Source organism: Staurois parvus, unplaced genomic scaffold (assembly GCF_062004578.1).
Source record: "Staurois parvus isolate SC_StPar_1 unplaced genomic scaffold, SC_StPar_1.0 ptg000106l, whole genome shotgun sequence".
Classification (NCBI taxonomy): domain Eukaryota; kingdom Metazoa; phylum Chordata; class Amphibia; order Anura; family Ranidae; genus Staurois; species Staurois parvus.
Genome location: NW_028317902.1, coordinates 7,033,770 through 7,105,858, shown reverse-complemented (window position 1 = coordinate 7,105,858; position 72,089 = coordinate 7,033,770). Strand labels below are relative to the sequence as shown.

At 41.8% G+C, this 72,089-nt stretch overlaps 1 pseudogene; it reads right to left on the bottom strand.

Annotated features, from left to right (window-relative positions):
- Positions 1-28,843: 28,843 nt before the first annotated feature.
- Positions 28,844-29,302, bottom strand: LOC149467565 (large ribosomal subunit protein uL5 pseudogene; annotated as a pseudogene).
- Between the last annotated feature and the right edge of the window lie 42,787 nt (positions 29,303-72,089).

The window sequence follows — 72,089 nt, the reverse complement described above, 5'->3', positions numbered from 1 at the left end:
TCTACACATGTCTGCGTTCTCTAGCCAGTGTAAATGAACACATAATACTAGCAGGCTGATTTACTATAACCAGAGAGTCAAATTGAGCACAAAAGTGGAGTTATTGCCAATAGCAATCAACTGTGTTTTTTACCCTTCTTATTATAAAACAAAAAAACAAGAAATCTGATGGGTTTCTCTGAGCAGCTATTACACTTTGTGTTCATTTTATATCTGCAGTATTAATCAATCATTCTCTGTGTGTAACACAATGTATATGTTTGCAATTTAATATTTCAATGTCGATCAAGCTAAGCAATTCTATTGGGAAAATAGGATAACAGTAAACCATCTCCGCTATGTTTGCAAATATATTTATAACATTTTATATATATATATATATATATATATATATATATATATATATATATATATATATATAAGCTTCTCCTGCTCCTTTTGATGCCTGCAACATTTTGTTGTTTTTTCTTATGTAGCACCCTCCTAGTTAGCTAGGGGGAGCTCTAGTTTCAATTGTTAGATAGAGGCTGCGTAGCAGTGTAGGTGCAATAGTCAGAAGGTAAAATTTTGGTCAGAGCTGAGTGGCTCTGCAGATCAGCCCTCTGGAGTTCCCCCCTGCTCTAGAACTTTGGAGACAGATCTAAAAGCAGTGGGTGGATCTGAGGAGTGGCTGATCTTCACTTTTGAGGGATTCTGGCCAATCCACAACAGGAGGTTTGGCAAGGGGCCAGGACAACTCTTAAAAGTGACAGAGCTTGCTCAGCAGCAGGAGAGTTTGAGGAAAGTTTGGGTGGAAGAGGGTGTGAAGGCTGGAGAGCAGGAGCCTGGGAAGGGACCAAATGGGGAGGGCTCACCTCCAGGCAGGGTCTTTGGAAGGAGGAGAACTTGGACCTTCACCAGCCCCCTGAGATGGGACCACCTGTGTAGCAGGGAAGGAGTGGCCTACCTAGAAGCCTTGGTAGCAGCCACTGATCCAGCTGAGCATAGGAAAAGGTCTAAGTGAGTACACCTACACCCCCTGGGCCAAAAATGGGAGAGAGCATTTAGGTGGGAAACCTGACTCACCCCATACCCAGGACTGTTAACCCCTTCAGTAACAGCCACTGGATCCCCTGTCCAGGGATTCCTCTAGGCAGCCAGATAGAGGAGCATTTGTGTTCTGGAGTGGTACACAGGGAGATGCTGGCTAGCTCTCCATAAAGAGCATTTCATTGTGTGCAGACTTGTAAATAGTGCAGGAAGATTGTCCTCAGTTCACACAGTTCCATTGGGCATCCTACACACCCCTTACCCCGTCCAAGTTTATTATCCCCTAATAAAAGTTCAAAACAAGCTCAAGGGCTGGTTGCTGACTCCTGGATGCAAGTCTGTGGAAAATGCGTGTTGCCTGGCTGTGAAGGACAATTGGGGGACCAAAATACTCAGCAACCCCTAAAGGGGTAGTGCTACACTTACCTACCTAGCCCAGGGATGCTGGAAACTCTCTTCATAGCAAAAATGTCATCATCAGAGAAGCTTCTATGATCTCCTGGCCACAGAAGAAGGGTAGGAGGGTACCACGCATCATTTCCATGACTCTTACCTTAGAGAAGCAATCACAATGTTTATGGGAGGAGAGAGTTACTGTCAGGTCTTGCCAATTCTTCTTAGTGATAGCACAGTGTGTTGGCAGGTGTAGTGCTCTTTATTAGTTGCCACTCCCCTTGTGATGTATTGGTTGGTGCCCTTTTTATACAAGCTCTGGATGGGGCCTGGCTGTTCAGGTATGGAAACAGGTCACCCCTTACCAACACCATGTAGGTCTGTGGCCTGTGCACAAGTGGGGGAGAGCACTTTTCAGGGAGAGACTGCCAGGAGGATTAGATAAAGATGCTCAAGAGAGAAGGTGGAAGAGACTTACCACCTCTGACTTTTTCCTAACAGGTCTATAGGTCTATATAACCTTGGGGCCTAGGGCTGAGGAACACCTTGTATGTGGAAATACCTTTGGGAAACGTATTGGAAACAACTGGGAAGATGACTGGATGATATGGAACTATGTACAGGTATGAGTGTTTTGCTCCTAGACCATGTTTATGAAGAGAATGTGTTGTTGTGTGTGCACCTAAGTAGATGCAGTAAAGAGTTGGATCTGGAGTAGACATTCTTTATCCATGTAAAAGGCTTCAGGCTGGGAATACATGAGAAGGAAAGCCTCAGGCCAGCAGAGTGAGTGACACAAGATGGTGGTGTATCTCTAAAAAGGCAAGTATGTGATTATCCCATCTTAGGTAGAAACTGGGTGGAACATGGGTCATCTTGGTGGAAACCACTTGTCTAATCCAGGTCCCTTACAAGTGCTCAACAGGGTGACTATGCTGCAATGATTTCATAATATAGGAATTTGCATTGTCATCCTGCTGAAGGAAGTCCCAGGCACTGGCAAGGTTGGTATGTATTATCAGAGGAAAGTAAAAATATTGATTTAAATTATGGTTTTTGTTATGTTTTATTATTATCTTTTAGTGGCATTTTTTAATATTGGCTATAATTATACTGTAAGTAAAAATAAAAGCTTTGAGCAAAAACTGCCTATAGTTCAGTAAAAAACAAGAATGGTGGTATATACAAGTGAAATGGTAGCAATAGTGTACCAGTGCACAGCTGTTACAAGAAAAAACTGTGCAGCAAGATAATAGTTAAATATTGCTGTCACTATGCTTGTTAACAATATTTGTGATGGCACCTGTGACCAGAGAATGGGCCCTCACTTAATGTTATTTTTAACCTCCTTCATCCTTGCTGGCAGAGCCCACTCTGCAAAAAATATCTTCAGAAAATGGAATTTAATGATTCATGGCAGGGTGACATTTGTGCATGAAGCAAAGGCCTAAACACATACTGACATTTGGTAACCAAGTAACGGCTCCCATACCTTTGCATGCTTTACCAGAGGACAGCAAGGCCTGCTTTTGGCATGAAAGGGAGGCTGGAGAACAAGTGTTCACAGTGAGGCTTGTTAGAGCTAGAGTCAGAGAGGTTCAAAGAAAGGCCATTCTTCCAAAATACTGTAAACCTGCAGGCATTACAGAGACAAACACAAAAATAGAAATCAATACACGGAGAGTTATAGATTTATGTTTTTATACAGCCAATTTTATGTCCTAAAAGACAAAGTTTATGGGATCAGACAGGAAACTATCGGGAAAATGTATGCCTAAGATAACCAGTCACTCACAATTCAAATCCAAAAATATCTGAGTCTGTAGTAAAAATAAAGCTTTATGCAAGATGGATGTAAACCTTTAATGTTCCAATTACTCAAAGAAAGCATTGTGCATATTGTGATATGCTTTGTTAAGAGGAGATTTTTTTATTGCAAGGACATATAGTATGGTGTAATAGTCATGGTGTATTTATTCACATTCATCTGGACTTGTTCTGTAATGTTGAAAATGTTTTGCTGCTTGTCCAGGCATCTTCTAATGAGTATCAAGAACATATCCCAGTTTTTATAGTCATTTGGGTAACTAAGTATGTTACAAATGATCTCATTTCAAGTATAGTTAGATAGACTTTTTCAACAATAAAGACAACTGGCTTACAAAAGGCAGGAAAAACTTTCTACATCAAACTGAAACAACCACACCATAACAGAGGTGAAGGCCTTTGGCACCATTTGTCACCCACATATAATGTTATTTTAACATATCTGCCCAGGGCATTTCACAACAATTCACACCATCAGCAACATATCTTAAACAATTAACACATGTACCAGACGTCATGGCACCATGAAATTAAATTATGTAATTAGAAGAAAGTGGTTTCACAAAATTTCACATTTCCCATCATGTTCCTAGACAATCAACATCTGCCTTGGCACGTTCCATGGTGATATTTGATTGAGTTACCAATGTGGCTATAAATGATAGGTTAGAGTCCTAACATTCATTAAAGCTGAGGAAGCTACTTGTACAAGCAGTGAAACATCTTCAACATTGTACAACAAGTCAATTTGAAGGTGACTAACTACTTCTAGATGTATCTGTGGGTTTGGCCGACATGTAATGAGTTCCAAGCCTAGAAAGGACAAAGTATCAGACCACTGACTTTTTTGCTTATGTTCAGCAGATGTGTAGAATGCAACATGCAGCCAAAGTACAGCAGTTATAATTGGAAGAAATACCTGGTGAGATCTCCTAATGAAGGCTTTTGGCTGAAGCCGTGAATATTATAAATTGGACCCCATATGTGGAGGTGTTTAGGAAAACACAACTCTGTACATGTCAAAGGTATATTCCTATGACCCTTTGAAAGCCATTATTGATAACCTGTCAAATTGTAAAATGTGGTATTCATGTGACATAAAATGGGCATAACAGATCAGAAATCAACAGCCAAATTATTGGCAGTACCTTTAGTTCAGACATGAGTGGGTTTTGAAAAAGATGTGGATGAATGCATGGATGTCCGAATTTATTTGTAATTAGGTGGCCTAATTTTGCCTAGACTGTGATAAAGAGAAAAAAGTGACTATTACAGAGATTTATTTTTTTCATTCAAAGAACATGTGTAGTAATTATGAAGACAATTCCAACAAAATACTGTTCTAAGCAGAAGCATGAGAAAAGTATACTGTATGTCAAGGTGACATTTTATTAGTAAGTTAGGATGCAAATGAAATGAGGGCTCTCTCTTTCCATGGGTTGCAGGAAAGAAAAATTGCTCAATTCCCCCATCAATACTGACTGTGTCCATGGGGGAGCTATTGTGTACTCCCAGTGGGGGGGTGCGTGGAACTGTCCCTGCTGGGACAACACTGATTATTGCTAGCGGCTATAGCTACTGGCAATAATCTTGTGGGGCCCCCGGGCAATAGGGGATCATGGGGCCCCTGTGTCCTTGCCCAAACTCAAAAAAGCCTATGAAAAAGGTACCAGGGGCATCTCATGGGGCCCCCCACTGACCCCGGGCCCTCGGGCAGTGCCCAAGTTTCCAAATGGTCAGTTCATCCCTGATCACATGTGTGTACTTGTTCGCTTGTACCCAAGTCATACAACAATCTAATTAGGTACAATCAGCCTGCCCATAGATGGTTCCTGCTGAACCTCCCGAGATTTGAATCTTCTATGGGCAGCTTTAGTTTTCCTTTCTATGTCATGTACTAGAAAAAAATAGAAAACCAACACACACAGAGCATTTGCCAAGCTTCAGTAAAGCTTAAAGATAACTTTTTGCAGCTTTACGAGTATTTTCCTATTTATTTTGGTCAAGACTAAAGTTTTTTCTTTTTAGCCTTTTTTTTCCCTTTTTATGTGCGATGTATTGCAGAAAAGTGTGGATATTTTGACCAAGAGGTGAAGTTTTAGGTTCCTTTTCATCTATTTTATTGTTCATAAAGTTCAAAAGCTTAAGTTGAATGCTCTTGGGTGGGAGGACATGGAATACAAATTTGAAGGAATGGTACAAGTGCTGAAAATGTGATGTTGGGGATAGTGGTGTGAGCAAGCAACCCTGTTGTACTAGGGTCATATTAATCCAGCAAGTCTTACCTGCGCGGGGTGTGTGGCACACGTTTCTTTGGATCTGAACACTTTATCACTGAGACCAACTGAGCGAAAGGGACTATTTCTCCCCCTTTTTTTCTACTACGAACTTCTTATTCCGTATCATCACTGGGAGTCCAATTGAGCACTGAGTAGCTTTCCAATAGAACTCCACCATAGCTGTATTGTTTACACATTTTTTGCACTTTTTGCACAATTTAGCAGCATTTGCGCAACTGATGTTATTTACAAATCTGCTTATTTGCACCATTTTCAGTGTGGTTTTTGGTTCATAGGTCACGGTTCATAGTTAAGGTCACATATGTTGGATTAATTGTTTAATGATTAGTTTATGATATACCTTTATTACTGCTGCACTTTATTTCTTTTGATTTACAGAGGGCTTGGCAAGTTTAAAATTAAACACATTGAATAGGCATTCTCAATAGTCTGAACTATTGGAAGGCAGCAGCTGCAAAAACACAGCAGCTGCTGCCAATCTGACATCCATGGACGTGCAGGTACAAAGCCCCAAATGCAGCCAGTGTGCCTTGCCAGTCACAGTGTTCTCAATCACCATCACACTAGTCATAGTGTCACCAGACCAATCGTAGCCAGCAACACTGTTCCTGATCATTGCTACACCTATGACAATGTCACCAGAGCAGTGCAGCCAGCAATAATGTTTCCTGTTCGCTAGCCCCACCAGTGCCACTATCACCAGAGCCAATGAAGTCAGCAGCAGTGTCCCTGGACTACTGAAACCAATTAAACTCTTTTGTTTATCCTTTGTTCAGCCTCTTGTACGTCCTTGCCAGTGAACATAGCATTCCTGGGGAAAGCCACATACCAGTAGGCTAGGCTTATTTGGTATAGGGGCTGCTATAGGCAATGTTACTCTAAGCTATATTCCCTGACCACTCATACAGAGACAATCATTAGCATTTTCCCAAACGTGTGGCAAAAAATGAAATCTTCAAATGACGCACCATGCCATTTATAAAAAAAATCTTGGAGATTTTACTCATTTTGTAGGTGTTTCTACTGTCCTGACTCTCTAGGACCTCCTCTTTGGCATTTGGGCCCTTCTATGTGGATAGGCTGTGAAAAAATCTCACATGTGGCATCCTCATACTTGGGAGAAGCTGTAGAATGTGTTATGAGTTATGTGTTATGAGATTCTAAAGCTGGCCATACACGTGTAGATGTTCAGATGAAAAAAGTCCTACGAAAATTCTTTGAACGTTCAATGAATGGACGAATGCCATTCGAAAAATTGTCTTTTGCTTTTAACATTTGATTTTAAAATGAATGTAATTTCTGAACAATAACCACATATACTGGCCAAAAATTTGCTTGATCGAGAAAAGTTTTTCTTCCTGCCCCTTTGAATTTTTCTGTCACTGCTGTCAAAAATGAACATCGATTTGACCTCACTAACGATTAAAAAATCAAACGAATAATCTTGAAATTAAAATTCTCAAACAAAAATCTATATATGTGTAAGGCCAGCTTTAGTATGCCTATGCTGTGTATTAGAAATATCTTATCGACAACTTTGCATAAAAAATAAAAACAAAAATTTTCCAAAAACGTAGCAAAAAATAAATTTTTAAAAAATACTTATCCTGCCTCTTAGAAAAAACTGTAGTCATTTTGTGGGTGTTTCCACTGTCCTGGTGCACCAGAGCCTCCCAAAGTGTTACAGGAAGTCAGGAAATTAGATGCACAGTTTATGTCCCTAGAAAGCCTGAAGGTGCTCCTTGGATTTTGCGCCCCTCTAGGCTGATATACCTATACAAGGAGTAGCAGAATTGTTTGGGGGTGTAAATGTTAGTATGTGTATGCTGTGTGTGAGAAATAAGTTGATAGAATGACAACTTGGTGAAAAAAATGTATTTATTTGTTAAATCCCCCAAAAAAATTTCAAAAAACTTCAACTTAAAAATCTCACAACACCTCTTACTAAATACCTTGGACCAGCTACTTTCTAAAAAGGTGTCAAACCATATATCCCAAAAGGAAATGAACTATAAAATACCACCCCTTAAAAAAGAAGCATTACAACGAAAAAAAAACTGTAGTTAAAGGCGACTCTTGCACTCAAAGCATTTTTTAAAAAAACTTAAAAACAAAAAGGTAGAAAGAATAGAAACAAAAAAAGGCAGCAAAGGGGTGATTGGCCAAAGAACTAGCAATCTGTAGTTAATCACAATTTGCTACTGATACTAATCTCTTCACAATATTTCCCTACTTCAGTTTTATATACACTAACAATTGGCTGCTCTGAATACCCCCCCCCAAAAAACAAACAAACAAAAAAACCTTATCCAAAAGCCCCCTTATTGTCCCTTCAAAGCCTTCTTTTTACAATGCATGTATTACAGTTAAAAAAAAAGTGCAGTGAATTTGCACATAACTTGCTGGATACTAATGTTCCAAATTAGTAGGATTCACTGCAAATCCATGGTCACATTGAATGGCTATTAGGGCCCTGGGAAAATGCAATCAGAGGTGCAGCAAGATTATGGTGAAGGAGTATTGCTTGAATGTCCTGTAAGCGCTCTTTACTTTTTCTCAAACAGAAAGGTAAAAAAGTCTAGTGAATGGCTTTTTAGTTTTAGGCCTCATGAGGCCATACAACATATACTGCGGGCATATTTCCACGCCTAGGAGACACAGCTGCAGTGTATATATGCATAAACCCATGTGCGTAAATGCAAGTACTGTGTATACCTGCATCCAACGAGCATATAGCATTTATTACTATGTGCGGCCATACACTGCAGCTGTGCCTAACAGGCATGGAAATACACGCACAATAAACTGCTTAATGGCCACATATGCCCATGTGCTTGAGGCCTTTGGTGACACAAAAGGACTATTATTATTTTTTTTTTTGTTAATTGCAACACCTGTTGTTGATGTGTATGGACTTAGTTGATTCTCTGTCACGGGGCACAGGAAATAATTGTAAGTTGACGGCGTGGTCTTCCACTAATGGCTTTATGGCTCAATGTGGAGTGAAACTAGTATCCTTATCCTTTACATTTTTAGAGTTCAAGTTTCTTTTAGATAGAAGTGTGATTGAAACCTTACTTTTGCATCCTTTCCCTGTTTGTGGCTAGTTATTTCATGTTCATATACTGCCATGGAGTTAGTTCGGAAAACAGAAAATTGTTATCAAGTACTTACCGTAATTTTCCTTTCCTGATTATCTCCATGGCAGCATAGGATTCCTTCCAGTTGTTGAATATGCTAGTTACAGAACAAGTGGACTAAACATTTATGGAAGAGGGTAGGGAAGCGATGTTTGTAAGTACTTGATAACAATTTTCCATTATATGTTATTATTTATGGAGGCTTTAAGGGGTGTTTTGTTTTACATGTAAGCACTACATGTATGATTTATATATTATATACTGTATTTGTATCAAAAGTGCTAGACACTTTTCAAAGTAAAAGCTGGGATTGGATACATATGTTCCATTGTTTAACAGTGCATTATTGGTTTTTGTGTGCAAAATATACTATATACTGTATAAATGCAGAGTTGTGTGGCCATAGTAACCTCAGACATGTTGGCAAAAATAGGAGCCAGTATTTCAGGAGAACAACATCATACAAACAGTGAAGCACCATGGTGATTTGGTGCTTTGCTGTTTCAGGGCTTTGACAGTTGGCGTTTGAGTCAACTTTGAATTATGCATCATATCAAAGTGTTCTTGATGGGAATATAAGGCCATCTTTCCTAAAAGAGAAGTTGAAACTGGAAATAGATATTTCAAAAAGTTAAAGCGGGGGAAGTTTCACTTTAAAGATTGGTCCCCTGCTCCCCATTAAGGATTGGCACCTTAGGGGAGCGGGGGGGAGGGGCAGGTACTCGAAATTGACAGGTACCCGCTCCCACTTCAGCTGCGATCGTCTAGGCAATCAGAAGCGGAAGTTGTCCCCTCCCTCCCCGTAGTCTTCTGGGACACGTGACAGGTCCCAGAAGACTACAGGACCATTCAGAAAGTGCAGCGCTGTCACAGACGGGTGTCCACACTTAAGATGCTGACACCGGGAACATTGGACGGCTGGTGAAACAGGCTGCGGGGAGGTCACTGCGGGATCGAGAAACAGGTGAGTGGCTGTTTTTTAGAAGTCAGCAGCTACAGTTTTTGCAGCTGCTAACTTTTATTTTTTTACAGTGTGAGTGGAACTCCGCTTTAATGATGCAAAGCACACTAGTAAATCCATCAAGAAATGGTTCAAAAATAGTACATTGAGGGTTATGAACTAGTCAAAGCTCTGGTATGAATCCCGTTGAAATGTGGGGGGATTTGAGGGAGGCAGTTTCAGCAAGGAAACCCACAAACATCTTGAAAACAAAGGATGTTTGCATGGAGTAGTTGTCAAAAATGTAGATATCAGAGACTAGTAGGCAGTTATGCAAAAAGTCTGCAAGAATTTACTTTGCTTTTGAGGCGATCAGAAGCGGAAGTTGTCCTCCTACCCTCCCTCCCTGTAGTCTTCTGGGACATGTGACAGGTCCCAGAAGATGACAGGGTTATTAAGGAACTGCAGCGCTACTTGCGCATGCGCAATGTGCACCCGGCTGTGAAGCCGCAAGCTGTCACAGCTGGATGTCCACACTGAAGTTTTTGTAGCTGCTGACTTTTATTTTTTTACAGAGTGAGTGGAACTCCACTTTAAGCAGTGATGAAAGAGGTGCATTGATGCCCCAAAATGTCTCGACTGTATTTTTCTGACCACCAACATTAATAAAAAGATTTTGAGTCTATAATATGAGGTCTCATGACCCTTAGTACAAGGAGCTCCTCACCCACTGCACACCCATCCACTTTGTTGATCAACCATCTGCTACCTGGCACTACCTCAAGTAACTGTCCAGCACACCAAAGCTTGTTACAGCTTTAAGCAGGCCATAGATGATGTGATTTTCTTTCCTGCGACTACTGAGGTGTCAGGGAGTCATCCCTGCCGGGAGAACACAATGATTTCTGCTAGCAGCTATAACCACTGTCAGTAATTGCATGCTAAAAATCCAACATGCTCATATATGGATCAGCCTGCCCATAGTTTGATTGAATCCAGGTCTGTTACTGCTGAATCGGCAGATATTTAATCGTCTTTAGGCTTGGGCAATTGCAGTGTTCCCTGAGATCCTATAGTTGTCTCCATTTAAATCTCCCATCCAGCATTAATTGAAGGTGCCCAGAGATATGAGATTGTTACCTAGTCTTACCAGATCAGAGGACAATCATCTCATGGTGCTTTAACCTTTATAGCCATTTTAAATATACCTGGTAACAATACATACCTACATTGGCATAAAACTGAATATATAGACCTTGCACAGTACAAATGAAATTTCCCTGAATCCTTGGTTTCAATACAGACTTCTCATGAAAAATACGTACATAATCCAAATGTTAATGTCAACAGAATATTCCTACATAAGGGGACAGACAATCACAACAATGCCAGCAAACAATAAAGACTATAATATGTCATGTATTGGTAGCCCAACACCTGTACTGTTTCATGTTCTAAACATTTGCAGCAGAATCTCCAGTGCAACCAAGCAAATATCTATAGCAACCCAGCAAAATGCAAAGTGATCTCATTTGCCATGTATCTAGGGCTCATTACATGCAAATGAGCTCCGGCATGTGTCGCGGAGATGTGCAGAAATAGCAGACCTGTTAATGCAGGGAAGCAAGCTCCACTGTCTTAGAGAAATTGGCTTTAGCTGTCCAGATAAACCTGTCACCCTGTGCCACAGAAGGCTAAACACAGAGCAGTTTCCAAGACTAAGAGAACATCAAGAAAGGCCATCCAGCATAATTATATTCATAAAAGCATGTGTACGAAAGAAAGGCAGAAAGGAAAGCAAAAGAAGGGTATGCATCCCTGAGAAGAGCTGTACTAGCTGTATATTGATGTCACACTGATTGTATACAATTCATGAGTAAAAAAAAAAAGGGAATAAATGTTTGCATCCTTTCTTGACTACAATAATGTTTGATGTTGGTTCCAATTCTATTAAATTATGTAGCTTTTCAGTAATCACTGCTTAGTAGCACCCCCTGTTGAGTGTCTCTAGTACCTCCAAGGTGTGTATACTTTTTGAAATTACCATCTAAATATGTACTGTACATACATTTGCAAACATTTGATTGTGTTTTTAAATTAAAATACTTGACAAAAGCATTTTTGTGTTGGACAGAATAAGGAAGCCTTAGAACTTCCCTAGAGCCTTAACCCCCCTCCCCCTCCTTCCTTTCTTCCTATTCTACCCGCAGTCTGCATATTAATGTTCTCAGCATGATGCCCTGTGCTAGGAATACATTAAAAAATGTCCTCCTTTTGAGAGACACCAGCTAAAGCTTTGCATGGCTGGTGGCTCCCAGTCTCGGCTGTCACTGAGAGCTCTATCTCCACTGATAATATGGAACCAATCAGAGTGGTTCATTTGATCACTATCTCAGCTATGACATATTAATCGTGTACAAGGTGGAGATTTCAGTGACAAAATAAGCCTTCAGCCTTCAAATTCTACTACAGCTTGAAAGTGTCTGCAATAAAATAATTTTACAAAACCAAAAAAGAAATAATAAATGGGTAAAAAAAAATGTTTGCACATTTGTCAGCCTATAATTTAAACATTGTTAGAAAAATAGTGTAATGCCAAAAAGTCTTGTAAAAATCTCTCTCTCTCTCTGTTTATATTATATATATATATATATATATATATATAAAATCATAAAGTATTTTGTTATGTTGCAGCCTGATACTACAGTTGTTTGCCGTACAGCCCAGATCTGTGAAGGTCTGCAGTGATGGTTGTCTTTCTGGAACTTTGTCCCATCTCCACACAGGATCTCTGGAGCTCAGTCAAAGTAACCTTTGGGTTCTTGGCCACCTCTCTTACTAAGACTCTTTCCCCCCTGATTGGTGAGTTTAACTGGGTGACCAACTCTTGTAAGAGTCCTTCATCCATTTGAGATTTATAGAGGCCACTGTGCTCCTGTGAACATTCAGTGCAGCAGAATTATTTTTTGTAGCCCTCCCAGATCTGTACCTTGCATTAATCTTGTCTTTGAGCTCTACAGGCAGTTCTATTGACCGCATGGCCTTTGCTCTGATACACTATGCATTGCCAGCTGTGAAGACTTTTCCAAATCATGTCCAATCAATTTAATTTACCACAGGTGGACTCCAATCTAGGTATAGAATCAACTCAGCAATGATCAAGAGAAATAGGAGGGACTTGAGCCAAATTTCAAGTGTTTTGGCAAAGGGTCTGAATACTTTTTTAATATTTTTAATATTTTTTTATTTTTAATAAATTCAAACATTTCTAAAATTCTGTTTTCACTTTGTCATTATGGGTTACTGAGTGTAGATGAATGAGAAAAAAATTTATTTAAACCACTTTAGTATCAGGATGCAAATATAACAAAATTTAAAAAAGTGAAGGGTGTCTGAATATCTTATAATTGCACTCCAGTATATGTATATGACTTGAATTTATTGTCAAAATATCCAATAGATATTACAGTTGCTAAGGTTGGCCTGGGCTTCTAGGGATCATAAAAGGATTAATTCCTATGTTTCAATTAAGGAGAGTTTCCGTCACTTTCTGTATCTCCTATATGAACATCAATAAAAACACATTTTAGTAGAGAGAGAAAGGTTTGAAAAATAAAATCCCTATTGCACTTTAACCACTCAATATTCAATATGCCTGACCTGAAGTTCTCACTGGATATAATATTCCATTATATGTGACCAAGAAACGAGGTGGAGTGGAGCAAAGGATGGAATCCCTTCTTAGATTAAGTAACCAGGTCTTGAATCTTCTGAACAGTGATTTAGGACAACCCCATGCTATACCAAATAAAATGAGGCTGCTACCACCAGTATCAAGCAGAGTACCTATATAATGAAGGTGTCAGGGATCTCGAGTTTCTCCGCTGCGCACGGGTCTGCGCATGCGCGGAATCCCGATGCGGACAAGCGTGCGGGCGCTAGGACATAGGCGCCCGCAGCAACAGTTACGGCCGAACATGCGCACTCGCAAACGCGGACGCGCGCCTGGCACCGATGACAGCGTAGGGTGCACTATTTAAACCGGCTCTTGCAATACTCAAATTGCCGTATGGTCTTGTTCCCTGCTTATCCTGTTCCTGTGAGAGTATCTTGTTGTTGCCGAACCCAGCCTTATCCTGACTGCTGCTGACCGTCTCCTGCCCTGACCCCTGGCTCGTCTTGACCATTCTTCTGCCTGTTCCTGATTGTCCGACCTCCTGCTGCTGAACCTGGCCTGTGACCCGACTATCCTCTTCCTGCTGCTCTGTACCGTTCTGCCTCCACTGTTACTGACCCGGCCTGTCTGACTCCGCTACTGCTTCACTGTGTGTTCCGTCCATCCATCCTGCACGGACACATCCATTACTGCCGAGGCCTGCTCTGCCTCTTCACATCGGGCTCTTATCCAGCAACGTGCCACTGGCGGTTCCCTCTACTACAGCTGGGTGTACCCAGGGGCCGTGACCTGGTCTCAGCCTGCTCCAAGTCCATCCCCACCATCAGGGGCTCTGATGAACAAGCAGACTGGGGCTTAGACTCCGCGCCCTGGGGAATCCCGGTCTGTGGATCCATAGAGCTACCGTCAGTAGGTACTTGACAGAAGGAGGCATTAAGGAATGCTGCCTTTCCTGCATAGCCCCTACCACTGGTCATATAAAGATAGGGCCTATGATCCAATCTTGGACTTAATTTTGCTCAGGTGCACAAATGCCCACATGCTCTTATATATTTGTGAATGCAGTGTATATTTGTAGAACAGTTTTCATCCAATAAGTATGTACGTTTTAATGCACTTGTTTTGTGCGCATTTTCTCTTTACCTGAATTTTTATTTTTTTTGCCATTATGTCCTCAATGAAGCTATTTCCATTGACTTTCTTTTTGATGACAATGACCACCTACACAGTGCTGTGACTTTATTAGGAAATGTATCCCTTACAAACCTTCCTGTTGAGAGTTAGCTACTTGGACATAAACCAAGGAGAAATATTCCAATGTGGAAAAAAGACAGAAAGATAAATTCAACAGCTCTTTCACTTTTTGTATACTTGCTTCAAAACCAAAAAGAGAAATTTTAGTTGCAGTTCCATTTTAAATCACTAAGCAGTGTTTACTCAGACTTGATTGTAAATACTTTTTTAAATAAAACTTTAAATTGGCTTTTAAAACCAGCTATTATTTAGTTGTGTACATGTCAGTGAAGCGCAGAATGTAAAATCTTTTGCTTAAATACAATCCAAGCTAAACCTTGTATGCATTTGCTAGAAACTATTTTGATCCATTATTTATAGTGAACATTTTCAAATATATAGTGTACAAGTATTAATTGTATTCAAATCAAGCAATTATATTTTAGCATGATGAATATGACTATAAATTAGGATTGCCAACGCTGTTTACCCAATTGGAAATTAAATCTAGCCTGGACAAATTTCCAGGACTTAAATATTTGTAAATATTCCTTGGGACTTCTTAACACACTGACCCTGTCAAATTTCCATGGAAGTAAATTACATTTCACAGTCCTGTCAATCTACAAAGAGAGTTTGCTGAAAGGTGGAGAGAATGTGCATGTCATCATTATGTGCCTGGGGCTCCATTCACTAAAGCAGATCGCAATCAGTATTTAGGTGATCAGATACATTTTTGCGATGCTGATAATGTCAATTCACTATCCCTATATTAATATTATTATTATACAGGACTTATATAGTGCCAACAGCTTGCTCAGCACTTAACAATATGGAGGGAGACAGTACAGTAACAATATAGTTCAATACAAGAGGGATTAGAGGGCCCTGCTCCTTGGAGCTTACAATCTAGGAGAGAGGGGATAGTGGTACAAGAGGTAATTAGCTGTGGGGGATGGAGTGGTAGGAGGAGTAGTGGATTCCAGTATTAGCTGGGGTCGGGGTAGGCTTCCCTGAAGAGATGGGTTTTCAGAGTGCGCCTAAAGGTGAGCAGAGTAGGCGATAGCCTGATAGCTTGGGGTAGGGAGTTCCAGAGGATGGGTGAAGCCCTTGAGAAATCCTGGAGACGAGCATGGGAGGCGGAGACAAGGGAGCTAGAGAGTAGGAGGTCTTGCGAGGAGCGGAGAGTACGGTTTGGGTGGTATTTAGAGACAAGGTCGGTGATGTAATTAGGGGCAGTATTATGAACGGCTTTATATGTCAGTGTTAGTGTTTTGAATTATATCCGTTGGGCAATTGGAAGCCAGTGGAGGGATTGGCAGAGAGGGGTGGCAGATATAGAGCGGTTAGTAAGGTGAATGAGTCTGGCAGCAGCATTCATGATGGACTGTAGTGGGGATAGCCTGCGGTGAGGTAGGCCAGTGAGGAGGGAGTTACAGTAGTCAAGGTGTGATATAATAAGGGAGTGAATGAGGTGCCTAGTGGTTTCCGAGGTTAGGAACGGTCGTATCTTGGAGATGTTGTGGAGGTGAAGTCTACATGAGTTTGTCAGTGATTGGACCTGGGGCTGAAAGGACAGATTGGAGTCTAGGATTACACCTAGTACCCTGGCATGAGGGGTGGGGCTGATGGTAGTGTTGTTGAGCTTGATGGAGAAGTCGGGGGGGGGCACAGGCTGGGGGGAATACTAGAAGCTCAATTTTGGAAAGGTTGAGTTTGAGGAAGTGGAGTGACATCCAGTCCGATATGTCACTTAGTAGGCTGGTGATGTGATTGGAGATTGAGGGGGTGAGGTGAGGGTAGAGAGATAGATTTGTGTGTCGTCGGCATAGAGATGGTAGTTGAAGCCGTGTGAGTTTATCAATTGGCCAAGGGAGGAGGTGTAGATGGAGAAGAGGAGGGGTCTGAGGACAGAACCTTGAGGGCCCCCGACAGAGAGAGGGAGTGAAGAGGAGGTGGCAGCATTATCGGTAACACTGAAGGAGCACTGCGATAGATAGGAGGAGAACCAGGAGAGAGCGGAGTCTCTGAGGCCAAGAGAGTGCAGTTTTTTGAGGAGGAGGGGTGGTCAACTGTGTCAAAAGCCGCAGAGAGGACAAGTAGTGGGAGTATAGTATAGTGGCCATTGGTTTTAGCGGTTAGTAGGTCATTAGTGAGTTTGAGTAGGGCAGTTTCGGTGGAGTGTAGGGGGCGGAAGCCAGACTGTAAAGGGTCGAGAAGATTGTTGTCAGTGAGATGGGAGCTCAGGCGATTGTAGAATATATGCAGTATTTACCTCAAAAAGCAAAAAACCTGGTAAATACAGCATAAAACCATGCATTCATCAAAAAATTAGTGGTCCAGGCATGTGATAGCTAAGAAACCTGTTTTATTTTAGCTGGTTGTTAAGGAGCAGGCAGTGGCCAAGTCCTTTATAACCATGACACATCTGCTGTCAGCTGAATTCTTGGACAGCAGAATGTAAACAAAAGAATTGCCAGCAAAAAAAATAATTTTTAAAAAACAGCATGGGGTCCCCCCAATCCTTACCATGCCTTTCTTTTAATTTTGGCATAGGGTTCCCCTCAAAATCCATACCAGACCCCTATACTTTAAAAAAAAAATGTAATACCGGCAATTCTTCTGTTTACATTCTGCTGTCAGCTGGAAATCCTCTGACAGCAGATATGTCATGATTGTTTAGGACACTGTGGCTGCCTGTTCCTTAACAACCAGCTATTTACTGGTTGATAAGGACTCAGGCGACCAGCTGCATTAAAATACCATTAGCTTTCACTACTAAAATACTGCATGTGTTGCTATGGCTATAGCTTATAGTGATTTTTATAAGTAATGTATTGGTTTAGAAGCCAGGTCTCCCATAGATATGCTAATGAACCTGTTGGACTGGTTCATGAAGCTGAGGAGGAAATGATGTACAGGAAGTGGGGGAGGGGAAAGGACTTGAACAAGCCATGTGCTCAGGAACAAAGAAACTGTTGTTTGCAGGCCTTAGAGAAGGAGCGGATTATAAAAAGACTCCATCAAAGGAAGAACCAAGTTAGGTAGTAAACTTATTGCATACATTGTCCATGCTAATTTGCTGGTAGGGATAGATAGTTTGGGCACGTGTATATTGCATCCATTTTTTGTGATACTTTGTATGCAGTGACTTCTTTTTCCTACAGTTGTATGTGCAGGATTTCTTTTCAGTAAAAGCACATTAATACACTACAGAGGTTTAATCGCTTCCTTGCTTATACCACAAAGTAACCTTAATAGACACAAAGCAAAACACTGCATCACTTCATAATATAGCCCATGCAGTATTTGCATCAATGCAGGCCCCCACAGAACCGCTGCACCTGCAGGGATGTTTTATGGTTATGTAATTTATTGATTGTAATTACTAGTTTATGTCCATACATTATGTGCACTGCATAGTAACACCCTTGAGGCCCCATTCCCGCTTATGATTTTTTTAAGTGCAATTTATACACATTTCCACGTGTCAATTCAATGGGCTGCCCTATGCACATCATTTGCTCAAAAAAAGTTCCTGCTCCATTTTTGGCAAAAAGCTTTGCACAATTTTTAAAGGCCTGTTTTACAGCTATTACCACACAATTCTGTCATGTGACAATCGCGGCACGATCTCGGCAGCCAAACGCGTGTCACGTGTTTTATGGCAGTTTGGAATTGTGGGCAGAATTCCAGCAATTTTGCCAAAGATTCCAAATCACCAAGTGTAAATGAAGCATAAAATATGTTTCTTTTTTAATGCATGTGTATTTTTTTTTTGATACGGTAATGAAATATTATATTATTTAATGATTGTATATAATCCCTGACTTTGAAACAAAAATTCCCCTTTGCTTATTCATTTTGGCTTGTAATGAATCTCAAAAGTGGCAGAACATAATTAGCAGCCGTTTGTCAACTAAACAATTCTTACATGTACCCCAACTGTATATTTAGATGCTTGTTATTAATAGAAAAAAATGAAGGACAAAAAAATGGTGGCATATACTAAATAGCCATCTCTGCAAAATATCAGCGGACTGCTGGCGGAGTGCATTATTTCAGGTTCACTGTAATTATAACAGGGAAAAACATGCTGATCTATTCATTTGAATTAACAGCAGTGTCCTTGGCACTCAGCTAATTTTACTAATGGCCTATCTAAACATAAGTATGTATGTATTTAGAAAAAAATATAAATATATTTTGTGCTTAGTGAAAACTTAAGTGGAAAAGCAGCACAATAGCATTCTGAATATAATATAATAGACTGTAAATCACAATAGGTGCACTATCCTTTTAAACAAAACTAAAAAATACAATAAATAAAGCTAGCTGTATACAACACCGTATTAGGTGAAAAAAATCAAATCTAAAATCAGTGATATAAAAACACGTATATCCATTTAAGTGTGAAATCAAGTAAACAAAAGTTCTCTGGAAAATCAAACTGTCCTTATTCACACAATGTGAAGTGCCGAAAACCACTCTGCTTCTTTCAGTGTCTCACACCATCAAGTGCTCCAACGTCTTACCATATATAAATTATATCTGTGTGATAAGAAATCTGCAGCGTTTAGGAACTGCTGATGATCAGAAGAGCTCAATCCACACCATCAACAAGAATCAAATATACCTCATAGCCAACAAGAGAGGAGAACAAGAATACACCACATAATCTGATACCATTTTAAAATCAAGAAAGTTTTATTAAAAATGGTCCTCACAATGGGCAATGAGGGACCGAGGAAAAAGAAACGAGCATGTGGAACACTGCCGCACATCGACCGGCAGGCATAATGACGTCACGGGCCAGGCCCTGACCAACACATTTCGTCACAAAGAGGACATCGTCAGAGGACAGACTGGATCCCTCACTACCCATTGTGAGTACCTTTTTTAATAAAGCTGAATGAAAAATTAAGTGGAAAAGCAGCAAACTAGCAGTCTGAATATAAGACAAAAAAAAACATTTAACATTTTTGGGGTAATGAGGGACTGAGCAAATAGAAAAGGAGCATGTAGAACACAGCAGGCAGGTGATCATAATGATGTCATGGGCCAGGCTCTGCTCAACATGTTTTATCATAAGAAGGATGTCATAAGAGGACAGAATGGGTCCCTCATTACCCATTGTGAGTACTTTTTTTTAATAAAGATTAATGAAAAATTAAGTGGAAAAGCAGCACATTATCAGTCTGAATATAATATGAAAAATACATTTTTGGGTAATGAGGAACTGATTAAATAGAAAACAAGGATGCAGAACACCGAAGCACATCGGCTGGCAGGCGTAATGGTGCCACTGGCAAGGCCCTTCCTAACACGTTTCATCACAAAGAGAGCCTTGTCAGAGGACAGAATAGGTCTTTCATTTACCTATTTTGAGTACCTTTTTTAATAAAACTTTATTAATTTTAAAACGGTATCACACAACGTGGTGTGTTTTTTGTTCTCCTCTCCTGTTGGCTCTGAGGAATATTTGGTTCCTGTAGATGGTGTGGATTGAGCTCTTCTAACCATAGATGTTCCCAAATGCTGCAGATCTCAGAGAACATTTATATCTGGTAAGGCATTGGAGCATTTGTTTGTGTAAGAAAGCACTGGATTGCAGAATCATTTTTAAGCATTTTACATTGTGTGTATAAGGACTGTTTGCTTTTACAGAGAACTTTATAGTTTATTTGATTTCACACTTAAATGGATATGCATTTACTTTTATATAACTGATTTTAAATGTGATTCTTTTCACTTTATATGGTGTATACAGTTAGCTTTAATTATTGTATTTTTGAGTTTTGTTTAAAGGGATAGCACATCTATTGTGCTTTACAATGTATGGTATGTATTTAGGATGTGCTCTTTACAGCCAAAATTTCTGTCATATAGAGTTTATCACAGAGTGTGGCCACTGAACATCACAGGTCACAAAACATAAATGTGTGGAGAGCAAAATATGATGATGGAATAGGAAATAACTAGAGATGAGCGAATCGAACTTGGCGAAGTGGAATTCGTTTCGAATATTAGGAAAATTTCCTAATATTCGATGCGCGAATCGAAATTTTTCCAAAAATGGCGGCGACGGAGCGGGGATCTCTGGGAAGGCGCGCAGACAAGGCGCGCTGACCCATAATGCATTCATTCATGACATGTGATCGCATTAGCCAATCAGCAGCCAGCCAGCCAGCACTGTGTAATGGTCGAGCTATAAATTGCGGCCATTTTAGAATTCTCCATTAGCCTCCAGTCATTCAAGAGAGACAGACCACCTGTCTGTATTGAGGGACAGAGTTAGGGCCACAGAATCGTTACTTAGGGACACAGAACCGTTACTTAGGGACACAGAACCGTTACTTAGGGACACAGAACCGTTACTTAGGGACACACAATCGTTACTTAGGGACACAGAACCGTTACTTAGGGACACAGAACCGTTACTTAGGGACACAGAATTGTTACTCAGGGACAGACACAGAATTGTTACTCAGGGACAGACACAGAATTGTTACTCAGGGACAGACACAGAATTGTTACTGAGGGACACAGAATTGTTACTGAGGGACACAGAATTGTTACTCAGGGACAGACACAGAATTGTTACTCAGGGACAGACACAGAATTGTTACTCAGGGACAGACACAGAATTGTTACTCAGGGAAAGACACAGAATTGTTACTGAGGGACACAGAATTGTTACTGAGGGAAACAGAATTGTTACTGAGGGACACAGAATTGTTACTGAGGGACACAGAATTGTTACTGAGGGACACAGAATTGTTACTCAGGGACAGACACAGAATTGTTACTGAGGGACACAGAATTGTTACTGAGGGATACAGAATTGTTACTGAGGGACACAGAATTGTTACTCAGGGACACAGAATTGTTACTCAGGGACAGACACAGAATTGTTACTGAGGGACACAGAATTGTTACTGAGGGACACAGAATTGTTACTGAGGGACACAGAATTGTTACTCAGGGACAGACACAGAATTGTTACTGAGGGACACAGAATTGTTACTGAGGGACACAGAATTGTTACTGAGGGACACAGAATTGTTACTCAGGGACAGACACAGAATTGTTACTGAGGGACACAGAATTGTTACTGAGGGACACAGAATTGTTACTCAGGGACACAGAATTGTTACTCAGGGACACAGAATTGTTACTCAGGGACAGACACAGAATTGTTACTGAGGGACACAGAATTGTTACTCAGGGACAGACACAGAATTGTTACTGAGGGACACAGAATTGTTACTGAGGGACACAGAATTGTTACTGAGGGACACAGAATTGTTACTCAGAGACAGACACAGAATTGTTGCTGAGGGACACAGAATTGTTACTGAGGGACACAGAATTGTTACTGAGGGACACAGAATTGTTACTCAGGGACAGACACAGAATTGTTACTGAGGGACACAGAATTGTTACTGAGGGACACAGAATTGTTACTGAGGGACACAGAATTGTTACTCAGGTACACAGAATTGTTACTCAGCGACACAGAATTGTTACTCAGGGACAGACACAGAATTGTTACTGAGGGACACAGAATTGTTACTGAGGGACACAGAATTGTTACTCAGGGACAGACACAGAATTGTTACTGAGGGACACAGAATTGTTACTCAGGGACACAGAATTGTTACTGAGGGACACAGAATTGTTACTCAGGAACACAGAATTGTTACTCAGGGACAGACACAGAATTGTTACTGAGGGACACAGAATTGTTACTCAGGAACACAGAATTGTTACTGAGGGACACAGAATTGTTACTCAGGGACACAGAATTGTTACTCAGGGACAGACACAGAATTGTTACTGAGGGACACAGAATTGTTACTGAGGGATACAGAATTGTTACTCAGGGACACAGAATTGTTACTCAGGGACACAGAATTGTTACTCAGGGACAGACACAGAATTGTTACTGAGGGACACAGAATTGTTACTGAGGGACACAGAATTGTTACTCAGGGACAGACACAGAATTGTTACTGAGGGACACAGAATTGTTACTGAGGGACACAGAATTGTTACTGAGGGACACAGAATTGTTACTCAGGGAAACAGAATTGTTACTCAGGGACACAGAATTGTTACTCAGGGACAGACACAGAATTGTTACTGAGGGACACAGAATTGTTACTGAGGGACACAGAATTGTTACTGAGGGACACAAAATTGTTACTCAGGGACACAGAATTGTTACTCAGGGACAGACACAGAATTGTTACTGAGGGACACAGAATTGTTACTGAGGGACACAGAATTGTTACTGAGGGACACAGAATTGTTAGTCAGGGACAGACACAGAATTGTTACTGAGGGACACAGAATTGTTACTGAGGGACACAGAATTGTTACTGAGGGACACAGAATTGTTACTCAGGGACAGACACAGAATTGTTACTGAGGGACACAGAATTGTTACTGAGGGACACAGAATTGTTACTCAGGGACAGACACAGAATTGTTACTGAGGGACACAGAATTGTTACTGAGGGACACATAATTGTTACTGAGGGACACAGAATTGTTACTCAGGTACACAGAATTGTTACTCAGCGACACAGAATTGTTACTCAGGGACAGACACAGAATTGTTACTGAGGGACACAGAATTGTTACTGAGGGACACAGAATTGTTACTCAGGGACAGACACAGAATTGTTACTGAGGGACACAGAATTGTTACTCAGGGACACAGAATTGTTACTGAGGGACACAGAATTGTTACTCAGGAACACAGAATTGTTACTCAGGGACAGACACAGAATTGTTACTGAGGGACACAGAATTGTTACTCAGGGACACAGAATTGTTACTGAGGGACACAGAATTGTTACTCAGGGACACAGAATTGTTACTCAGGGACAGACACAGAATTGTTACTGAGGGACACAGAATTGTTACTGAGGGAAACAGAATTGTTACTGAGGGACACAGAATTGTTACTCAGGGACACAGAATTGTTACTCAGGGACACAGAATTGTTACTCAGGGACAGACACAGAATTGTTACTGAGGGACACTGAATTGTTACTGAGGGACACAGAATTGTTACTCAGGGACAGACACAGAATTGTTACTGAGGGACACATAATTGTTACTGAGGGACACAGAATTGTTACTCAGGGAAACAGAATTGTTACTCAGGGACACAGAATTGTTACTCAGGGACAGACACAGAATTGTTACTGAGGGACACAGAATTGTTACTGAGGGACACAGAATTGTTACTGAGGGACACAAAATTGTTACTCAGGGACACAGAATTGTTACTCAGGGACAGACACAGAATTGTTACTGAGGGACACAGAATTGTTACTGAGGGACACAGAATTGTTAGTCAGGGACAGACACAGAATTGTTACTGAGGGACACAGAATTGTTACTGAGGGACACAGAATTGTTACTGAGGGACACAGAATTGTTACTGAGGGACACAGAATTGTTACTCAGGGACAGACACAGAATTGTTACTGAGGGACACAGAATTGTTACTGAGGGATACAGAATTGTTACTGAGGGACACAGAATTGTTACTCAGGGACACAGAATTGTTACTCAGGGACAGACACAGAATTGTTACTGAGGGACACAGTAACAATTCTGTGTCCCTCAGTAACAATTCTGTGTCCCTCAGTAACAATTCTGTGTCTGTCCCTGAGTAACAATTCTGTGTCCCTCAGTAACAATTCTGAGGAACACAGAATTGTTACTCAGGGACACAGAATTGTTACTCAGGGACACAGAATTGTTACTCAGGGACAGACACAGAATTGTTACTGAGGGACACAGAATTGTTACTCAGGGACACAGAATCGTTGAATTAAAGAGTATGTCAGACAACACGCAGAGGAGTGGCAGAGGAGGCAATGTTTTAGGAGCGAGCAGACGTGGCAGCAGAGGAAGCGGTCGAGGCAGCACTAGTCGCAGCCAGAGGCCAGGGCTCCCGGTGTCATCCAGCGGTCGTGTCTCCACCGACAACCCTGCCGTCATCGATTGGTTGGCTCGGTCGTCTTTCTCTTCCCAGGTCACCTCTGACACCTACAGCCAACGGTCGGTGGGTACGTCAGACACAACCGTTAGTTGGCATGGCCCGGGAGCAAGCCCACTGAAATCACGTGTCCTCTACCTGCCCCTGTCCTTTGGTGTTCCCTCACCTAGCGAAGTATCGCATGCTGTGGGCTCAGCACCACTGTACAGTGAGGAAGAGCTAACAGAGGGCGGTCAGGAACGGGGGGAGACATCCGCCTCTTCAGCAGCCAGGCGAAGAAGTACTGGCAAGGAGAGTGGCTCGGTAGCCGGTCTAGAGACAGGTCTGTCTCCTGACCCACACGCTGCCGAGGGGGCTAGTAGTGAGGCGGAGACCCTAATTGATGATGATGAGGCTGATCGCACTTGGCAGCCTCGTCGTCATCAGGCTATAGCTTCCGCATCATCAGGAGAAGAGGGTGCCAGCTTGGCAGCGAGCAAAACAGTCGGTGGGTAGCAGGGTCGCAGCAGTGTCAGTGGAGGCAAACGGCCACGGAATAGAGCACCAGCTCCACTGCAGCCTACCACCACGGCGAGTAGTGCTGCCGGTGTGCACGGAGGAAGTAGCAGTCAGCCAGTGAGGATTGGGGGGGGCAAAGTTTCCTACTCGGCGGTGTGACAATTTTTCGTCAAGCCGCCCGAGGAAGTAAACGTAGCCGTATGTCGACTATGTGGCCAGAAAGTCAAGCGTGGCCAGGGGGCCCATGTTGGGACTACAGCGTTGCGTCAGTATATGCAGCGTCGCCATTTGGTGGCCTGGGAAAACCGTGATAAAGATACGGCGGTTCTGCCTGCCTCCTCATGCTGCTGTCAGGTCCAGAGTGTCTCATGGGTCCCTGTACGGCCTCCCATTGCTGCTGTCTCCATCGCCACACTCTGCCATGTGCCACTTTCAGGTCTCCTCACACTGCTGGTGTGTTCCATTTTGTCATAGGGTGCTGGCAGATTACGGGCCTCCCATTGCTGCTGCCAGGCCCGTAATCTGCCATGGGCCCCTGTACCGCCTCCTCATGCTGCTGCCAGGTCCAGAGTGTCTCATGGGTCCCTGTACGGCCTCCCATTGCTGCTGTCTCCATCGCCACACTCTGCCATGTGCCACTTTCAGGTCTCCTCACACTGCTGGTGTGTTCCATTTTGTCATAGGGTGCTGGCAGATTACGGGCCTCCCATTGCTGCTGCCAGGCCCGTAATCTGCCATGGGCCCCTGTACCGCCTCCTCATGCTGCTGCCAGGTCCAGAGTCTCTCATGGGTCCCTGTACGGCCTCCCATTGCTGCTGTCTCCATCGCCACACTCTGCCATGTGCCACTTTCAGGTCTCCTCACACTGCTGATGTGTTCCATTTTGTCATAGGGTGCTGGCAGATTACGGGCCTCCCATAGCTGCTGCCAGGCCCGTAATCTGCCATGGGCCCCCGTACCGACTCCTCATGCTGCTGCCAGGTCCAGAGTCTCTCATGGGTCCCTGTACGGCCTCCCATTGCTGCTGTCTCCATCGCCACACTCTGCCATGTGCCACTTTCAGGTCTCCTCACACTGCTGGTGTGTTCCATTTTGTCATAGGGTGCTGGCAGATTACGGGCCTCCCATTGCTGCTGCCAGGCCCGTAATCTGCCATGGGCCCCCGTACCGCCTCCTCATGCTGCTGCCAGGTCCAGAGTCTCTCATGGGTCCCTGTACGGCCTCCCATTGCTGCTGTCTCCATCGCCACACTCTGCCATGTGCCACTTTCAGGTCTCCTCACACTGCTGGTGGGTTCCATTTTGTCATAGGGCGCTGGCAGATTACGGGCCTCCCATTGCTGCTGCCAGGCCCGTAATCTGCCATGGGCCCCCGTACCTCCTCCTCATGCTGCTGCCAGGTCCAGAGTCTCTCATGGGTCCCTGTACGGCCTCCCATTGCTGCTGTCTCCATCGCCACACTCTGCCATGTGCCACTTTCAGGTCTCCTCACACTGCTGGTGGGTTCCATTTTGTCATAGGGTGCTGGCAGATTACGGGCCTCCCATTGCTGCTGCCAGGCCCGTAATCTGCCATGGGCCCCCGTACCGCCTCCTCATGCTGCTGCCAGGTCCAGAGTCTCTCATGGGTCCCTGTACGGCCTCCCATTGCTGCTGTCTCCATCGCCACACTCTGCCATGTGCCACTTTCAGGTCTCCTCACACTGCTGGTGGGTTCCATTTTGTCATAGGGTGCTGGCAGATTACGGGCCTCCCATTGCTGCTGCCAGGCCCGTAATCTGCCATGGGCCCCCGTACCGCCTCCTCATGCTGCTGCCAGGTCCAGAGTCTCTCATGGGTCCCTGTACGGCCTCCCATTGCTGCTGTCTCCATCGCCACACTCTGCCATGTGCCACTTTCAGGTCTCCTCACACTGCTGGTGGGTTCCATTTTGTCATAGGGTGCTGGCAGATTACGGGCCTCCCATTGCTGCTGCCAGGCCCGTAATCTGCCATGGGCCCCCGTACCGCCTCCTCATGCTGCTGCCAGGTCCAGAGTCTCTCATGGGTCCCTGTACGGCCTCCCATTGCTGCTGTCTCCATCGCCACACTCTGCCATGTGCCACTTTCAGGTCTCCTCACACTGCTGGTGGGTTCCATTTTGTCATAGGGTGCTGTATGGCCTCCCATTGCTGCTGCTTCCACCGCCACACTGTGGCTCCACACTCTGGTTTTGGCCCCGTGACTGCCCAAATGAGTGAAGTGTGCGGTGATTCTAAGATCGACGGCACTCATCTGCATGTCATACTGACTGACAGTATTATTTCTCTTCCCCAGCAGACTCCAAGGGCATTTAAATTAAAGGTACAGTGTTCTGCACTAATATAAAGGCTCTCTGAAGCCTAGAAACACCCTTTTTATAAGTTAAATTCGCAGCGAATATATTCGCATCGAATCGAATTTATTCCTCGAATTCGCCGAATCAGCCGAATCGAATTTTTGAATACTTCGCTCATCTCTAGAAATAACACAACAGTGTTTAAGCGATAGTTTGTGTGGTGGACGGAAGCCATGAATTACAATCAAAAGTAAATGTGGTAGAATCCTCAATACACCCCTGCCAGCTATCCAATTCTAAATAGAAACCACTTTCCACCCTAGAAAGTTGCAAACATTAAAAAATATTTTTCTAAAAAGAATCAGCCAACTCACCACTAGTGACACATTACCCTATTCACACAATATTATAATCAACAATTCGTGCCTATCCAAATAATCAGTGTACTAACACATATACACTCTATTTATAAGTGTCCAGTGTCTTATATTCCAAAAATTATAAGACACAAAAGAAATAAGAAAAAAGAAAAATAAAATTAATATGTCCCACTCGAAATCACTCCTTTGTATTGTTTGAAGATCCTCACAGGCCAGCTTCCACACAGACCCTCAAAGAAATCAAAAACTCAACATAGTGCATTACCATTAAAATATATAGCACTCCACACGTGTTTTTAAAGTATATAAGTGCAAAAACGTGAGACAAAAAAACAACCACAGCAACTTGTGCCACAACAGTAATGTGTTAATCTATAAGCATTAGAAGTGAGACACCATTGTAGTGAATACACTGAGTGTAACACATCACTGTTGTGGCACAAGTTGCTGTGGTTGTTTTTTTGTCTCACGTTTTTGCACTTATATACTTTAAAAACACGTGTGGAGTGCTATATATTTTAATGGTAATGCACTATGTTGAGTTTTTGATTTCTTTGAGGGTCTGTGTGGAAGCTGGCCTGTGAGGATCTTCAAACAATACAAAGGAGTGATTTCGAGTGGGACATATTAATTTTATTTTTCTTTTTTCTTTTAATTTTTGGAATATAAGACACTGGACACTTATAAATAGAGTGTATATGTGTTAGTACACTGATTATTTGGATAGGCACGAATTGTTGATTATAATATTGTGTGAATAGGGTAATGTGTCACTAGTGGTGGGTTGGTTGATTCTTTTTAGAAAAAATATTTTTTGATGAATTACAATCACTTTTCACAGTTAAGAGGTTCCTGAAATACTGTCAGTTGGATTGCTGTGTGTAAATGGGAACACTTAACTGATGATGCTTTGAGATTAGTAACTTCAGTAGTTGATCCTTTACTAAATGGAGAAAAAAAACATTTTCCTAAACCCAGAGTTCAGACTGGCCATTTTGTCATTATTTTTACAGTGTATTCATTAACTTTTTCCACATGTTTATTTTTTGTCAGAAATCATGTTGATTTTTTATTTTCAGAAACTGAAGCAGTTCACTTTCTGGTGAGATTGATGCCATCATACTGTATCCAACGCATGGCCTCCTCTTTTTCAATACGATGCTTGGCACCAATGCTGACAATCTTGCACTTTTTGTCAGCAATGCTGAAGGCTGGATGACCATATAGCAATCCAGCCCATAGATTCCAAAAAATGTGCTCCTGGATACCAAACCCAAAGTTTATTGTTATTCTTTCTCAGCTCATATTCTCTGAAGTCCTTTTTTTAAGATATCTTCTGCTTTGGCTCCTTGGACAGTACAGTGAATTGCAACTGAATTCAAAAAGATCTCATGATGTATCAAGCTCTGGAAAAGACAGGTGTCGGCCCAGCTTCTGCACTTTGGCCACCCGGGTCAGTCTGTCACCACTCTCGCCAACACAGATTTTGAGGCAGAGTTTGCGGATTCTCAGATCAGGCATAGGATTTTCTTTCTCTGATTTGTCCACCATGTTGGGAGATGGGAAGAGCATTTTTCTTTTTTTAGAAATTACACAACATTTATTTAAAACATATTTCAATAGTTAATCAGTACACATTAACACATCATTTCCTTTAACCCTAAAGACATCACAGTATACTCTTTCATTTTATAAACTCAGCATTGTAATAGTAATACAAATGATAGTTTTTATTGACAATGCAATATAAAGAAAATCTTTCATGTTGTGAGTTCTGCCTGTCTGATGGCCATCCCTTTCCATAACTTTCTTGATTCCCTGCATGCTTTACAGCTTTTCCTTTCAATTTCTAAGGACTACATATCTCATGGTACCTTGTGGCCTGCAAGAAGTGATTGCTGTACTGAGTCCGCCACCTGAAACTCCTCCTCTCGGCACCTCTGTAGTTCAGAAGGTAGGCTTTGTGAATTCTGTGACACTGCAGTATCAACTCACAGGGCATAGTGAATACATGTCATAGAATTCAAGAAAGTAAATGTGTGGGGATCTTCACAAAGTAAGTTTTCAAACTTCAAGATCATTCCAATTAATAGGAGTAGGCTAGAAATAATTGAAATCCAATGTGGAAATGTATATAATAATTTAAACGTTTGACAATAGATGCGCTTTAAACTCTCTTTTCTTGTAAATATGCTCATGTATATTCTTCCTGTATTTTTTCTGCATTATTAATAGGCACACATTTGCTATTAGTTCTAAAGAAATCCAAATCAGCATAAAGTTTGACAAACTAACAAGGTCAAGGGTCTGCTTGCTACAACAGGAAAAATCAAAATTGGTGAAACCTTACTATCTAAGCTCACTTGAGGGTCCGATTCACTAACGTGAAAGGTGCACCACTCATAAAGGGACATAAAATGTTACTTTCTTGGGGCCTTGGTACACTGGCAAGTCTGCCGCTGGAGACAGTTACAAAATAAAAAAGTGCAGCTGCCACATTATCTAATGGCCTTTGTGGCCAAAATGCTGCAAAATATTGATGCTGTTGATTGCCAACAAGGAATTAGCAACAGAGTTCCTGGCATCTATTAGGCTCCTCCTGCAGAAGAGCAATACAATAAAAAAATGAGTGGACTCTGATGTTGCCAAGCTGTTACCTGTGACCACTGAGGAGCTGGGATGTGGCATTTGTAGTAGTCAGCCAACTTACAGGGCAGTAGCAGGGAGCTTATCTCAGGGACCTCTCCACTCTGGAATAATGATTATGGCATTTAAGTATTAAAGAACTATACCTCTAGAATTACTATTGCAAAATATTGGAGGCAGTCGGTGGTACTACTTGACTATGTCAAAAGTAAGCTTATGGATCATGATTAATGACAAACTTACCTGTATCCTCCATAATAATGCTAAGAAATTTGACAAAACATGGGACCTATGGATTCAGTACTTGTCTTGTCCTTTGTAAGTCCATGGTTGACCCACTTCTTTCTGGTCTTTCCTTTCTTTCTTTTCATCTGACTGGTAAGTCAGCGGAGAGTGTCAATGGTGGGGAGACTAAGAGTCACCCAGACTGCTAGCTGAGTTTGGGCCCCTAGAGGTTGAGCAGCAAGATTGGTCCCTGCCATACCAACATCATGATGACTGCCATACCCCGTACCAGTGTTCTGATCACCCCATATGCCATACCAGCATCCTGATCACCACCATAAACCATACCAGCATCCTGATCACCACCATAAACCATACCAGCATCCTGATCACCACCATACCCCATACCAGTTCCTGATCACCGCCATACCCCATACCAGTTCCTGATCACCGCCATACTCTATACCAGCAACCTGATCACCCTATATGCCATACCAGAATCCTGATCACTGCTATACCAGCGTCCTGATCACCACCATACCTCATACCAATGTCCTGATCCCAGCCATACCAGAGACCAGCAGTTTAGGGTTTCAACTGATCAATCTTCAAATATATATCCAATATTTTGTAGACTTTATAACTTTCACACAGACTAAATAATATACACAATATTTTTACCCCTGAAATGTAGCAGAATACACATTGCCTAAACTTATGAAGAATGAGGATTTATTTTATAAATTTTATAACAAAAACTAAGCAAAAGATTTTTTTTCAAACTTTTCTGTATATGGCAAAAAAAAAAAAGCCCAGTGGTGATTAAATACCACCAAAAGAAATTTCATCTGTCTCAAAAAAAGATATCAATTTCATATCGGTACAGTGTTACATAAGTGAGTATTTTTCACTGAAAGTGTGACAGCGCTGAAAGCTGAAAATTGTCCTAGACTGGAAGGAGGTGAAAGTACCCGGACTTGAAGTGTTTAAAGAAACCTAAAGGGCTTCATGATAATACACAAATCGTTTAAATAATATGCTTGGGAAGGTCTTAAATCTGCATGTGAAGAATGATTGATGCTAGATCTATAATGTTATTTATTCTAAATTTACATCATGGCACTTTTTTTTCTTCATGAAGGCTTATTTCTACCATATGGGTGTTTTTATTTACTATTTAAAAATTTTTATGAACGAGTAACGGGGTATTCTGTACCTCATATTAATGCAAGTAGGGGAGAAGGCTAAATATCTGGGGGTCTCATTATATTAAAGTAGGATAGTACACATTGTTTACATAAATTTGAGAGCCTCCATAAGTGGTGTCCTTTTTCTCTCAGATCACTCACCTTACCCTAGCCTTAGTAACTAACCCCATAACAAAGTGATCTATATGATCAATGGTTTTATGGGGAAAAAAGCTAATCAATACCTCACAACATTTAAAGAATACTGTATACTTGATCAGGTTGCCAACCAATATGTAAAGGTAATATGTTTATAGATACAGTCTTCAGACCTATCCTCCAAATAGTTACCATACCTCTTGGATAATCATTGATCAATAACAGGCAGGCTGCTAGTGAATTTTTTGGGCAGCTGACCATATGTTTCCAGGTCAATAGTTCACCAATAGTGAAAAAAGGATCAGGGTGACAGATACCAGGTGGAGAAAAACAAACAGAGGGCGCACCGGCCTAGTGCAATACCTTAAAAGTGTGTTTATTAAAATAATAAAAGTAGGTATTGTACTCACAGAATGACAATACAGTCAAAGGCACATCGTGAAAAAACAGCTCTGTCCAATCCGCACTACATGTTCGTCCATAATGGGCTGTTGGGAACTGTTGGAGGTCCAGGGTTCCCATTACAGATGAACACGTAGTGCGGATTGGACAGAGCTGTTTTTTTATGATGTGCCTTTGACTGTATTGTCATTCTGTGAGTACAATACCTACTTTTATCATTTAATAAACATTTTAATGTAATACACTAGACCGGTGCGCCCTCTGTTTGTTTTTCTCCAGTAAGTATACTTGGACTTCCCCGGTCATTTGAGGGCAGCAAGGCAGGCATATCCCAGGAATTTGTGATGTGGTCCTATCCATACAGAGTCCATCCCTAAGCGCAGGAGTATTTGGGTTTGCCATTTCTTTACTGACAGATACCAGGGCCTAAACCTTCAAAAACAAACTAGCAACTATAGGTTCCATATTTAATTTTTGACTTTTTAAAAAATTCCTGTTGAAAGGCTTATTTCAACAACATCTGGCTACTGATGCAAAAACAGCTTGATAACTACCATCACTGGACACAGGGAGGGGCTTGTATCCATCACTAGGCACACAGAGGTTGGCTACCACCACTCCTGGTCACAGTGATAATGACCACCACCACTGGACACTGTAAAACTGGCCACAACCACTAAATCACAGAGCGACTGACTTTTACAACTGCAAAATAGGTTAGAAACCACCACCAGTAGACACCAAGGGGTTTATTTACTAAAGCTGGAGAGTCCAAAATCAGACTCCCTTCTGCGTAGAAACCAATCAGCTTCTAACCTCAGCTTGTTCAATGAAGCTTTGGCAATGAAACCTGGAAGCTGATTGGTTTCTATGCAGAAGGGAGTCTGATTTTGGACTCTCCAGCTTTAGTATATAAACCCCCAAGAGACTAAAATATACCACTAGACACCAAAAGACTGACAACCACCACTGGACAAAGAGACTGACAACCTCCACTGAACACAGATAGACTGTCTACCACCACTGGACAAACAAACAACCTGATCACCACCAATGCACAAAGAAAAATTGATCAGCCGCACTGGACACTGGGAGACTGCCAACCACCACTTGAAACAAAGTGAAAGACTACCACCACTAGAAACCGAGAGACTGAAAGCTGTCTCTGAACACAGAGAGACCGATTACCAATACTGGATACAGAGAGTCTTGCTACCTCTGTACAAAAAAAAAAAATGACTGACCACCATCACTGGCTAAAGGGATTCAGACTGAGCAACACCACTGGACTCACAGAAACTGATCACCACCACTAGATAAAAAGATTGACCACCACCAATGGACACAGAAAGATTACTAACACTGAGCACAAAGCAACAGATCATAACCACTGCACACAGAGAGACTGGCTATCACCAATGGAAAAACAGAGACCGATTACCACCAAAGGACACAGAAAGACTGACAACCACCATTGACCACAAACAGAACGACCACAACCACTGGGCACAGAGAGATAAACCACTATTTCCTGACATAGTTAGACTAGCCACCACTAAGCACAGGGAGTGTTACCACAAGAGCCTGGATATACGTTTCATCAATCCTTATTAGTTGGGCTGCACCCACCATTGTTCACACACAGTTTGACTTTTCCACATACCATTTATAGTGGGTGACAAGGAAATTTATATAGAGCCTACAGTTTGCACTTGTCCCATTATTGTGTTTTGGAGATTCCTGAATAGCCACTCTTACCTTTGTGAAACAGTGGACCATAGAGTAAACATTTTTTACCCAGCCAATTGTTTTTGAATTCTATAGAGTTTTTTAAAAGAGTGTGCTGAATTCTATGGTGTCCCATAGACAGCCCCAACTTCCATCTAACAAAATCACAAGCATTATATAACAGTGGTATAACATTTATTATGCACTTTCAGGATTCATGGAAATTTTCATTCATTCAAAAGGCATATCTCTGCTGGTATGTACACCACACTTATTTTCTGCTATTTCAAAGTTTATCTGCTTATCTGTTTGTAAATTGAAGGGTTAAACCCACCTGCCAATGGTTCTGAGCATCTCCGACCTCATAAAGAGCTGGTGATCTCTCCAGCTTTTCAACAGCTAATAATACACTGGCTGATTCTCTGCCCACAGGGAGATTGTCATCCATGCTAAAGTTTGACATTTTACACTTTAAGTAAGCATAGCCAGCAGCAAAAAGAAAAGAAAAAAAAGCAGCCAAGAGACAGATCTGTCTTATTAAAAGAAGATGTCACTAAAAGAGCAAGTCAACAAATATTCTCCTACTGCCCAGACACAACTAAGTATCGAGATATGGGTAGGAAGGTGGGGTTAGGCTTTGGTTTTAGGTACCATAGTTTCTCTTACTTGTCATATTTAGCCTTAAAATGTTTAGCTGTTGGAATTCCATACTTGCTACTTGCCTCATCAATAGTGACATTAGGCAGCATCAGGATGTAGCAAGTTGTAGTTTCTTCCACCAGCCCTTGTGCCCCCAGAATCCCAAATGCAAAAAGTAATTTATGAAATAAGGCAACTTTTGTGAATTCAACCATTTCTGCCTTTGCTGTGAAATTGTGATTGACTACATCTTCAAATCATTCAGAAGATACAATCAATATACCGCATAACAAGTGAACAGAATTTAAATTGCACTTCCATGTTTCACTATGTTGTTTATTATAATAAAACTGCCTAAGCATACTATACCATTTAGGTGTTCCCTAACAAACAGAGCAATTGTTAAAAAATCTGGTTTGTGATCAGAATGGAATTTGCCATTAGAAACAGTAGACTTGTGCCTCTAAACGAAACGATAAAAGAGCTGGCATTTCTCTGTACAGTCATTAACCACACACGTTTTCCAATCATCTACATACAGTAATTTCATATTACCTTATTTACATACAATATTCTAAGCTGGGTAAAGATCAATAAAAAAGAAAAAAAATTGATCTCAGCAGAGGGGGGTTCCTTTGACTACCAAAGGTTCTGTGCCTACATACTACAGTGATGGAAATCCAGTCATGTGGGCCTATAACCTGTGTTGGGCTGCAGTACAAACAATTCATGGTTAAGTTGGCCATACGTGGATTGAAATGTGGCCGATTCAGCAGGGACCAGCTGAATTTCGATCCAGGTATGAACAGACTGGTTGTAAAGAGGTCGATCTACTGATCAAGTGTGTGCATGGCGGTAATAGATTTTTTTTCTCAACCTACTTGTTAAACGAAAAACAATTATTGATATATGAGCAGCCTAACACTGTGTTGAGGTTTTTCATTTTACAGCCTTCAGAAAAGGAGAGTTAGCCAAATAATTTTTAACTGGGATGAACACCCTCACTCTAGTGTCAAATTAATCCAGTGTTGGTCAGTAAGGATGAGCAACTGATTTTGTTGGTCTTGATTCATTGTGAGAAAATAACTTTCATCTTACAAAAAAATTACACACAATTACTTTATAGATTCATCATGCAGCACTGCTTGGCATAATTAATTAGGTAAAAATACCCTAAAAATCATAAAAAGGCCTTAAAAAATGTAATGCGAATGCACTGCAAATGCAACAAAAACACACTTCAAATCCACCACAAACACATAACAAATACATGAAAAGTGCATGTAGAATTGCACACTGAATTTGTTTTATAAACAGGCCCTTAACTACTTGGCCACCGGCCCATTGTAGCTTTACTGCTACAGGGCAGCTACTCTCTGCAGAATCATGTATGCATATGTGATTCTGCCTTGGCAGGTAGGGGGTGCGTGAATGCCCCTGCCTACCTACGCTGTCATTGGCTCCCTTACATGTCAATCACTGGGTCCTGGCCAGAGATTCATGGCCGGGACCCGGCGATCAGTGGAGCAACTGACAGGAGAGAGATCTGTGAATGTAAGCAACACAGATCTCTCTCCTGTCAGTGGGGATGTACTGATTTTTGTCTCCCTGCAAAGCAGGGAATAAAAGCCCGGAACATCACCCAGTAAAACAGTACACAGTGCACACCCATAACATTCTACAAACACAGTTAAATCCTTTGATCATCCTAGACGTTAACCCCTTCTTGCCCAGTGCCAATAATGTCAATGGAGATGTCAGTGGCAGTTAGTCAGTTCCCACCCAGTGTCAGTTAGTGTCAAAATGCCCATCTTACTACCACAGTCCTGCTATAAGTTGCTGATAACCACCATTACTAGTATTAAGAAAAAAAAGTTCCAGTATCTATGCCTTTGTTTGTAGACGCTATAATCTCCACACAAACCAATTAATATACACTTATTGGGATTTTTGTTTACCAAAGACATGCACCAGAATACCTTTGGCCAAAATGTATTATTTTTTTTTATTATTGATTATGTTTTAGAATAAAAAGTAAAAGATATTTTTTTGTTCTTTTAAATAGTTTTTTTTTGTTTATAGCACAAAAAATAAAAAACCGCAGCAGTGATCAAATACAACCAAAAGAAATCCCTATTTGTGTGAAAAAAATATAAAATTTCATTTATGTACTGTGTTGGATGATTGCAAAATTGTCTTTTAAAGTAAAGCAGCGCTGTATAGCAAAAAATGGTCTGGTCAAGAAGGGGGTTAAATCTTCCAGAGGGCAAGTGGTTGAAGTGGTCTCTCAAAAAACACGATGCAGGCATGTAGGTCCACTGTTATCAACATAAGGAAACCTGCTCCGAGAATGGCCATGCAACCACAGGTAGAGCGCATGTAGAAAGGAAATGGCTGCATAGAGGCTGCAGGAGATCATCACTACTGTCATGATACAAAGGATAAAAAAAAAAAAAACATAAGAACAAGTAGTTTTAAAAAAAAAATGGCAATTGTTTATGATACACGGTACTTTGGAAAACTAAGGGTTTGATTTACTAAAACTGGAGAGTGCAAAATCTGGTGCTGCTGGGCATGGTAGCCAATCAGCTTCTAAATTCAGCTTGTTCAATTAAGCTTGGAAAGAAACCTGGAAGCTGATTGGTTTCTCTGCAGAGTTGCACCAGTTTTTGCACTCTCCAGTTTTAGTAGACAACCCCTAAATATCATTTGTTTAACGCTTCCTGTACTTTAATTAGAAATGTGATTTCACTTGATGAGTACTGATTTGTAACCTTTTATGCTGGTACCACTGCAGCTCACTAGCAATACAAAGCACTGAATGCACACAACGTGACATGTAACCGCACTGCCAGTTATAATCATGAATGGAGTTCTCTATTAATTACTTTTTTTCAGATTTGTATATGTTGAATAGATCAATTCAGCTGAGTTTTAATGCTCATCTTCGGAGACCTGGGTTACCCATATACAGCGGCCTTTTCTTACACATGTACTAGAATGAAAAAGACAATTGATTCAACAACCTTTAAAGGACACTGATGCAGACTGGAGAGGAACAGAGATGAGGAGTCATAGTGAAGGGGGACAAAATGGCTAAATCAGCTCATTAGGAAGACACAAATTAAAAGAAACCTGGAGTCAACGTATCCTCTCCACGGCAGAAGTCATGTTATTTATATGAATGTTTAATTCGGTATAAAGAGGATTCTGAAGAATGTCTGCAATTGATTCTGAAGATGTCAGAGATCCTCTATCAGCAAGTATGCATTCTAATGGCTTGCACTAAATATATCACTTACAAACGTACACTGGAGTGCTCAGGAAACCTTTCAACAGATGTATATTTTTAATGAGGTGATAACAGTGTTTTATGAGCTATTAAAGGATTTTTAGCTTAACAGCTGGACAAAAGAGGTCTTATGTATTGTTGTAATATGTTAAAGTGCACCTGTCACCTGTATACATCAGGGGCAAATATTTACAATAATATTTAGACATACATACCAAGAAAACACTCCGAGAAGTCATTTTCGACTTGACATGTATTTGTATGGTTCAGATGATGACAGAGGAAACAATTATTAATGAGACATTTCAGGGTGACCTCATGGAGTTGCATGAAACAATTACATAGCCAGAATCTTATCCCATTAAGTAATGACTGACACTGTCAAATTGCCCAATGATTATGTCATATAATGTTATATAATAATTTTTAAAGTACTGAAATAGGGAGCAAAGGACAAGGAAAAGGGAGAAGTTGTGACATGTTAATAAGCATTGATCTAATGGATCTCATTAGTAATAAACTGTAATAAAGCCCTTATTATCTAAATTGGAGAAAAAACATGTCATTCATTCATTAGGAATTAAAGTGATATTAAAGGCTTTTTTTTTTATAACAAACATTTCATACTTACCTGCTCTGTTAAATGGTTTTGCAGAGAGCAGCCCCATTCCTCCTCTACCTCCACTAGTGCTCCAGGCCCCTCCCTCCTGCCTAGTGCCCCCATAGCAAGCAGCTTGCTATGGGGGCACCTGAGCAGACTCGATCATTCACACACGGAGTGCGGTTTGGCCCCACTCTGTCTTCATTGGTTCACTGGCTGTGATTGACAGTAGCAAGAGCCAATGGCCACACTGCTGTCTCAGCCAATGAGAAGGGAAAGGCTCGGGAGAGCCAAGGCTCTTGTGCACATGGCTGGATCAGGATGTTTTAAGGGAGGCTGGGGGCACTATTGCTCACACACGGTTTTTTACCTTCATGCATAGAATGCATGAAGGTAAAAAAAACTTTCAGCCTTTAGAACCCCATTGATACTATAACTACAATGAGGGACATAAAGATGCATCATGGGACCATAATGCATTAAAAAATTATATTCAAGTATGTATTCTTAATTTAAAAAAAGTACCTTCTATTGCGCTCAGCCTCCTCCAAATCTCAGATTTCCTTTTTTTTTTGCTGCTGTGATCCAGCTTCTTGTTAGAGGGTGGCTACATGCGTTGTCCATGGTCCCATAGTATGTAGGAACATATCCACTCTTTTAAGCGCGATCCCAAGTTGGACTAGGGACTATAGAATTTGAATAGAGCACACAACAACACAACTAATGTGTACTGCTCAAGAAATGGAAGTGAAGGAGAAAAAGGAGAGGTTTGAGATCTCCAGGAGGACATTATGAGGAGACAGAAAAACACAGTAAGTAACAATCTCATGAAAAATAGATTACAGAGCCATTAAGTACTGGGTATACATGTATTATTTTTGGAGAATAAGGATATTGTTTACTGTCATGTTAGGGATCACCCTGCCTTTCTACTTTCTCAAAGGCAATCCCAACCAATAGAAAGGAATTGGTGATTCTGCCAAATACAATTTAGCTATGAAAACAGCAATATCACCTTATCAAAATATTCCTTAAACATTGCCTCTAATTTTGTCATGCAGCACTGCTAGGTAAAATTAGATTTGAAAAAAAAATATTTCCTGTCATTGGGTAACATGGCTTTGTTTTTATAAACAAACCCATTGATCACCATGTCAGAGCTGACATGACGATTAATGACTTTCCTGATGTCTGTCAGTCACTGTATTTCTTTCTAGGTACACTAAGTGTGACTTGGAGAAAAGTGAAAAAGTGTTTACACTTCCCTGAAATTTTGGGAAAAATTAGGAGATTTTGGACAAATTGTATCTAAATGTAATGGGGTCAGTAGAACTGGTAAAATTAATGTGGTTTTTGTTGGTTTTTAGTCAAGTAAATGGTTTTAAAAGCAAATTTACAGAAGGATAAAATGCTGCTTTCAACAGCTTATTGGATTGTCAAAAATACCTACAGTTTGTATTACTATTACAATACTGATGTTATAAAATTAAAGTGTATGTTGTAACTATAAATTTCCCATAAGCTGCTCAATAAGCAAAATAAGAGTTTCCACATTGGGTAAAGTTTGCCAACAGTTAAATCAATTTTGCAAAAATCATGGCACACATTCTTACTGTGCACCTTAAGCGAAAAACTTTTCTTAAAGTGAATATAAAGCCAGTTAGTTTGACTTTGAAGAAAGGAATGGTTAAGACCCCTTTGAGTGTTTTTTTAATGTGTTTTGTGTCTAATTGGGAGATTTTCCCTCACTTTCTTTCCCAGAGACAGTAAGAAGAGATCTCTTCAAATCATGGAGAAAGCTCCTCCTAAAGTGTCATCACCAGAACACGTGTTCCTGCTACAAAAATTCCCCTCACTTTCTGTTCCTGTGACAACTCAAAATTATTGGATTTCCCTTCATTTTCTGTACCAAAGATAATAGTCATCAGAACCAAAAGTGATAGAGAGGCTCCTCAGTGGGGACAAAGACAAGAATAAAAACCACACAGGTGTTCTAACTCCTCACCTCTTTTTCCAAGACTAAAAACGATGTTTTGTCTTTATATACACTTAAGACAATTCAAGGATAGTTTTAGGAAGCTTCTATGACCCTCCAAATCCATTTAAAGTCTTTTGTACACTTTAAAACCACCAAAGGCCACTTGTATTTTGCTTTGCTCATTGACTTCAATTAATGTTTCACAAATATTAGTGATTTTGGTGAACTTTCAGCTAAGTAAGGCTTTCAATTTTTTTCAACTCCAATAATAAATTCTATCGGTCCCCATAGCAATTTAATAGAGGTTCCAAAAGTGCATATACATTCAGTTTGTACCAATACATTTTAGGAATGCTATCTCTGCTTGCTTACATGATAATGTAGATGGACAGTTCTGGTTCTCACAGCAGTTGTATAGTTGGCTGTATCAATGATCAAGTCCTTGACTGAAATAATAATAATTACATAGATATCAGCAACAAAAATGATTAGTTCTGATTAAAGACTTTACATTTCAAGTTTTGTTCAATTCCACAAGCCACAATATGCAAGCCTTAATGATCCAACTACCCAAAAATCTGCCTCACTACATCTATTTTTCTCCATTGCTGTATACAAACAACCTTGTATCTTCTATGGTAGATTCTGCCTTGTTTTATGCACTACCCAATGTAATTCAAGCTTGACAAAATGGAGGGTACAGGGTAACGGGCATCTTGTTTTTACAGTCACTATGGAAGGGCATTTGCGTTTTGTTATCCCACAGGTACTGTATATGGCCTGTGGTGGAATTGACAGAAACATAATTACTTTAATGGAAATTAAAGCATACAGAGTTTGAAAGGACTGACATGCCCATAGTGGTTCCTATGGCAATAATATGGCCTTTTAACCATACTGATGTAGGCATATGGTCTATAACCACTTGCCCTCCAGAGGATTTACCCTAAATGTTTGCTCCCACTAACCCCCATCATTGGGACATTTTTTAATCCTTACCATGAATGCAAGTTCGCTTTATACTCCTAATGGGTATTGATGCTGGGTATTATTTTATTCCCACTGACCACTGACGCAGAAGCATATTTTACTCCCACTGACCTCTAAAGCCAGGTCCTCTCCTCCCCCCTATTTGCATAGTTAGATAAACCTTATATTGGCTCTTTTTTTTTTAACTTTCAAGGAACCCTGCTTTAAAATTTTTATCTAAATATCAGTGAGAAGTTCTGCAATTATCAGAAGCATAATCCTCCATAGGGTTAACAATGAACAGCAATGCGCCAGGCGGATGTGAATCTGAAGATTGCAGATTCAGACATATGCTGGTGGGCAGCAGTTTGCAGACGCATGTGTCACAGTTGGATCTGATCGGCAATGTTTGAGAAACAGCACTGCCATAAAATATTATACTTCATTTCCCTCAGCATATCTTTTTGCTGTAAAAATAATTGTAAAGATTGCAAAGACTTACAGATGGCATGTAAACACTTTTAACGCTCAGATCTGGCTTTGTTAAGAAGTTGATAAGTGATATGATACGACACTAGTTTTAGTGAGACTTAAAGAACAGTCATTTTTTATTAAGATTTCCCCATGTCTGCTTTTGCATTGTACACATTCAGAATGCTGAATAAACCTATTTGATGACCAAAAAGACATTTCAATAATCTTTTATTCTATCAAGAGAACAGCTGCGTGACCTTAGACTAACTACAATGGTCATATTATTTTAGAAAGTGACCTGGTTTGAGTTTGAGACCATGTAGCCCGCAGTACTCTGGATGAGTGCGTCTTCCTACGATAAGTTTGAGAAAAAAACTTAGGCAATCCAAGAGATATTAGATAACTGTCAACCAAAACAATGGATTTAAACAAGTTTTATACTGTAACTGGAAAATTACAAGCATTCACAATGATTGATTTGGGACTCAGGTAAAAAAGACACTATGTGGCCGATGTACTAAAGGGGGAGAAATGTGCACTTTGCACTGTGAATTTTACCTTCAACATGATTGGGTATTTTTTGCTAAGTGAATTTCCACCACATTCACTAAGTTAATTGAAAATGTCCTTACAAAGTGAAACAATTCTATCTCTGTAGTAAATCAGCCACCAAGCAAAAAAAAAAAAAAATGTGCAAACTAGAATTTTCCATTGACCTCCTGCTGAAATCAACACTAAAGGGCCACTTTACCTAGTGTGGAAGGACTACAGGTTTTTTTTTTTTTCAAAATGATCTGAATTGTTTTACCTCATTCTTTCAAAAAGGTGCTGCAAAATATTCCCTAGGGATTTTAGATTGTAAGCTCTAACGAGCAGGGCCCTCTGTTTCCTCTTGTACCAAATTATATTGTAACTATAATGTCTACCTTCATTTTGTAAAACGCTGCACAAACTGTTGGTGCTATATAAATCCTGTATAATAATAATAATTTTTGTTCAAGATGATTTCACATACTTCTTGTGGATTTGTTGGCCACACATCTCTTGTTTTTATCCCAAAGGTTTTATGCTGAGTGCCCTAAATTCTGATCCTGGCATCTGTTTGCCACAGCAAACATTCATGGTTTGCCAGCTTGGCAAACATTTATCCAATCTGAAGTTATTTAATTTTGTTTACCCTATGTCCGAAGTAGTCTTATTTTCTGACTCTGAGCTGGTAGTAGAACCTGACATTGTCCTTTGTTACCATAGTCCCTGCGTTTTCTGAATCATTTGCTGTAAACGCTAGAAACTACAGTGAGTGAAAATCCCAGACGTTCAACAGCCTCTAGGATGCTTTAAATACATTGTTGATGTCAGACAACTTTGGTTAGGAAGGTGACCCACCTTCTTCATTCTAATGTTTGATCAAACAACAACCAAACTTGTTGATCGTTCCTGTAGCTTTTTGCAATACCTGGTAGTCACATGTTTAGCTATTTACCAGTTGAAATAGTGTGGCCATAGTGTGTACCAGGGGTGGACTGACAACTCATGGGGCAACCGGGCAATAGGGGATCATGGGGCCCCTGTGTCCTTGCCCAAACTCAAAAAAGCCTATGAAAAAGGTACCAGGGGCATCTCATGGGGCCCCCTACTGACCCTGGGCCCTCGGGCAGTGCCCGAGCTTCCAAATGGTCAGTCCGCCCCTGGAGTGTACATTCAATAAACAGAACTCCTTTAAGCGTACTCTATTTGAAAACATTTGGTAGGATTGCATAGTAAAATGTCAACCTCAAGAAAATATATCTACTATAAACCCTGGTATAAATATCGGCCAGTATCAGCCTGTTCAACAGAAAGCAGCCGACATTCGGCACTTGTGTATAGCAACCTGTCAGACAGAAGTTCGCCAAACTTCAGGCTTCTGTCTAATGGACATGCTTGAAAAAGAATCTTCCAATTGGCATCAGATCAGAGCTCGCAGCCAATGGTTGAGCACTGACGGTGTGTTCTGGCAAGGGGGAGCAGTCCCCCCATCACAACACAATAGCTCAGTGAGGAGATCGCTGTAGTAACATTGCATAGATAGTAAAGAGACCTCCTTGTGAACCCCTAAGTTTTTTTTCGTTCAGAATGCTGGGCTGAACAAAAAAAACTCATAGTGTGTACCGGGCTTAAGAGGCTCGTGGACATAATGACAAATTGCTTTTTTAAGTTAAAAGACAGTATATTAAGCAATGTTAGCACAGCATTTGCTAACCACATACTATTTTACTTGTATAACTTAAATTAGCTATCAAAATCTGAAATGTGTAAGCTCTCCTGTTTTTTGTATGCTAGTCATAGTAAGTTTGTAAAAAAAAAAAAAACCCTGGTTACCCACTTTTTAGGTATTCTATATTGTCATTATTATTAATAAACTCCATTATTCAGATGAAGAATGTGTGATGTAACTAGAACCCTGTGTTTTTACATTCACACCTCCATACTGTTCTTGGCAAATCAACATCACATTCCATGGTGATTGGATTTAGGTATCTTAAGGAGTGGATATAAACGCTGGAGTATCTTCCAGGCATGCAATGGAACTGAAGAAGTGTCTTTGTAAGCTACAAAACATCTTCAACATTACAGAACAAGTCCAGTTGAATGTGACTAACTGCTACTAGCTATACCATGATCTGGAAAAAGGGAAACCTTCATAGACACATTGTTCATACCCTTTTATCTGTTATGAAGGGGTACTTTAAAGCCTCTGAAATGCATTGGTATGCAAGAAAAAGAGAGGAAGGTGCCGCTAAGTGCAGTATTGACAATTTATTTAGTAAACAATGGATAAATTGCACTTACAAGATAAATAGTTAAAATGACTCATCGTGTGGTAATTAGATCCAGGTGGGACATCCAGCCGTCCAGCAGCAAACTCTGTCTATAGGATCAGAAATTAGAGTCCAGGATGTGCCTGTGCATCAAAATGAAGCTAGGAGAGCAGAGTCAGATGTAGGAGGTGAAGGGGGCGGTAATGCATTTCGGAGCATGCTCAATAGGCTCCTTCTTCAGACCTGAGCCCCAATAGAACCCTGACATTTTTATAGTGTGAAGGGAATGGGAGAGAGGCAAGTAGTTCCTGGGTCCTAAGGACCTACATGTTTTCCTGCATCGTACAGGAATTAATACAGGTATAAAAAAAGATATAAAAACATAAATAAAAACACATGAGAGAATAGCTCTAATACTTTTGGGTTAAAAAGTATATGAGTGTTAATGTATACATATAATAACATATATAATAAAAAAAAAAAATGGCATATTCGATAGAAGAGAAATAGAAAATGACAATTAAATTAAATCTAAAAATAAATACAATAGAACAATGGAGGTGAAAATAAATGTTAATAATAATGAATAAATCCATGAGATAATGAAAAAGGTTGATTATTGTACCATAATTAAAAAATGAATAGAAATTAATATAAAAGCAAGAATAAAAACAAAGTTAGAAAAACGCATTTTAACTGCTTGCCATCCAGCCACTGTAGAAAAACGGCCACAAGGTGGCACCGCTGGGCAAAATCACGTTTTAAAATGTCCTTTTGCAAAACAGGTAGGGGGCGCACACGAGGTACACGCCCGCCCTACCCGTACCGCCGATCGTGGCAGCGGGTGTCAATCATCGGGTCCTGGCCGGTCATTACCCGCTGGGTCCTGGCAAACGGTGACACAGAGCACAGCTGCATTGTTTACAATGCAGCTCTGCTCCCTGTCAGCTCCTAATAAGCTGATCCTGAGAGAGTAGTTTATCTCTGGGGATCAGTGTGTTCCTGTGAAGTACACACCCCCGCCCCCTAATAACACACTCCCCTCACACAGTTAACTCTTTTTGCCTAAAAAAAGTTAACAACTTCCTCCCCAGTGCCTATAGTACAGTGTCATTGGTTTTTTTTGCACTGATCACTGTATTGGTGTCACTGGGGATGTCAGTGACCCCAAGTCAATTCCCCCCCAGTGTCAAAATGTCTGCCGCAGTCCCGCCATAAGTCGCTGATCACTGTCATAAATCGCTGATCGCCGCCATTATTAGTATAAAAAAAAATCCCAGTATCTTTCCCGCCATTTTTAGATGCTATAACTTTCATGTAAACCAATTAATTCACACGTATTGTATTGGGATTTCTTTTAGCAAAGACATGTCGCAGAATACATTTTGCCCAAAATTTATTACGAAATTTGATTTTTACATTTTTTTACTGGATATGTTTTATAGCAAAAAGTCCAAAATATTGTTTTTTCTCTCCAAATTGTCAGCCTTTTTTTTTATAGCGCAAAAAATAAAAAACACACAGGCGATCAAATACCACCGAAAGAAAGCTCAATTTGTGGGAAAAAAAGGATGTAAATTTAATTTGGGTGCAGCGTTGCATGATTGCGCATTTGTCAGTTAAAGTAACGCATCGATGTAACACAAACCGCTTCTGTAACCGCTTCCTGACCGCCCTATAGCAGAAATACTGCTACAGGGTGGCATGGGTGCGCAAAATCACACATATATATATATATATACACACACACACATGATTTGCACTCCCATGGTTTTCACGCCCCTCCCAGATAGCGTCAGTTTGCCCGTCAGTACACCAGTCATCACATTTAACCCCTTGATTGCCAGGAGCACTCTCATGCACAATAAACCTCCATTGCTAGTATAGTGTCTGAACGGGTCAATAGCTTTGATCAGATCAGCACTATACCAGCGTTCACATTAGTATAGCGTCCCCAAAAACGCAGCGTTAGCAGGATCAGCCCCGGCACCTGCCAGCACCTGCATTTAGCCCCTACGCTTACCCCCCCTTCACCCCCAGCAAGTGCAGTGTCAGTAGGTCACTGTCACTTGATTCATTGCACACAGAACCGCAGTGTTCGCAGAATCAGGCCTGATCTCTGTTAGCACTTGCCAGTAAATTTTGATGACTCTCATATGCAGCAGAGTGCCAGTACTAGTGCCGCTCTACCTTTTGGTGAACTGGCGAGTACCAGCGGTCTAGTACATCTTTGTCTTTCACATACCTCCTTGATTTTTGGAGCTGTTTTTCACGGATTATCTGTATGCATTGATTGTGGATCAAAGCAATTTATATGCACAACAATTTATTGCCGCCAACCCAAATTCAAACCTTGCCAGACCAGTCGCATGGAAACTCATTACAGTTTCCGAATTTACATTTTTTTGGGGCCTAACCCTCAACATGGGCATTACTAAAAAAAATGAATTGCGGTTATATTGGTCCGCAGACCCGATTCATCATATGCCGTGTTCTCTGCTGCCATGGCCAGACATAGATATGAGAGTATAATGTGTTTTATGCATTTCAACGACAATACACTCTCTCATCCTTGCGGTGACCCTGAATTTGATTGGATCCACAAAATTCAGCACCTCGCAAATCACCTTAACCAAAAATTTGCAGATGTCTATACTCCCCAGCAAAAAATATGCGTTGAGTCCCTGATTAATTTTTCTGGCCGCCTTGCATTCAAACAATTTCTCCCCAGTAAGCGTGCCAGATATGGGGTCAAGATGTACAAGATATGTGAGAGGACAACAGCCTATACTTATAAGTTTTGGATTTACGAGGGAATAGATAGTCATGTGGAGCCCCCCGGATGCCCAGACTACATGGGGAGCAGTGGCAAGATAGTTTGGGACTTGGTGTCATCCTTTTTCCATATGGGGTTCCACTTATACGTGGACAATTTTTATTCAAGCGTGCCACTATTTAGACATTTGTACAATATTGGAGCTGGCGCATGTGGCAAAATGTGACCTAATGTGTGCCCACCATTAGAAGTGGGTGGATGCAGGGCAGTATATTCTAATGGTGGGCATACCACACACTTTTTCTGGCAGAGATTTCTTCTTTTTTTTTCCATTCAGTCTACAGGCTGCATACAAAAAAAAAAAAAAGAACATAGTATATACACCCAACAAGGACCAGCGATGTACTGGTACATCACTGGACTTTGAATGGTTATACCAGGATGAAGCCTACAGCTGCAGGCATCATCCTGGTATTGTTTTTTTCAGCCGGCAATCGACTTTCATGTAAAGCAATCCTAGTGGGTAATTAGCTGCAGGATTGCTTTTACAAGCAGCGGGATATGATGCCCCCCTCCCCCACTGCCTTCCGCGGCCTTCTCGGGCAGTCCCTGAGAATGCAGCAGGTGTTTCTGCCAGCTGACCATAGAGCTGAATGGAGACCAGAGTGGTGCCAATAATCTCTATAGTCTAAGAATTCGGAAGCTACAAGCATTTCATCACTTCTGTTTTGCAGGATATAAACAGTGCCATTTGTAAATTGGGAAAGCATCTGATAACACCGATTTTGGTTTTATTAGATAATGTAAGGGCAGAGGAGATATCTAGAGCCTGATAGACCCCAGATTTATCAAAAAAGAATATATGACAATGCCCATTGAAGTTATAGGGGATATTTGCATTCCCTGTGATAGCATTAAAAGTGCTAAAAAAAAAAATGAAAGTCACAGTGTAAAAATAATTAAAAAAATCTAAATAACTTTAAAAAAAAAAAACTCGCCCCTCCCATGCACGCACACCTGTGTGCACAGCATTGACCCTGTGCCAGTATGTAAACAGCGGTTGCACAATACATGTGAGGTATCGCCGTGAGCGTCAGATCAAGGGCAGTCATTCTAACACTAGACCTCCTCTGTAAATCTAAAATGGTAGCTTTTAAAGGCTTTTAAAGTGTTGCCTATGGATATTAAAAATGTGTGCAGTTTGTTGCCATTGCACGGGGAATGCACAGTTTTAAAGCATTTATGTGTGGTATCTATTTATTCGGCATACCATCATATTTTATATCTTATACAATATATTGTGTTTTTGTGCATTAAAAGTAAAAAATGTGTATTTTTTTTTTTTAAATTGCTTTTGAAAAATCACTGCGTGAGTACTATGTGCCATAAAAAATTGTAGTACCCACCATTTTATTCACTAGGGTGTCTGCTTTAAAAAAATATATAATGTTTGGGGGTTTAAATTAATTTCCTAGCAAAAAATACAGATTTTTTTCATGTGAACAAAAAGTGTCAGAAAAGGCTTGATCTTCCGGTGGTTAGAAGAGTGAATGATGTGTGGCATAAACTTCTAATGCTGGGCATAAAACGCCCCCACCCCCCAAAATGACCCCTCTTTAGAAAGTAGACACCCCAAACTATTTGCTGAGAGGCATTTTTTTTTTCACACAAAATTGCCACTTAAATGATTTACTGCTCACACATGCCATGGGTATATGTGGAATTACTCCCCAAAATACATTCTGCTACTTCTCCTAAGTATGGGGGTACCACATGTGGGAGACGTTTTGGCAGTCTAGCCAAGTACAGGACCCCAAAATCCAATAAGCACCTTCAGGCTTTTAAAGGACTTTATTTCTTCATTACACTTCCAGACTACCTATCACAGTTTCGGAGGCCCTGAAATGCCAGGATAGCACCTAACCCCCCCCCCCCAAATGACCCCTTTTTGGAAAGTAGACACCCCAAGGAATTTGATAGGAAGCATGGTAAGTATTTTGCAGATCACATTTGTTGCCACAAGTTTTTGGAAAATGAAGAAAAAAAACAACAACATATTTTTCCTATTCTTTTTTTATATTTCAAAACGTGGTGAAAAAAAAATGAGATCTGCAAAATACTCACCATGCCTCTTTTTAAATTCTTTGGGGTGTCTACTTTCCAGAAAGAGGTCATTTGGGGGGGTTTGGTGCTATCCTGGCATGTCAGGGCCTTGGAAACTGTGATAGGTATTGAGGAAGTGAAATGAGGAAGTTACGCACCTTCAGGCTTTCAAAGTGGTCATTGGATTTCAGGATCCTGCATGTGGCTAGGCACCCAAAATGTCTCACACATGTGGTATCCCCATACTCAGTAGAAGTAGCAGAATGTATTTTGGCATGTAATTCCACATATACTCATGGCTTGTGCGAGAAATAAATAATTTAAATGACAACTTCGTAAATTTCGTTTGGGTTCAGCACTGCATAGCCGCGCAATTATCAGTTGAATTAGTGCAGCACCGAGTAGCAAAAAGAGGCCTGGTCATTAAGGGGGGTAAATCCTCAGGAGTGCAAGTAGTTAATAAATGGGCTTGCTATATTAGTAGGATATTAGTATGAATTTTATGTATCTCCTTATTATCCCTTTGTGATGTACTAAAAGGGATCGTAGTTAAGTGAGAGAGGGATAAGGAAGGGATATACCTAAATTTGTTAGAGGAAAGGACTACTAGTGATAAAGTACAAATAGCTGTATAAGGATATTGTGTTGATATTTATACCATTTGGAAGGAAGCGAATGTCTCTATAAAATGGAGCTTATTTCAAGCACTTCATTTAGGCCACCAGGGGATAACACATCCAAGGTGTAGATCTGACAGGGACGAATAAAGCGCTCTGCCAGAGGGAGGTCCCGTGGCATTCCTTCAATGATCCACACACTAAGACCGTCAGTGGATTTATCGTGGCATTCAAGGAAATGTCTGGGTTCGCTATGCTGATCTGTTCCATCCTCTATACAGATACAGAGGTTCGGCTCCAACAAGCGCGCCCTATATAATATACATTTTATGCATCGGTGTGCACCCTGTTGTTCTTTTGTTTATCCTGAATCCTAAATCAATTACTCCTGCTGGGACCCTTACAAAAAAACAACACCTAGAATCAGCAACTTCCACCTACACTTTGGCCAATGGTGACAAATCTAAGCAGGGCCTCTGTCTTTTTTTTTATACTGCAGGTCATAACTTTTCACTTACACACTTCTGATATACAGTATATATATATATATATATATATATAGTGACATGGGGTAGCTAACTCAGTGATAGATGCATTATTTTAGTCCACGACAGACAGAAGCTGTTTTCTAGGGCTTGGTAGCTCATATTTTATTAAAACACCAGAAAAACAAAACGACAGTCCAACAGTTTATCATGCAGGGGACCTTATCCAACTTCAGCAGAAATATACACAGTGGAAAATGCCAAGCCATCTGGCTCATAAGCTCACTCAGCTTCAATTGCAGTTCCCTGCTGTACCTCTTATCAGTTTCTCTAACTGTGTTGTCCATCTCTCCTGGATACTGGACTCTCTACCCTTTAGCCAAAGCACCCTGCTGCATGGCCTACCTTTGGCCTATAGATAGGAGTTCTCCTAACACCCCATAGGAGCTGACCTGACTCCTGGAACTGAGACCACTGTCTCTTGGCTTCTGGCTGGGCCCTCTGAACCATCAATAAGACCCTCTGTCTTCCATCTTCTGTCTCCCCCTGGGAGCAGTCTCCAAACTGGGAGTTCTGAGCTATCCTCAGACCTGAGTATATAAAGACACTGCACACCTGTGTACTCAGTCAGGTTGCAGGTATCTAGCAAAACCAGGACACAGGATTGAATGTTCCAACCCAGAACTACAGAATATGGAGAAAGCCAAAAACACAGTTTTCGCTGCCCAGATACACTAGTCTAGAACATTGTATTTACCTTAAATGCGAATCCTGTGTCACATTTTCCTATATTTTCTCAGTGACAGAGCCTCATCCTGTCACAATATATATATATATTGCTCAAAAAAATTAAAGGAACACTTTTTAATCAGAGTATAGCATCAAGTCAATTACACTTCTGGAATATTGATCTGGTCAGTTAAGTAGCAGAGGGGGTTGTTAATCAGTTTCAGCTGCTTTGGTGTTAATGAAATTAACAACAGGTGCACTAGATGGGCAACAATAAGATGACCCCCCAAAACAGGAATGGCTTTACAGAGGGAGGCCACTGACATTTTTACCCTACTCATCTTTTCTGACTGTTTTAAACTAGTTTTGCATTTGGCTAGGGTCAGTGTCACTACTGGTAGCATGAGGCAATACCTGTACCCTACAGAGGTTGCACAGGCAGTCCAACTCCTCCAGGATGGCACATCAATACATGCCATTGCCAGAAGGTTTGCTGTGTCTCCTACACAGTCTCAAGAGCATGGAGGAGATTACAGGAGACAGGCAGTTACTCTAGGAGAGCTGGACAGGGCCGTAGAAGGTCCTTAACTCATCAGCAGGACCAGTATCTGCTCCTTTGTGCAAGGAGGAACAGGATGAGCACTGCCAGAGCCCTACAAAATGACCTCCAGCAGGCCACTGGTGTGAATGTCTTTGACCAAACAATCAGCAACAGACTTCATGAGGGTGGCCTGAGGGCCAACGTCCTCTAGTGGACCTTGTGCTCACTGCCCGGCACCATAGAGCTTGATTGACATTTGCCATTGAACACCAGAATTGGCGTCCTGTGCTTTTCATAGATGAGAGCAGGTTCACCCTGAGCACATGTGACAGACGTCAAAGGTCTGAAGAAGCTGTGGAGAATGTTATGCTGCCTCTAACATTGTTCAGCATGACCATTTTGGTGGTGAGTCTGTGATGGTCTGGGGAGGCATATCCATGGAGGGACGCATAGACCTCTACAGGCTAGACAATGGCACCCTGACTGCCATTAGGTATCTGGATGAAATTCTTGGACCCATTGTCAGGCCCTACGCTGGAGCAGTGGGTCCTGGGTTCTTTCTGGCGCACTCATGTGGCGAGAGTATGCAGGCAGTTCCTGGAGGATGAAGGAACTGATACCATTGACTGGCCCCCATGCTCGCCTGATCTAAATCCAATAGAACACCTCTGTGATATCATGTTTCGGTCCATCAGAAGCCGCCAGGTTGCACCTCAGACTGTCCGGGAGCTAAGTGATGCCCTGGTCCAGATCTTGGAGGAAATACCCCAGGACATCATCCATCGTCTCATTAAGAGCATGCTCTGACATTGTCAGGCATGCATACAAGCATGTGGAGGCCATACAAACTACTGAGTACCATTTTGAGTTGCTGCAATGAAATTTCAGCAAAATGCACTAGCCTGCTGCATTATTTATTCACTTTGATTTATGAGGTGTCTTTGAATTCAGTCCTCTGTAGGTTGATTATTTTCATTTCCATCAAATGATAGGACATCCTTACATTCCTAACACATTATCCAGTCCATATCAATATAGATATCCAGCATGATATTTTTCCCCATTGACATCTGATGTGTTTTCAAAGTGTTTACTTTTTTTGAGCAGTATATATATATATATATATATATATATATATATATATATATATATATATATATATACATATATATATACTCACACTTTATATATTTAAGAAAAATCAGGATGTAAAATTTTGGTTTCTAATCTTATTAAAACATTTTTAATGCTATTAAGGAGGTTGCAAATGATTCTCAGATCTTGGGTATGACTTGCAACCCATAGTTCTCTATTTCAGTGAACGTACTGCAAAAGAATGGGAAAGAGTCATGCAGGGAACCTAATTTTATACTGCTTCCGCCAGGCCTACTTGCTCTGATTGCCTCTTTATAGTTCTGTTTTGTCTCAGTGAACATGCTCTGGTTTTGGTTCTGACAGTAAGGTAATGTCAACAAGGTTCTGAGCATAGCTGTGACAGTTTGGTATTGATTTGACACCTGTATGTATGAACTTGGGTTTTTTTTTTCTTCTGTTGGTGATTTAATCCAATTTTGTAGGGATTTGGAGTGTCAGCTATCCTTTACCATACTTACATAAAGTGTGGTTTGATACTAGATCATATATACATGACATTCTAAAAGATCTTGCCAAACAGAAACCATCTCAGCTGACCTTGCATGGTATTGCAGTAATCACACACCCCTTTGCACCACACCATACCTCCCAATTGTCCTTTAGTTGGATGGCCTGCCCCTCTCTTGGAACCAAATACCTCTGTCCCTCTTTCTTCCTCAGTTGTCCCTCTGCTTGACTGTAGTATGGAACGCTTTTAAAAAAAATGTATTACTTAACCACTTCCAGTTCAGTCCAATTTTTTGTTGTTTTGTTTTGTTTATTAACTACTTTATTGCTATCACAGGGGGTGAACAACATCCCTTTCGATAGCATGGACAGTGGCAGGTACTTATTAATAAGAGATCCAGGGTCTGTTATACCCCTATTAGACCCCTGATTTCTCCTCTGCCCTCAAGAGCATCTGATCAAACTAAGTTCAGTTTGTTCAGATGCATACCTAGTCGGTAACATATAGTAAACAAACAACCAAATCCAGAGGTGATGTAATATATATCGCTTCAATCGTGACAGAGGAAGGGAAGGAATGGATGATCCTTCTTCCCCCTTTTCTGCAGCCAGCTCAACCAAGTGTAGTGGTTCTGGGCTCCCTTATGGTACTGGAGAGTCCAGGAATGGAGGCAGGAGGGAGAGGCCCCCTTTAGCGCCCTATAAAAGTGATCAGGCAGCTGTAGAGCTGCTTGGGTCACTTTTACAGGAAAGAGCATTGCTGAGTCTAAATAATAACACTATGATCATGGCTGCAGCTGCAGCCATGATCCAGGTATAACCACCTGTTCACTAATAGAAGTGTTTACTGCACTAAACCCTTTACCTAATCTATAACTCTTTCTTGTTATTTAGAAAAGCAGAAAAAAGACAAAGTAATGATTAAAAAAATGGGTTAAACCAGTCATTTTTTGCACATTATACCACGTGGTCTCTGTTTATGGAGGCATGGCTGGGACTTGCCATTTTCCTATATACATCATGCAATAATGTGTCCCTCTTCACATTGCACAAAGTTGAGAGGTATGACCAAATTATCAACTGCAAGGTTGAGGGAGTGATCAAAACAGTTGGCATTTGGGGGTAAAAAGTAAAATTCTAATGTGCAATAAAAGCTGTATATAATAATTGTATCCCCTTTTCCATTATTACCATGAAAATATAAAACAGGCATAAGCATTCTGCATAGAGATGGGTCCTCTGTTAGTTGTCTTGCTGGTTTTCATCCAAATATCTATTCCAATGGTGATTTATTGAGTGTAATATCTCAGCACATTATTTGTTAAAAGCCTTGTTCTGTAAACTCTTTCTGGCTCCCTGTCTGAAGGATTTCTGTTGTGTATATTTCTTTAGCAAATCTGCATCTTTCAGTGACTTATAAGAATATCACTCTAGAGGAGTTTAAGACCTGACTCATAAACGTCACTCACAGTATCCACTGCTGTGAATTTTCCCATTTATTCCTCTGCAATAAAATGCAAAACGCTCAGTAAAATGTTATCATTTCCTTAATGTGATCAGATGGCGCTGGGATCCTGATCCATCAGATTGGAACAGGTCTCTGACTATGCATCTTTTTTTTCTGTCGCTCTAAACAGTCTGACCCCTCCTTTAAAAAGAAGCTAAGGCTAAGAATGAATTTGATTTATTAATGCACAAGTCTTGCTTTGGTTGTCAGAGCTGCTCTGTCAGTGCAGAAAAAATGTAGTAGTTTTGCTGTCATGATTACTGCAAGTTGTCATGTTTTTAAAAAATGCTGTCTCACTTAAGCCGCCGACTTTTATTTCAGTAGACATGATAGTCAACGGCCAACCATTTCACCAAATGTAGAATCTGCTCCAAAACTAAAGGTTTTTTTTCCTTATGACCGACTATTAAAGCTGAAATCCAGGAAAACATCTAAATACACAATTGAAATACATACTGTATATAGGAGCTGTTCCACTTGTCAAAGAATTTAGATTATTGTCACACATCCCTACCAAAAAGCACAGCCAGCATGATGACCAGACTTTTGTTTGCTTCAGGTAAGCAATACAGCTTGGTCATCTCCCCATCTTAGCTCATAATTGGACAGTCATGGTCAGTGGCGGACTGACAACTCATGGGGCCCCCAGGCAATAGGGGATCATGGGGCCCCTGTGTCCTTGCCCAAACTCAAAAAAGCCTATGAAAAAGGTACCAGGGGCATCTCATGGGGCCCCCTACTGACCCCGGGCCCTCGGGCAGTGCCCGAGTTTCCAAATGGTCAGTCCGCCGCTGGTCATGGTGCAACAACAGACCAGTAAACTCAGCAGATTGCTCTCTCCTGATTGGCTTCTATTGTTGCCCCTCCCTTTATCCCTCTACCAGACTAAGTGCTACAGGGGATTATACGAGGCTGATGCCAGGTCAAATCCAGGTGCCTATTGATTTTTAATGAGTTCTTCTGGAGTTTGTCTTTGGTAGACTTTTCTATGTGTGCATAAATGGGACATTCAAATAATTAATGTATTTCACCTGGATGTCAATCTGCAGGTGGTGCAATGGTCTCTCTGGCCATATCTGCTTAGCTGTTTATCACAATGTTTTACATATTTGTACATATATACCTGAAAGTGAATCTAAAGGCAAACATTTTATTTTTAAAAATAATAAACATGTCATACATACCTGTGCAATGGTTTTCAGCTGGCTCGAGCCTCCATAGCAAGCCCCCATAGCAAGCCGCTTATGGGTGGTCGAGCCGCTCCAACGATGCCATGCTGTGAGAAGGTGTATTCACCAGGTTGTGGGTGGGGTTACTTGCACATGACGTACTTTTTGGTGCGTGTTCACGCTCATCAATGCCCAGGACCAGACAGGGCCACATTCAGGTGAAATCAACCTTATGGTGGCACTCCAGCTTAGAGATGAACCATACACTGTGTGCAGTAATAAGTGTACAGAATCCATCTGAGAATGTATTGTCCCATGCCCTTGCATACCCTGCCATTGAGTGTCACACCACTGAGCCCGTGCCCTCCCCACCAGTCAGTGTACCTCTGCCACCTCACTCCAGGTGACAGAATAGGATCCCATCAAGCACTTGCGTGGATCTCATGCGTCCTTACCATTAACTCTTTAATCTCTCCTGTGCCATGCAGCTAGGTCAAGGGTCTCTGTAAACACAGGTTGAGTCCTGGACTCAACCGGTGAGGGAGGGAATCAGCATACAAACCCCCTCACTACCAGAGCCCACACCATGTACCACACTAACAACTGGATATGTACACTTTGCACTAGTTTGAGTTACCTATAGCAACTGCATTCCTCCTCCTACTTGTTTTGCTGAGTTAACTTTCAGTAGCGGCTTTGCTTCATACCCCAAATGTGACTCAAGTTCTTATTATGTAAACCAACATGCATCCCTTTTTTAAAAAACTTCAGATCAGGCTTAGAAACAGTTGGTGCAACTGCTACTGAACAGAGCATAGTACAGCTCAACTTTTACAAGTTCAACATCATCCCTCTTCTCTATCTAGTGGCCAAGGCATACCTCAACAGGTGAAAGTCCATAACTGGCACAGTCCATAAGTGGCTCTGGAATCTGGCATCTTCGGGAAGATTGCAAGGTGCAGCAGTCCCTCTCCATAGGTTCACGGTATTACAGCATCTACGGCAAGATGATTCTCTCTCCTCGGCCTTCCCCTCATATATATGCCACAGGGTGGGAAGGCTGGGTTCAGAAAACCTGGAAAAAGAGCACAAAATAATGAACCCCTTCCCCAGTCTGCTATTTAACTATCTAATGTTGACAACCTGCCTACACGCTTGATATGGGGGCACTCGTACTTGCTCACTCCTAAGCCAGCTTGGCCCCTGCTCTCTCCTCACTGGCTGTGATTGGCAGCAGCCAATGGCTCCTCTCTCTCCAAATAAGAGACAGATAGCCCAGAGCTGCTTCTCTCGTGCACATCACTGGATCGACATTGGGCTCAGATAAGTACTTAGGGGGGTCATGAGGTGCTGCATGTAGAAGGTTTTTTACCTTAATGCATAGAATGCTTTACAATAAAAAAACTTTCTACCTTTAGAACCACTTTAACTCTGGTCTCTGACCTGGCATATTTACATAGTTATGCTTGCCATACACAACTACAATTTGGTCATACAATCTCTGTACAATCAAATTTAAATATGCCACAACCATGTAATTCGAAGACTGCCTAAATTATCTAAACAATGTGTATCCAGTCAGGCAGACCTTTGTACTACCTACTTTCTGGCACATCTAAAGAAGATTGGGAACCAAATAACCATATTCGGCCCCAATTGTTAAAGTTACCATATTTCTCTGCCAGTGTGCATACGTGTTGGGGATGACTAGAGGCAAGCCTTCATCTGCTAGTAGAAGATCCGAAACTACACAAGCTGCAAAAACTAGTCGGCCCTCGGGGGCTAAAACGGTTGCCACCATGGCCGCATCCACTTCACAGGAACCCTCCCCACCTCCCGCACCCACAGACTTTAATTCTCTCATAATGGCGATTACCAATTGTCCAGCTATGCTCACCACAAAAAAAGAACACCTGCAGACCAATATAGGGCTGATTCGGAGAGACCTTGACTCATTCCGGTGCCAAGTGATGGAGGTTGAGCAACGTGTCAGCAATGCGGAAAACACCATCCGCGACCACTCGGTGGAGATACATACAATGCGGATCAAGGTCAAATACCTTGAGACCAGAGCAGAGGATGCAGAGAACCGCAACAGGCATAACAACCTCCGTGTGGTGGGTCTTCCTGAAGGGGCAGAGGGTGACGATCCACCTCGATTTACCGAGAACCTCCTTCGCTCCTTGCTGCCTCGAGCCACCTTCTCTAACTTCTTCGTAGTCAAGAGAGCACATCGGACGCCTATAGCCCAGGGTCAGCTTTATTTTTATGCTGCTTAACTACCGTGATCGAGATCTGGTGCTGAGGGCGGCTAGGGCCCAGGGAGAACTGCGTTATGAAAACCACAAGTTGATACTGTTTCCAGATTACTTGGTGGATACCCAACGACAACGCCGATCCTTTTATGCTGTTAAGGCCCAATTGCGTGCAAAGGGCCTTACCTATGGTATGCTGTTTCCTGCAAAGCTCAGAGTTCAAGATGGCAAAACCATGCGCTTCTTCACCGTGCCTGAGGAGGCAGTTTCCTGGTTGGAAACCCTACAACCACAGTGCTGATCCTGCTGAATTCCCATTTTGCTACCTCTGTCTCAATCTTTATATCGAACTGGGACTCCCAGATCATCCGTTTTTCAAGTTACAACTCAAGCTCGCCCCCTGGGTGATAGCCGAGTGTTCTGTCCCATCAATCATGAGGCAGCATCTCTATGACATGAGAGCTCTTCTGAACTACTATATGTACTCGCTACACGGACATCCCTATGGCCTGTTGGCTATTTTAGTTCCGGGAAATATGACTCTTCCAGTTTTGAGGGGGAGGGTCGGGGTGGGGGGTTATGTTTTATGTTTTTTGGGAATTTTTCCTCTTTTCTCTATGTCGCAAGGTACATTTGATATTTTCTGTGTTCCAGTCTGTATGTGATATCGAGATGATACATTGGTTCTTCTGATGCATATTGCTGGTTCCTTTCCGGGATTCAGCCTGGATGGTCGCAAAATTGTATTCCAATTCTTAAGTTATGGTGCCTCCTGAGCTGCAATGTATTTGCTGGAATGTGCGGGGCCTCAACTCCCCCCATGAGGCGTTCCTTGGTATTTCAACTTCTTAAATCCTATAATCCACATATTTGTATCTTGCAAGAAACCCACTTAATGAGCCGTAGGGTGCTGGGCTAAAAAGAGCTTGGGTTAGTAACAATTATTACAATGCCACGTACTCTTCTTATGTCCTTATACACAAATTGTTGCCGTTCACTCTTCTCCATCTCAGGCTGGATCCCGAGGGTAAATATGTTATAAATCACGCAATGATCAACTGTTCTGAAATGGTAATTGTTGGCCTATATCTTCTGCCTCCTGTGTCCGAGCGCTCGTTGGCTGCTTTGGCCCCTCTCTTGGCCTCATATCCCACATCCCATGTTCTTATTGCTGGCGATTTCAATCTTACTCCAGACCCTAGGATTGACAAATTATATCCATAAGCCAGCACAGGGAGTCGGAATTGGCCAGATGGGCAGAGCTCTACCGTTTCAAGGATGTATGGAGGTGGAAAAATCCTGAGACCAGGGCCTATACCTGTCATTCGGCATCACACAGAACTATGTCTATGTAAACAAAAATGCAGCGCTACGAAACTATAATAAGTAATAAAGTGAGATACGTGCAAGCGCCTTGTAGTGCTATTCGACGTATTGGTATAGTGAATAAATACGTAAATAAAGTTCAAAATTAAATCAATTGACTTGGGTGATTATTGATAAATATCATAAAGTCCAATAAAAGAGTAATTAGTATTGGTGAATTCCGTGACTAGGTGACTGGGAGCTGGTAATATGATTGCACTCACCAGAAGCACAATATTAGAGTGCATTTGTGTATATAATTATCCCCTTATGGTCATCGGGATGTAGATAGGGATGTAGGAAATCATCTGGCACACGTCAGCGTACAAGGTGATTAGCAGACCTATCGCACAATCTCCAGGGACATATCAGATATCGTTGACCATTGGATGGGAACACAGTGGGCACTTGGAGAACTCCACCTTGGGGGCTCGTTAAATAACGAGCCAAAGAAAATACTTGATAGTGCAGTATTTTTATTAAGGTTTGGCGAAATAGTAAACAAAAATAAGGATGCACTCACATCTGGCAAACAGATGAAAAGTAAGATGGCTGCCGGCCTTCCTTACGACCGCAGTGGCATGACATCAACAGCTAGGCTCCTCCCTACATACACCATGACCAAACGGACTTTATGCCAGGTAAGGGTACTGACATCAATACACTGAGACTGTTCACCCACATTTCTGCGGCTCGTGTCAGCGACGACCTGGGTGTGGTGCTGTCACTGGATGCTGAAATTATGTCCCCTGAATCTTGTCCCCTCACGACTGTTGCAGCCTCCTTCCCGCTCTATCCTAAACTCTCTAACCCACATCTTCAACCTCTCACTCTCCATGGGCACCTTTCCTTCCCCGCTCAAACATGCATTGGTTACCCCCATTCTCAAAAAACCCTCACTGGACCCCACCTGTTTGAATAACTTAAGACCCATCTCCCTGCTCCCGTTTGCCTCCAAGCTTCTCGAGCGCCTTGTTCACAATCGTATAAACTGCTACCTCACCAACAACAACCTTCAACCTCTCACTCTCCATGGGCACCTTTCCTTCCCCGCTCAAACATGCATTGGTTACCCCCATTCTCAAAAAACCCTCGCTGGACCCCACCTGTTTGAATAACTTAAGACCCATCTCCCTGCTCCCGTTTGCCTCCAAGCTTCTCGAGCGCCTTGTTCACAACCGTATAAACTGCTACCTCACCGACAACAACCTTCTTGATCCCCGACAGTCTGGCTTCCGTCCACAACATTCCACAGAAACTGCCCTACTAAAACTCACTAACGACCTACTAACCGCTAAAACCAATGGCCACTACTCCATACTCATACTCCTTGACCTTTCCGCTGTCTTTGACACAGTCGACCACCCTCTCCTCCCCAGTATACTCCACTCCATAGGCCTCCGTGACACTGCTCTCTCCTGGTTCTCCTCTTACCTTTCTCAGCGCACTTTCAGTGTCACAAACAACTCCTCCTTCTCCTCTGCTCCTCTTCCTCTTTCTGTTGGGGTACCCCAAGGTTCTGTCCTTGGGCCTCTCCATTTCTCTCTCTACACATCTTCCCTGGGCCAACTGATAACCTCCCATGGCTTCCAATACCACCTCTATGCTGATCTATCTCTCCACACCCCAGCTCACCCCCTCAATCTCCTCATGTGTCACAAATCTACTAAGCGACATATCAGCATGGATGTCACACCACTACCTTAAACTCAATCTTTCCAAAACCAAGCTTGTAATATTTCCTCCTCCCCGATCCCCCACTCACGACTTTACCATTAAGATCAACAGCACAACCATTGGTCCTTCCCCTCATGCCAGGGTGCTAGGCGTAATCCTAGACTCTGACTTCTCCTTTGCGCTCCACATCCAATCACTGGCTAAATCCTGCCGCCTCAACCTCTGGAACATTTCCAAAATCTGCCCCTTTCTGACCAATGACACCACAAAACAACTTATCCACACCTTGGTTTTATCACGCCTTGACTACTGCAACACCCTCCTCACTGGTCTACCATTACACAGGCTATCCCCCCTTCAGTCTATTATGAATGCTGCTGCTAGACTTATACACCTTACCAACCAATCAGTGACTGCTGCACATCTCTGCCAATCCCTTCACTGGCTTCCTCTAACCCAACGTATAAATGTCAAAATGCTAACTACAGCTTACAAAGCCATCCACAACGCTGCCCCTAGCTACATCGCCAAACTCATCCACAGATACTGCCCAAATCGCCCACTCCGCTCCTCCCATGATATCTTCCTCTCCAGCTCCCTCATCATCTCCTCCCACGCTCGCCTCCAGAACTTCTCCAGAGCCTCCCCCATCCTCTGGAACTCCCTGCCACAGTATGTCCGGTCAGCCCCCACCCTGTCTGCCTTTAGGCGATCTTTGAAAACTCACTTCTTCAGGGAAGCCTACCCCACCTCCACCTAAGAACTGTACTTGAATCACCTCCACCAGATCATCCCCCACAGCTATCACCTATTGTACCTCCCCCTTCCTTTAGATTTTATGCTCCACGAGCAGGGCCCTCATATTCCTTCTGTACTGAAATGTATTGTAATTGTCTCCCTTATATTGTAAAGCACTGCGCAAACTGTTGGTGCTATATAAATCCTGTATAATAATAAATAATAATAATGTGTTTGTATTTACTGACTTTGTTCATGTTCACAGGCTGATTCTACAAGATCTACTGCATTGTAAGTTTATATATATTGTATATTTATTATATGCCACAGGTTTGACTGTTCTTATGTACCTTGGTTTGTTCCTACTTTTGTAAGATTTCCATAAATGCAACTGTTAATAAAAAAAAAATTGACAGCCAAATGTTGAATTTCTCATATCTTTTCACATGACTGTACAGTGCACTGCAGCAGTATTCCCATCACTATACACCTAATACTCCTACCTGTCAGTGATGTGGATATTCATTTTATAAAAATAAATATTTTCATTCTTGCTGCATGTTATGAGTGAGGAGTCTCTTGGTGCAGGTAGAGTTACGTATGTAGTAGAAAGGGGCTTAATTAGGATAAAAGCTTAAAGTGGTTATAACGGCAGAAGTTTTTTTTACCTTCATGCATTCTATCCATAAAGGTAAAAAAACCTTCTGTGTGCAGTTCCCCCTTTTACTTACCTGAGCCTGATTTCAATCCAGCGATGTGCACAGGAGCATCAGCTGTCTCGGGACTTTGTCTCCTCGTTGGCTCACGCAGCAGCGGGAGCCATTGAAGACTGCTGCTGTCAATCACAGCCATTGAGCAAATGAGGAGAGAGGAGGTCCGTTCACAGGAGCATGGCTCATGGGTGAGCCTTCTGGAGTGCCCCCAGAGCAAGAGGCTTAGTATTGGGGGCACTCAGCAGGGGGAGTATCCAGGATCACTGGTGGAGGATCCAAAAAGAAGAGGATCAGGGCCGCTCTGTGCAAAACCATCAGGTAAGTTTGACATATTTGTTTGTTTTTTAATTTAACCTTTAGAATCATTTTAATTAGTGGTTAGTTTACATTAGTGTTATGCCTATGGATTCAGTGTTTTAGACGTTGCGTTAGGGGGAGTCCAGGTAATAAAGACACACATTAGGGGAGGTTAAGGGAAGTTAAGTGCTAGGTTTGGGGTACTAGAGTAGTAGGCTGGTCATACACACATAGGGGTTAATCCTGTGGTGTAGATGCAGTGCTGAGAGCAGACGTTAGGGGAGGTAAGGCTGCTATGGAGGATTAGCTATCAGCAATAGGTAAAGTGTCAGAGGTGGAATGCATGGCAGCGGCTGATAGGCTGGTATGCTGGTGAAAGCAATGGGGTGGGGGGAATGGTAATGCAAGCATGGTAGTGAGAGGAGGGAAGTTGTATAGTGTGGGCTGGAGGGGATCAAGCATGGTGGTGAGGGACAGAGTGGGAGAGATGTGCAGGTATGGTGTTGAAGGCAAGGGAAATATTAAGATGTTGTGGTGAGAGCATAAAAGACAATTGTTAAAATGTGGTGTGAGTGAAAGTGACTTGTAGATGTGTTGATGAGAGCAGGGCCACTGATAAGGCAAGAAGGTCATCTGGGAAGAACTGGTTGAGATGTTTGGGGAATAATGGATGGATACAGTAAATGTCATTGGTAAGTGGGATGTTTAGGCAGGTAGGGATAGATTGGTTGGGGGGAACTGTGCTATGAAGAGTGTTAAGAAGGCATGATGGTGAGAGTGGGGAGGAAGGGTGTTCATAAATGAATGTCGGCGACAAGGTGAAAATAAACAAATCCTCTTTATTGAGAACAAGGAGTAAAATGTTCCTGTGGTGCCCTCCTAGTTAGCTAGGGGGAGCTAGAGTCCTGGTTGTTAGTAAGAAGGGCTGAGTAGCAGCCTGGGTGTAATAGTCAGAAGGTTAATTTGTGGTCAGGAGCTGAGAGGCTCCGCAGGCCAGCCCCTCAGGAATTTCCTCCTGCTTTAGAGCTTTGGAGGAAGGCCTAGAGGCAGTGTATGGATTTGAGGAGTGGCTGGCTTGTACTCTTGAGGAATCCTAGCCAATCCCCAACAGGAGGCTTGACACAAGGCTAGGACTATCCTTAAAAGTGAGGGAGCATGTTCAGTGGCAGTGGAGAGTCGGGTGGAAGACAATGAGGAAGATGTGAGGCTAAAGGCAGGAGGCTGAGAGAAGGCCCATTGGGATAGGGCCTACCTGCACATCTGGAGCTAGAAAGGAAGAAAGCTCAGAGCTTCACTGGTCCCCAGAGCAAGGAACACCTGTACAGCAGGGAAGGAGTGGCCCAGCTCATAGGCCTGAAAACAGCCACCAACCCATCAGCGGTACAGGAGAGGATCTGAGTGAGCACCCCTGTACCCCCTGGGCAGATAGGGGAAGGAGCAATCTGGTGTGAAACCAGATTCGCCACCTGCCAGTGACTATCCATCTCTTAAAGTGACAGGCACCGGATCCCCTGTTCTGGGATACCTCCAGATTGCTGGGTAAAGAAGAGGAGTTCATCTAGGGTCTGGGGTAGTACATTGGGAGATGCTGGCTAGCTCTCCAACAGAGACTGTATTGCAGTGAAGACTTGTAAATAATTCCCGGAAGTTGTCCTCAGTTCATCAGTTCCCTTGGGCATCCTGTACACCCCTAATCCTATCCCAGTTCGAATCCCTAAATTAAAATAACAAAACCAAAACTCCAGGACTGATTTCTGACTCTGTATGCAAGCCTATGTGGAATTGTGTGTTGCCTGGCTGTGTAGGACTATAGGGGGACCCAAATTTATAGCAACTCCTAAGAGGGTAGTGCCACATTCCATAGTACAACCCATGCTAATGCATTTCAGTCCAGAAAAAGACCTTATTCATAGTCTCAGGAGGGGTGTGCAGACATGGAGGTGATAGTGGGGAGGAAGGAGGCGATGCACAGTGGTGAGAGTGGAAAGGAGGGGCCCTGCATAGAGGCACAATGGTAAGAACAAGGGGGAGAGGATGAGGATCATGCATGGTGACTGAGGTGTAGGAGTCCTGCAGGCACAGTGGTGGGAGTGAGGAATGTGGATCAGAAACAGTGGTGAGAGAAGAAGGTATTATGGAATGGTAGTAAGTGCAGAGGGAAGGATGGGGGAGGGGCACTGGTGGGGGCCTGCATGGGTGATGTTGAGAGTAGGGTGTATGGGTTAGGACAAGTAAGGTGTCTGGGGAAGAACAAATCTCAGAGTGGGGCGAGGTGGCCAGGGAGGGATACATGTCCTGGAGGGAGCAAAGTGCATGATTTTCAGATGAAAGTGGGAATATTCTACAGAGTCAATGGTTTGCTGGATAAATGCCTCCCTGCCCCTTGCTCAGTTCACCTGGATGTATGTGATCAAGGTGGTGGAGTAAAGGCGTCGGGGTGGGTTAAGGCATACAGCACAGTGCCAAAGGGGAGGTAATGTGTGGATAGGGATTTGGAGAGTAGAGGTAATTGGAAGTGGAGGCAAATTTGAGAGCAGGTGAGGGTCACGCCTAGAGGATAAAGGTGTATCATACAGTACCAAAACAGATGTAAGACTAAGCTTTTATATTTTTAAGGATGATGTGATTTAATAATATTGAATTTTGGGACATTGTTATTAGCTTAAAAAGATGATGTAATGAAGTGTAACCCATTGAAATGTGATTACTTGCAGTACATTAAAATGGACATTAGATGGCGGTGGTCTGCCATTCAGGGTCACTCACATGGACAGCACAGCTCTCTGGAACTTGTATGCTATATAGCAGGACTCAGCTAGTGAGCAAGGACTACATTTCCAAAGAGGGGCAGCATGTGGGTGGGGGCATATAAATGTCAAAGCCCGAAAGATTGGCCAGGAGAGTGCACAGAGAGACTGAAAGGAGGTGTGCTGAACTAGGTAGCGAAGCTGGAGTTGGATTTGGAGAGAAAGAAAGAGCGGAAAGAGCCTACTGACCACCCGGTCTGCCATGCTGCCCAGCAGGTCAAATCTGACAGCAGGAGACCAGACGGGATGCCGAGTCTGAGCCAGAGAGTCCCTGGACTGACCCCTTTTGCAGAGAAAGACAGACTGCTACGATCTGCTGGACTACTTAATCAACTGAGAAAGACCCATACATCCACTAACCAAGTGAATACTGACAGTTTGTCACCTCAGCTATCTACCTACACATAGTTGTGAACATGATACAGTATCTAGTTGCTTCTGTTTGCAGCTTCGTTCTCAAATCTGCCATAGTTGAGATACATCTACATTGCAGTTCATTGTATGAGCTGACCGCAGAACATACAGTACAAGCCAGGATACAGCAGTGCCACTGAAACAAGAAGTTACCCCTCTTCAACAGAGCAGGATTCCCATTACTGGTAACTTTTGCCTTTGATGTACAAAGGAAGCTGTCTTTGCCTATAGACATTCATGCTGTTATTATTTACTTTAAATCTGCCTCATGTTGAGTGTTTTAAAGGGGACCCCACCTTAATTCTCTACCACCAAGAGGAAAGGTGTTAAATCTCATTTGTTCCTTCACTATATTTGTGTTGGCATCCCAAGGAACTATATCCCACACCTCAACTCAACTTCATACCAACTGGGCCCCAATGAGCGCACAGAAGACAAGATACTCTAGTGTTCTTAAAGATCTCAATCCTTGATTTCAACTGAGCATTTACTTTCCTTCAAATCTAATCCTTGTTATCTAGTTCTGAAGACCCACAGTGAATTACCTGTTTCTTGTTAGTTGTTTTCTGCTCACTGGGTATTCAGTAGTTCCCTCAGATTGGAGGCAGTGGATTATTTCTGAAAGCAGGCCTGCTAACAGTTATTGTTGCTTTATGGTGAATGTCATTACTTTTGCTCACAATTACCAAGAGTGGTTATATTTCCTACATATATCAATGTAATTTTGTTCTTTCTGACTAAGTTACAGTACCTTTAATTCCAACATAAACTTCACATTGGTTTACACTAACTGAGGTAGGTTGGTAGTTAAGTGAGGTTAGCAGAGGCTAGGTTTGCCATAAGAGGTTCAGATTGACAGGGAACCCAAAACAAATTACTAAGCAACCCTTAAGAGGGTAGTGCTACGGAAGGATGAAAATAAATAAACCATAAGCGGGCTTGGCTAATGTCTTTTTCAGATTACCCAAATTGCAATGGTGAGCAGAATCACAAATATGTTTAAGTTGCAGTCATGCTTTTGGGTCTTTGGAGCCAATATATAATGTTGAATATTATTTTTTTCTAAAAAAAAAAATCTGAAAACAATATGAAGACACCTGTAACGGCCAGTCTTGTGGGACTAAATTATGTGTAGAGTCCTCTTTCGATGCTTTCAAATGAATGTTTATGTGGACTGATAGGCAACAAACATGTCACTCTTGGCACCATATATACTGCATGAAAGTTTTTAATACATTTCAAACTGAGGCATGCAGAACCTCTCAAAAGAAATGTGTCCATATAAAAATGATGAAGGTGAAATTATTCAGACAGAGGAGGTAAGGGGACCACAGGGGCATAAAGTGGGAATGAGGCAACGAGACAGAGAGCGAAATAGACACAAACGCGGAAGGAGGGATACAGTGAGCCGAGCGTTGTAGGTAAAAATAAAACATGAGAAAACCCAGGTGGATTTTGGGCAAGCTGTTCTCATCAACTCTGCTACTCCCTCCTGTCACAGCAACTGTCAGACAGGCCCTGCTCGTAATGAAAGGAAAAATATTTTATTCAGATTTATTAATTTGAAAATGAAGCACGCCTGTCGGCAGAGGGACAGCTCCTCTCAATCTGTCATCGTTGAACCACGCGGTGCTGACACGGGGAATCATTCGTCTTGTCTACGCTGACAGGCGGATCTCTCCCTTAGCTCTTCCTGGGGGATCGCCCTGGGATTAAAAAAAATACGGATAAAACACATTCCGACGCAGAACAGCCTCTTTATTAATGCAAATTACACGGGGAGGGGAAACAGGGTAGCGGCAGAAAAAAATAAATAAATAAGGGAGTGACAATATAAATAAATAATTGCGCCCGCACGCAGCAGAGGTGTTCATGTCCCGGCGTCAGTCCTTTCTCATTTATATCTAGAGATGTTTTGGAGGCTTTAATAAAAGGAGAGAGCTTAATGTGACACTAATGGACAGTTTCTTATTTACAATGATGTTGCTAGCAGCTCTGCATACGAATGAAACGTGTCTGTGCCGCTACTGATGTCACAGCGCTGTGTTTTCTGCTGATGTGTCAAGGGACATGTGGAAATAAAAATGAAAAGGAAAGCTTGTAAAAGTATTGTTACATGGAACCTAATAAATATAAATGTGTGTTTTAAATTAAAGCTTCTTACAGGTCTGTTCTACCATAAAACATATATATTACTATGTAATCATAACAGTGTCATTGTTCTCTCCCACCTCCAGTGACGTTCTGGGAAATGTATTATTAAGGGCTATACCATATGTCAGAAGCATTATACTAGCTCATTCAACCAATTATGCCAGGGAGTCCAAATAAGGAATCGGGGTGATTTTTACAGTGTGTAATGATATCAGTGCACTTGGCACAATGACATCATCAGAGGAACAGTAATTACTTTCAGCATTAGCATTGAGCAGTAAAGCGGAAATAAAATATGCTACACCCACCTTCCTTCCTTAGATGTGATTTATGCAAGCTCTCTCGCCAACACTGACATCTTTGCCCAGTCTTCTTCCGACATCTTCAAAAAAAGGTGCAAATACCAAGTGCAATGACGTTCCAGGGGATATGTAGATAACCACAGTATGGACAGCTCCAACAACTCATCTGACCAGCAATGAGAAATGAGCACAAAACAACAAATAAAGGAGCACATGGAATGCAACGCATATCAAATAAAAAAAAATTCCCAGATCACTTACCTGCCAGCCTGCAACAAACCGAACTGACCTTAACATTTCACATTAAAAACAAGGCGCTTAGTTTGCACACATTTGTAAATATATGCAAACAGCTCCAGCGGCCATGTCACAGCACCTCAGTGTACTGAAGTCCTAATGCTATAATTTTGAGAGTCTCCAAAGTTGAAGCACATATATAATAATGGATAGATTAAGGGCAGGTATGCCTGAAGGGAGCCCACCCCTCCTTAAAGGTACAGGGACGCACTGGACACCCAGCAAAGGCACAATGGCAGCTGATGGTATCCAGCTTGTCCCCTCACCAAAGTCTAGTTATAAATTGGGGTGGATGCCATTTGTTTGTGGTGGGTGGTGCCAACAGACAAGACACAGCAAAGCAGAAGTTTGCAAGAAGGAAGGTAAGGAGCTTTTATTGCAGAGACATAGACTGCATCTTCTGCTATTAAATGTTTTCCCAGATTACGTTTATTTTTTGCTTTAAATCTAAATATGTTACTAGTATTAGACTGGACACACATATTGGAGAACAGTCAGTTGTGTATGCATGATTCAACTTTCCTCAGCCACCCAATGTATTAACATGACAGCATAGCTCTTCTACCAAATGTTCTTCTTAAGTATGGTTACGTGGTTGGCTTGTTCAAGTTTCATAGGTGTGAGATTTCCAATTTCAGCATGATCAAGGGGCAGTCATCTCATTTTTATGGATAGCTTTGGCAAAAGATTAAAGTCATGCATAACTTTATATCTACAGTAAGTGTGGCCAGGCTAGGGATACTTGAATATTTATAGTTTCTTAGCAAGTAGTGACTGAACTTTAAAAACAGGTTCTCAGTGACCTCTGTAGCTGCAGATACTATGAAACAATTCATCCTTAAAATTCACAGCAGAAGTACTGAGGTCATGTAAGTCATTCTAAATCCAAGTTAGAAATGTTGCCCTTTGGTGCTCCACTTGCTTACCTAAGCTCTTGCCCACAAATGGCTTATGGCAAAGGTCATGGTTATGATCTGGGTTCAAGCACATTTCATTTCAACATGCAAGTGCCTCAAACAAATCTGTAACTGAGCATATTCATGACCTAATATTAATGATAGTTGCAAATTTTCCTAGACCTGTTCTACATGCCTCAGTACATAGCAAAATAATCTACAGTACCTCTCTCCCCCCGATGCTAGATATTCATTAATACTCAAAAAGTAACACTTTAATTATGCTGCATGCTAGTAAAATATTCCTGTTGCTTTTTAGCAGCTGAACTAGAACAAAGCTGGGAGATTGAATCAGCTGGGTGGTTTTGTTCGGAAACCTGTGCTGGTAAAAACACGAGCGTAACAAGGTCTCCATGGACTGAGGAATTAATATTTAATGCAGCTTGTCAGCAAGATCTTATACTTTTCAAAAAATTCTTGTTAACACAGGAGTCCTTTACCCTCCTCTATTTGACGTATTGCTTTCTATACGCTGCTGTTTGCACTGTATTTATTTGCATTACAATAGGAAAGCCACAGATATGGAGCCTGAAAATCAGATGTCTTTCTCACACCTTGCAGAATGTGTTATGAGCTATTTATACCTTACCATGAAGGGAATTGAACAGCCTTCGGTGCGTAGAGTTATCTGCACTTTCTACTCCTGAAGTGTGAGATGTCTACACACATATATCTAACTATATTGTGATATCTACACACTCCCACTTCTCACTGCGTATTGATACCTACAGCCCAGACTGCTGCTTGGCTGCCATTCTTATTGTACTTGTACACACCTGCTTGTTATGACTTCTTGAGGCAGGCACCCTTAAAATATTTTATTTTATTACTGAATAGAATACAAATTCCATATTAAAATATCCACATGCTGGATTTTTAAAAGAGAACACCATTAAAGCTAGTCTCAGAAATGTGATCACTATAGATGATTTCAGTCATATTGGGTGAAAATTGTAAATCTGTAGGTACTAGTGGACTATGACCACAGTAAGACAGGTGACCAATAATCTGATGGTCACTGTAACCCTGAGGTCCAGAGATCCTGTGTGGAGATGGACCAAAGTTCCAGAAGGACAACCATCACTGCAGCCCTACACCTATCTGGTCTTTATAGCAAAGTAGCTAGACGGAAGCATCTCCTTAGTGCAAAACACATGAAAGCCCACTTAGAGTTTGCAAAAGCTTGTCCATCTGGAACTTTGTCCCATCTCCGCATAGGATCTCTGGAGCTCAGTCAGAGTGACCATCGGTTTCTTGGTCACCTGTCTTACTAAGACCCATCTCCCCTGATTGCTCAGTTTGGCTGGACAACCAGTTCTTGGAAGAGATCTGGTTCAGCCAAACGTCTTCTATTTGAGAATTATGGAGGCCACTGTGCTCTTGGGAACCTTCAGTGCAGCAGAATTTTTTTGTAGCCTTCCCCAGATCTTTGCAATATTCTTGTCTCTTGTCTTTGCAGGCAGTTCCTTTGACCTCATGGCTTTTGCTCTGATACAGTATGCATTGTCAGCTGTGAGGCCTTTTATAGAGAGGTGTGTGCCTTTCCAAATCATGTATATTATCCATTTAATTTACCACAGGTAGACTCCGATCAAGGTGTAGAAATATCTCAGCAGCAATCAAGAGAAATGGGAGACACCTGAGCTAAATTTCAAGTGTTATTGTGAAGGGTCTGAATACTTATGCCAATGTGATATTTCAGTTTTTTATTTTTAATAAATTCACAGACATTT